The sequence below is a fragment of the Bos indicus x Bos taurus genome, chromosome 21, assembly GCF_003369695.1.
Source record: "Bos indicus x Bos taurus breed Angus x Brahman F1 hybrid chromosome 21, Bos_hybrid_MaternalHap_v2.0, whole genome shotgun sequence".
NCBI classification, from domain to species: Eukaryota; Metazoa; Chordata; class Mammalia; order Artiodactyla; family Bovidae; genus Bos; species Bos indicus x Bos taurus.
In genome coordinates this window covers 34,382,836-34,452,535 of record NC_040096.1, presented here as the reverse complement: position 1 = coordinate 34,452,535, position 69,700 = coordinate 34,382,836, and the positions used below count along the sequence as shown (strand labels likewise).

Here is a 69,700-nt window from a genome sequence, read left to right as displayed (position 1 = left end):
GGATCCCATATCTGGGATTTCCCAGACAAATCCCACATCTCTGCCAGCTCCCTGGTGTCTGAGATTCTGAGAGGTGTGGAAAAACATTGTCTAACTGAACCAGCATTCTACTGTGGCAAAAAAAGTAGATTTGTCCGAAGCAATTTGGGCACACGTGAATGTCCCTAGTCACCAAACATCCCCAATCACTGGTTTTCCCCATGGTGAGCTTTTGCCAACACTTACTCATCTTTATGCATTTTTATGCCCTGATATTAATTTCAATGGATTTTTCTCTCCCCTTTACTTAAAAAATCATTTAAATCCATTTTTAGTTGATTATTCCTTCTCTGAGCTGTTTCTAGAACAGCTGGAAACAACATAATTATTAATGGCAAGAGATATTCCCCCTCACCTGGTGTGGGGTCCCTGTGATTGCAGGCTGGGGCTTACCTTTCTCCTCTCATTGGCCTCATTGCAGCTAACCTGTAGTCTGGTGGCCTAGCGTCTTTCCAACCAACTGACTTCTACCTGGTCCACCCGATCTGACAGAGCAGTGGGAGGATGGGAGAGGAGCAACTGAATGGGGCAGAGGGAGGCCTGCCCACGAGTAACTGATGACAAAGGTGCAATGGGGACTTCCTTGGTGGTCCCGTGGTTAAAACTCTGCATTTCCACTGCAGGGGCCATTGGTTTGCTCCCTAGTTGGGGAACTCAGATCCCACATGCTACACCGAGCGGCCAAAACATAAGTAAAGAAATAAATCTTTTTTTAAAAGGTGCAACTGATCTATGCAGCCAACATGCTCTCTTTTCCACAAATGTGGGCTGCGTCCCTGTAGCTGCATCTGCTCACTCTCCCTGCTCACCTCCCCAGTGCAGAGCATTGAGGATACTATGTTAGTGAAACCCTCCCCTCGCTTACATTGTATTGGTAGAACACTCCCCCATGGCTCTCAGTCAGGTGTAAGGCCCAGAAGCAGTTACACCACTTAGAGCATCACCTCCTACCTTTCCAGCTACACAGTTGACTAGCTGTGCATCAGTCTAGAAAAGTCATCCTGAAACCTCACTCTAGTGTGGGGAGGTGACACATTCTTGCTGTGTTCTAAGAGATGTTCTTCTGAGGTCTCTGTAATGGAGGGGATTACCTCCCTGGCCAAGCACAGCAGCCTGGCTGGGGAAGGAAGGATCTGTTCACAAGTCTGGGATGTGACAGTTACTTCTAAATCAATCAAGAGTTTTCATCTCCCCAAAGATACCAATGCTCAATTGAACATGCTGCTGCTAAGTCGCTTCAGTCATGTCCAACTCCGTGCGACTCCATAGACGGCAGGCCACCAGGCTTCCCCGTCCCTGGGATTCTCCAGGCAAAAACACTGGAGTGGGTTGCCATTTCCTTCTCCAGTGCATGAAAGTGAAAAGTAAAAGTGAAGTCGCTTAGTCGTGTCCGACTCTTAGCGACCCCCATGGACTGCAGCCCACCAGGCCCCTCCATCCATGGGATTTTCCAGGCAAAAGTACTGGAGTGGGGTGCCAGAACATAGCAGCCGCTGAATTAGACTGGATGCATCATTTATTATGGTGCTGTTTTCTCAACTGTCTTGTGAAACTAAGTTACATTTCCTGATTCAGAGGTCGAGACGAAAATGTTCTTTGGGGAAACAAAAGGGGGAAGTTTTGTTTAACAGATGTGTTGTCCCTTTGCAGGGCAGAGTGGATTCTGTGAGCTGTTCCAACATGCACACATTCAGTAACGCATCTAGCAATGTGCTGAACGCGGTAACCCAAACAGGTTCTCCCGAAGTCTGTGGTATTTTGAGTTGAAAGATGGAGTTTTAAATTGTTTTCCTGATTTCTTTGAAGGCTTAGTGAAATCACAGATTATATGAAACAAAAGATTGTTATCTTATCTAAGTGCTAACTTTGCTCGTCTGTTGGCATATTGGCAAACAGTGCAAAAGCAAATGTTGAAAAATTCCATTTCGTCTATGAACTTCTCACCAAAGAGAAATTTTTAAATCTTACCGGGTAAATGTCCTGTACACCTTTTATATAACACTGCTAAAAAGAGGTTTGATTTGCTTACCTAGGATATTGAGATTTTCATGATGAAAGTTTAGGTCACTTTTCCATTTCCTGAAAGCATGAAGAAGCACTCAATGAGATTTTTAATCTATAGAAGCAGAAGAACATAGCCTCCTCCTGCTGCTGCTGCTGCTAAGTCGCTTCAGTCGTGTCCAACTCTGTGCGACCCCATAGACAGCAGCCCACTAGGCTCCCCTGTCCCTGGGATTCTCCAGGCAAGAACACTGGAGTGGGTTGCCATTGCCTTCTCCAATGCATGAAAGTGAAAAGTGAAAGTGAAGTCGCTCAGTCGTGTCCGACTCTTAGCAACCCGATGGACTGGAGCCTACCAGGGTCCTCCGTCCATGGGATTTTCCAGGCAAGAATACTGGAGTGGGGTGCCATTGCCTTCTCCCATAGCCTCCTTAGGCATACGCTTACAAGACGTCTTATGGAATAGACATTAAAATATTGCCTACTATAAAATAACACTTTCCAAGTGTGGGATCAGAAGAATGTCCTTCTCTAACTTAGAAATACACTGACAGGGAATTCCTGGTGGCTTAGTGGTTAGGATTCTAGACTTTCACTGCCATGGCCCAGGCTCAATCCCTGGTTGGGGAACTGAGATCCTGAAAGCTGGGCGGCATGCCCTTGACCACCACCCCTCCTCAAATATACTGAGGATAAGAGTGGAGAAAGGGGTTACTGTGACATGGAAATCTATATCCATTTCTTCACAACTATCTGATGATCTTTGAAGAAGTTGCAGAAAAGGACTAACGGAGTGCACCTGACTAGCTCCATTCAGGTGCAGGTTGGACGGAAGCTCATCTAATGAAAAAATGACTCATTTCTTGGAAGTAAAATGACTTGACTCAATGAAATGACTCATTTCTTGGAGACTGCTTCGGAATTCAAAAAATTATCATCAGTAAAGGACAGCCAAGCTGAACAGGACTTTCTGAATTCTTTTGCCCTCACTCATTTGAAATCCAAATTCAGTTTCACAAGTTCAAATGGCCTCTGTGCTTTACAAACACTTTTCCTGAGAAAAGAGGTTTAACTTGTGATGACATTTGATATGCTTCAAGATGTTTTAAAATGATGGACATTTAAGGCTTCCTTGGTGATCCGGTGGTTAAGAATCCACCTTCCAATGCAGGGGACGTGGGTTCAATCCCTGGTCGGGGAACTAAGATCCTACATGCTGCGTGGTAACTAGAGAAAAGCCCACGTGCCACAACCAAAAATCCCTCATGCTGCATCTAAGACCAGACCCAGATAAACAAATCAGATTAGTAAGTATTTAAATAAAGTGATGGATGTTTTAGACATGGAGAACATATGGGATGAATTTATAGACACAAAGGACTGACAAGCAGCTGGTCTCCCAAAATGAGCTTGGAGATACAAAGAGGAAGGGCATTTTTGGAGAGGTGGAAATTAATTTCTACAAGTTCAAATTTCTGCTGATGCAAATAAGTAAAATCCTAAGTATTCCAGGCTCACACACTTTTCTTGAGAGGCTACCCAACAAGGTGTTGTCGCACTGAGCCAACACTAGGACCCTGTATAATGAGGCTTGAGAAGAGCAGAACTGCAGGTCAAAGTGCCTAACGTTTTAAACTCTATTTGTCTCTATTCCATTTCACCACCACATAAAGGAAAAGAAGGCTGTCATAAAGGCTGCAGGCAATTCAGAGCGGTGTCATTGGTAAAAGAAGCTGAAAGAGTAAAAATATGCTACCATATCATGGGACAGAAGGAAAAGCATCTTTGTTACTTTTTATTAAGTACAGGTAATATCTGTTTTGTTTAACTGATACTATTATATTTATAGAGTATTCCTTTCAGAAGTCTTACATGTATGTATCTTAATATATGATTAACTTATAAAATTTAAATATCCAATAGAGTTTAAAAAGATAAACTGCTATGTCAGAGGATATAAAGAGTACAAAAATATTTTTACAGTTTTTCTCACACTTACTCCATGCCTAGTTTAATGACCACCGTTGCTACTATTGTTTAAATGATAGCTTTTGTGTAACAGAAAGTGAACTATATAGAATAATACATAATTTCAAATAAAAACCTATTTTTATACTTGTATAGTAAAATTTTTAAAGTAATAGCTCGTATGTATATACTTATTTATTACATATGATATTATTATACATTTATTTTTTGGTCTGGTATGGCATAGCTGTCTTAGACTTTCTGAAAAGTTGATCATCCTGTTTGTCATTCAGCATAATGGTTCTGAGATTCATCCATGTCGTGTGTATCAGTTATTCAATGTTTTTTATTGCTAGGGAGTATTCCATAATATGGACATATGCCTGTTGTTTCTTCTAATTCATTCACTACCTGATGTTGTTTCAGTATTGGGTGATTATGAATAGTGCTATTTTAAACATATGCATGCAGGTTTTTGTATGCACATGTATTTTTATTTTTACTGAGTACCTCCCTAAGAGTAGAATTGATAGGTTGTACACTAAACATAAAGGTAAGCTCTTGTATTATTTCCCAAAGTGGCTGTGCCATTTTGCATTCCCCTAACCATGTACGAGCTGCTCCACATCCCAGCAAGCACCTGATTTTTAGAGTTGTTTTTTTTTTTAATATTCCTTTTCAGCCATTCTAATAGGTGAATAGTGCTATTTCACTGCTTTAACATTTCACAGTAGTCATTCTGATGGACGTGCACAACTGCCTTGAATGGAACTGAGACAAAAAGAAAACAGAAAGAAAAGAAGCCCCCCAGTGAAATTGGAGAATGGGACAGGTGTGGGAAGGGCCCTGGGGAATGCATGTGACTTCGGGTAAAAAATCAGCTTGCAGTTGGGGAGGAACAGGAAGCGGGATCAGCCAGACTCTCCGCTCCCCTAGAAGCTCACACCCGAAACCCTAAAAGTTCTCAAGAGGAAAGAAGGAATGGGGGAGAGGGGAAGAACTCTTGCTCAGAGAGTTCACTCTCAGGGACTTTCATAAACTCTATGAAGGCAGCCTGCTGTTCACCTCATCCCCTGCCCTCTGTCCCCAGAAACTGCCTCATCACAGGAGCCCGGGGAATGCTGTGGAGTGAATGAATGAGGGTCTCTAAGCCACTGAAGCTGCTCCCTCTCACCATCCCTTTGTGAACCTTGCTCAGAAGCAGTGACTGCTCTCTCTGCCAGCCCAGGGAAAGCCCCTTTGCTCACTCTGTCAGCAGAAACACACTGACTGAAGCCACCCACCCTGGCCAAGCACCATAGTAACCATTTGTGTGAGTTATTTTAAGACAGGAGGTCCTGGTAAGGAACATGGAACTAACAAGCCACCACCAACCGGAAGAGTTTGGGAAAGGTCAAAGGGAGACACCACGCATCCTACCACCTCCCAGAATCCTCGCTTGAAGCCATCTCGGCTGAGCAATGTGTGTGCCACCAGGAAGAATCCTGAGTCAGGATGACTGGCCAAAGACAACCCAGAAAATAATCCTACCATCATAAAACCCAAGACTGTGAGCCATGAGGCAGAGCAGTTCTCTGGGGTTCCCCTACCCTTCTGTTCTCTGCCCAGGCGCCCCTTCCCAAAAAAGTCTCTTGCTTTGTCAGCACATGTGTCTCCTCAGACAATTCATTTCCGAGTGTTAGACAAGAACCCACTCTCGGGCCTTGGAAGGGGTCCCCCTTTCTGCAACAATCCCAAGCACAGGCCCAGCTTGTTCCCATCTGGTTACTTCCTCACTTCCTCTCACCCCTGCCCACTCCACTGCTCCCCTCTTCCTACTGCTTTTCCTCTGGGTGGTTGACACAACCTCCTGACAATTCTCCCTGCACGCCAGCCCTCTTCTCTCCCACCTTGCTAATCTATCTCCTCTGCACCAGATGCCAAATTCAGAAATCCCAGCTCTTGTCCTGTAGCTCTCACATCCAAGCATCTTCACCGGCTCCTAGGTGCCCACATGAGAAAAGTCAATGGACTGTTGGGGCCTGGCTCCCTTCCTCACTGGCCCTCTGGTGGCTGGGATTTTGGTCAAATTCTTTCATGTCTCTTATCCTCCTCTTTCCTGATGAAGCCACAATTGATCCAGAATGTCAGGCCCCTTGAGAACCGGACAGAGTTTGCATTCTGGTCCCTTTCTTTCCTAAGCAAGCGGACACTGACGAATTTCTTAACCTGAGCCTCAGTGTTCCCTTCTCTGTGTTTAGTCACTCAGTTGTGTCCAACTCTTCATGACCCCATGGACTGTAAGCTACTGTAAGTCTCTTCTATTCATGGGGATTCTCCAGGCAAGAATACTGGAGTGGGTTGCCATGCCCTCCTCCAGGAGACCTTCCTATCCCAGGGATCAAACCCAGGTCTCCTGCATTGCTGGTGGATTCTTTACCATCTGAGCCACCAGGAAAGCCTAAGAATACCAGAGTGGGTAGTCTATCCCTTCTCCAGGGTATCTTCCTGACCCAGGAATCAAACCACGGTCTCCTGAATTGGAGGCGGATTCTTTACCAGCTGAGCTACCAGGGAAGACCTCCCTTCTCTAGAATGGGTAATAAAAATGCCTATGTTTTGTGTGGTTTTAAGGAGATAGTTTGTATGAAAGGTCTGGCACATGGTATTTAAAGAATGGTAATGATAGGATACTGAAAGAGGAACTCCCCAGGTTGGTAGGTACCCAATATGCTGCTGGAGATCAATGGAGGAATAACTCCAGAAAGAATGAAGGGATGGAGCCAAAGCAAGAACAATACCCAGTTGTGGATGTGACTGGTGATAGAAGCAAGGTCCAATGCTGTAAAGAGCTATATTGCATAGGAACCTGGAGTGTCAAGTCCATGAATCAAGGCAAATTGGAAGTGGTCAAACAGGAGATGGCAAGGGTGAATGTCGTCATTCTAGGAATCAGCGAACTAAAATGGACTGGAATGGGTGATTTTAACTCAGATGACCATTATATCTACTACTGCGGGCAGGAATCCCTTAGAAGAAATGGAGTAGCCCTCATGGTCAACAAAAGAGTCTGAAATGCAGTACTTGGATGCAATATAAAAAATGACAGAATGATCTCTGTTCGTTTCCAAGGCAAACCATTCAATATCACAGTAATCCAAGTCTATGCCCCAACCAGTAACACTGAAGAAGCTGAAGTTGAACGGTTCTATGAAGACCTACAAGACCTTTTAGCACTAACACCCAAAAAATATGTCCTTTTCATTATAGGGGACTGGAATGCAAAAGTAGGAAGTCAAGAAACACCTGGAGTAACAGGCAAATTTGGCCTTGGAATATGGAATGAAGCAGGGCAAAGACTAATAGAGTTTTGCCAAGAAAATGCACTGGTCATAGCAAACACCCTCTTCCAACAACACAAGAGAAGACTCTACACATGGACATCACCAGACTGATTATATTCTTTGCAGCCAAAGATCGAGAAGCTCTATACAGTCAGCAAAAACAAGACCAGGAGCTGACTGTGGCTCAGATCATGAACTCCTTATTGCCAAATTCAGACTGAAATTGAAGAAAGTAGGGAAAACCACTAGACCATTCAGGTATGACCTAAATCAAATTCCTTATGATTATACAGTGGAAGTGAGAAATAGATTTAAGGGACTAGATCTGATAGAGTGCCTGATGAACTATGGACGGAGGTTCATGACATTGTACAGGAGACAGGGATCAAGACCATCCCCATGGAAAACAAATGCAAAAAAGCAAAATGGCTGTCTGAGGAGGGCTTACAAATAGCTGTGAAAAGAAGAGAAGCGAAAAGCAAAAGAGAAAAGGAAAGATATAAGCATCTGAATGCAGAGTTCCAAAGAATAGCAAGAAGACATAAGAAAGCCTTCCTCAGTGATCAGTGCAAAGAAGTAGAGGAAAACAATAGAATGGGAAAGACTAGAGATCTCTTTAAGAAAGTTAGAGACACCAAGGGAACATTTCATGCAAAGATGGGCTCGATAAAGGACAGAAAAGGTATGGACCTAACAGAAGCAGAAGATATTAAGAAGAGGTGGCAGGAATACACAGAAGAACTATACAAAAAAGATCTTCATGACCAAGATAATCACAATGGTATAATCACTGACCTAGAGCCAGACATCCTGGAATGTGAAGTCAAGTGGGCCTTAGAAAGCATCACTACGAACAAAGCTAGTGGAGGTGATGGAATTCCAGTTGAGCTATTCCAAATCCTGAAAGATGATGCTGTGAAAGTGCTGCATTCAATATGCCAGCAAATTTGGAAAACTCAGCAGTGGCCACAGGACTCGAAAAGGTCAGTTTTCATTTCAAACCCAAAGAAAGGCAATGCCAAAGAATGCTCAAACTACTGCACAATTGCACTCATCTCACATGCTAGTAAAGTAATGCTCAAAATGCTCAAAAAAAGGCTTCAGCAATACGTGAACTGTGAACTTCCTGATGTTCAAGCTGGTTTTAGAAAAGGCAGAGGAACCAGAGATCAAGTTGCCAACATCCGCTGGATCATGGAAAAAGCAAGAGAGTTCCAGAAAAACATCTATTTCTGCTTTATTGCCTATGCCAAAGTCTTTGACTGTGTGCATCACAATAAACTCTGAAAGAGATGGGAATACCAGACCACCTGACCTGCCTCTTGAGAAACCTGTATGCAGGTCAGGAAGCAACAGTTAGAACTGGACATGGAACAAGAGACTGGTTCCAAATAGGAAAAGGAGTTCGTCAAGGCTGTATATTGTCACCCTGCTTATTTAACTTCTATGCAGAGTACATCATGAGAAACGCTGGGCTGGAAGAAGCACAAGCTGGAATCAAGATTGCCGGGAGAAATATCAACAACCTCAGATATGCAGATGACACCACCCTATGGCAGAAAGTGAAGAGGAACTCAAAAGCCTCTTGATAAAAGTGAAAGAGGAGAGTGAAAAAATTGGCTTAAAACTCAACATTCAGAAAACGAAGATCATGGCATCTGGTCCCATCACTTCATGGGAAATAGATGGGAAAACAGTGGAAACAGTGTTAGACTTTATTTTTCTGGGCTCCAAAATCACTGCAGATAGTGACTGCAGCCATGAAATTAAAAGATGGTTGCTCCTTGGAAGGAAAGTTATGACCAACCTAGACAGCATATTCAAAAGCAGAGACATTACTTTGCCAACAAAGGTCCGTCTAGTCAAGGCTATGGTTTTTCCAGTAGTCACGTATGGATGTGAGAGTTGGACTGCGAAGAAAGCTGAGTGCTGAAGAATTGGTGCTTTTGAACTGTGGTATTGGAGAAGACTCTTGAGAGTCCCTTGGACTGCAAGGAGATCCAACCAGCCCATTCTGAAGGAGATCAGACCTGGGATTTCTTTGGAAGGAATGATGCTAAAGCTGAAACTCCAGTACTTTGGCCACCTTATGCGAAGAGTTGACTCACTGGAAAAGACTCTGATGCTGGGAGGGATTGGGGGCAGGAGGAGAAGGGGACGACAGAGGATGAGGTGGCTGGATGGCATCACTGACTCGATGGACGTGAGTCTGAGTGAACTCTGGGAGTTGGTGATGAACAGGGAGGCCTGGCGTGCTGCAATTCACGGGGTCGCAGAGAGTCGGACATGACTGAGCGACTGAACTGAACTGAACTGAGGTACAATTTTTGGTAATTCCTGCCTCAAGTAAGAAGGAAAAAAAAGCTAAAAATGTAACAGGAGGGAAAAGGACAGGGCACAACTTTTGAAAGAATGACATAGCCCAAGACAACATAAACTGATTAGAATCAAATGGGGCCAAGATGGCAGACAAGACTAGACCTTGATCCTCAGTCAGCAAGCTAGATGACACACCCAGAGGCGCCATGACAGTTCCACGGCACTATCAAAAGAGCAAGGAGTGGGCAGTGGCCCAATTCCTGAAAACCTCCACCCATTCTCCAAAATAGATGGAATAATGCATATGAAATTACCCAGTCTATAAAAACTAACCACACCACATTTGGCCGCCACACTCTCTCTCTGCCATGGCCCACACTTTGTCTGTGCTCCTCTCTAAACCTGAATAAATCCACTTCTTATCTATCACTTTGTCTCTCAGTGAATTCTTTCTGCTATGAGACATCAAGAACCTGAGCTTCATTAAGTCCTGAAACCAGGTACCATGGGTTTTGGCTGGGTTCGAGTCCCAATCTGAGGTAAACAGTTTCAAAAACAGGGGTATAATTAATTTTTTTCAAATCTCCTTTCAGCCCCAAACTGGAAGATTCTTCTCTAAAATTCATCAGAGGAACCGCCTGGAAGAGATAGGGTTTCAAGGGTGGGTGCTGCTTTTGATGCCAAGCAGGGCCCTGTGTGCTCCTGGGCATGGAGGCTTTTTTATTGTTGTTCTCCATTTCTTTTGGGTAAGACTCCAGCTCCCAAGACCTTCTCTCAGTTCCAAAGGTTAGAACATCTGCCAGTCAAAGGAGGAACAGCAAGCAAACCACCTGAGGTAAGATTAAAGGACCAGAGACTCATCAAGATTAGGAGACTGGCTGGACCACCTAAGATCCCAAACACACCCTCCCCTTGTCAACAACCCCATCCTTTTGAAACTTTATGAAAGACTGTTACTGCCTTGATTCTTACTGCCTATTCCTGCCTGAGTACATGCTGCTGCTGCTGCTAAGTTGCTTCAGTCATGTCCGACTCTGTGCGACCCCATAGACGACAGCCCACCAGGCTCCCCGTCCTTGGGATTCTCCAGGCAAGAACACTGGAGTGGGTTGCCATTTCCTTCTCCAATGCATGAAAGTGAAAAGTCAAAGTGAAGTCGCTCAGTCGTGTCTGACTCTTAGGGACCCCCATGGACTGCAGCCCACCAGGCTCCTCTGTCCATGGGATTTTCCAGGCAAGAGTACTGGAGTGGGGTGCCATTGCCTTCTCCGGCCTGACTATATAACTTCTCTCTACTCACTGGGGATAGGGGGTATAGTTCTTATGGCATTGGCCTGCTGTGTTACCCCTTTGCCTGGCAAAGTAAAAAAGCCACTCTTTCCTTCTCCTCCATAAGTCTGTCTCCTTATTTATGTTTGCCATTGGTTCACAAGGAGCCAAGATTTTGGCAACACTGCCTCTGAGTTCAATGGCCCCATCCTGGCCTTTGGGGTATCCCCTAATGGTTCATACAACCTAAAGAGGAGTGAGTCAATCGATGTGCCCTCCCAACCCCTCTCTGCCCTCTTCCCACCAGCAACCAGCCTTCCTTCTTGGGAGAGAGGTCTCAAGTGTCCAATAGGAAGTGGTAAGGAGAAGAGCCTGAGAAGATCTCTCATTCTCTGGGATGGGCAGTTGGGTTTTTCTTCATGTGTGAGCCTCATGTATCGGCAAGATAAACCAACAGACTGGAAGCTTCCTGAAGGCAGTCACTGAACTGGGGCTAGGCACAGGGCTCCAGAAACCATTAATAATGTTTGGAATTCTTCTAAGAAGGATACCCTCAAAATTCTCCAAAGTGATGGGCCTCTTTGGAGTAAAAACTTCCCCAGAATTGATGGTGTTCTAGAGGGAACATTATGATTGAGTATCAGGGAGGAGCTTGAGGCTTCTAAAGGGGTCTTTTGATTAGATGCCCTCTCAATTCAGTTCAGTCGCTCAGTCGTGTCCGACTTTTGCGACCCCATGGACTGCAGTACGCCAGGCTTCCCTGTCCATTACCAACTCCCGGAGCTTGCTCAAACTCATGTCCATCAAGTCAGTGGTGCCCTCTCAAGCCTGGCCTCATTCTGGGCTCTATAACTGAACAAGGCATCAGGGTTTCAAAGGGCTTCCAGCTGCTTGAAAAGCAAAAATAAATAGAAGCTGCTCGTATATCAATAAAGCAAATCATTAAGGAAAGTAGGGGCTTTTAATATGAGGCAATGTCAGCACAAGGAGATGTATACAAAGCGGGGTCATTTTTAGAATATGGTGAAGGCACATTATTCTTTTGACAATAGGAATAAAGAAAGCAATTAGAAACTCCATGAAAATCAAACGCTGTACAAAAAAAGCCATCACCCAAATATAAAGCAAATGAAAATGTGGCAAGCCTTTGAGTACTTGATGGAGCCTAAGAAAACTGAATACATGTGACCTTGAGGCATTCTTAGCCACCCTTTAAATGGCCTGGGCATCATGACCTCAGATCAGAAGGGAAAGAAATCATCCTTGGGTACATATTCCTTCGCTCAGCAGTGAACTATACTCCTAGTAATATTGGCTTATTGATTTTTCTTAACTTTTAAAGTCAATCTAAAGACAAAATGCAACTGTCATAATTATGACTTCAACACAGCATTTGAATATCATCATTCTTTTCAATGTCACACTGTTACAGACAGGTTGAGAGGTAGATGAGTGTGGGGGAGGGGAAGAGGAGAGAAAGGAGTGGTAAATTTCTCATTTTGTTTAGTGGGAAGGCATTAGATGGTGTCTCCTTCCCTGGTGGCTCAGATGGTGAAGAATCTGCCTGCAATGCAGGAGACCTAGTGTCAGTCCCTGGGTTGGGAAGATCCTCTGGAGGAGGGCATGGCAAACCACTCTAGTATTCTTGCCTGGAGACTCCCCGTGGACAGAGGTGCCTAGCGGGCTCCAGTCCATCGGGTAGCAAAGAGTTGGACATGACTGAGTGACAAAGCAAGCACACAGCACCACTCCATGGAGTAGGAAGGAAGGGGTACTATTTAGAGAACAAATGCAACCAGTAGAAGAACCAGGACTATTTTAACTAGCCCTGCACTTTAGAAGGCTCTGCTCTGACTCTAGCCTAGAGTTGCCATGTTTAGTAGAATTTCAGATAACAAATATGGTTGTTGTTGTTGTTGTTGTTTTCAGTATTAGTATGCTCCCATTTACTATTGGGGCCATACTTACACTAAAAAATTATTGCTGTTCAATGGACATCCTGTATTTTATCTAGCAATCCCATCTTGCTCATGCCTCTCAAGGGGACTTTTCTACCTAGAGCCTGCACCCACTTCTAGACCTGGGAATTCTCTGCCCAAATGAACAGCCTGAAACCTTCTTCCAGGGCCTCTGTAAGTCTTCTCACCCTAACCACTCCTCCTGAGGGAGAGCTACACCAGGATGTATGTCCCCTGAGGCCTGAGTCAGTTTGAGGGAAGCAGGGGATGTGGACAGAGCTTGGGTGGAGGGACTGGGGCATTCACTTTTCTTTGCATAGGGCTCCTCGTGGTACAGGATGGAGCCTGGGATGGGAAGAGAAACAGGACAGCTGTCAGCTGGGGGCTGTGGGAGACAGTGGGTGGGCCCTGCCTGCCTGTCTAGTTCTAGGACTCCAAAGAGTACAAGAATTCTAAATTTGAACTTGGCCTTCAAGTGGTTATGAAAGTACATTTTTCAAGGTAGGAAAATATAACACTTTATGTAGCTTGCAGGATTTACAACTTCTAAATATTTAGACACATGCTGTGTGTACCCCCAATGTGCCCTTGTCCCAGGCCCTGCAAACGTTCTGGGCAGGCCTGATGTGTGTAACCACAGCAGAACTAAAAACAGAAACCATCCCAACTTGTCGCCTCTGGGGAGGACGGGGGAGGAAAGGATGGGAGGCAGAGAACTGTAATATTTTACATTAAGCCTCTGTCCATTTGATTTGCTGTTGAACGATTTGCATTCTTTGTTATGAAAAACCATTCAGGTTCCAATCTCCTCCCTCAAATCTTCCTGACCCCCAGCTCACACCCCCTCCTCCCAACCCCTACACCCCTACGTGGTGCAGCATTCTGTCCTGCCTGGTTCTCTCCCAGAGTTCTCTGCAGCTGAGGCCACCTCGCCAGCTTGGCCAGCCGCCTGTCTCCTCTTCTTGTCTTCCCCTGAGAGGCGGCCTTAGGCTGAGGTCAGCACAGCCCTGTGGCCCTGCTTCCCCATGGTCAGCGGCCTCAGCAAGAACTCCTGTCCTCTCTCCATCTCCAGGTGGTGCTCCCACTGGTACCCCCAGGAAGCCTCTCAAGGTTGGGAGAAGCCTGCTGCCCTGCCTGCAACCTCTTTCTGCAGGTTTGTGTGGAGCAGGATTACATGGAAATGGTGCTGCAGCCTGGCCGGTTAATGGGAAGCATTAACCTGGAGGGCTTTCCGCTGCTGGCAGGATGCTCCACGCTCCTCCTGGCTGTCACCACCTTTCCCACCCTGCTCTCTCATGGCTCCGGTGCTGCCTGCTCTCTCCTCTCTTCTTTCTCTCTCTGCCCTTGTCTCCCTGTTTCTCCTTTGGTCTGTTTACATTAGTCTGTAGTCTTCTGCCTACTGCCAAGGATTTCGCCTTCCAGTAAGGCACAGGAACCATTGCTACTTTCCCATTCTGGATCCCAGACCCTGCTTCAGACCTGGTTTTAAAATACTCCTGTCCCACCCTCTAAACCTGCACCTTCATCCAAACCTAGCCTTTCAAGCTGACCCCTAACAAACAGCCTCTGGCCTGTTTCAGTACCCTAGAGCTACTTAGGGACAGGTATCCTGACCTATAACTCTGGTCCCAGTCTGGAACATTAATTCAAAGCCTCATTCATTCACAGCAATCTCCAATCCCACCTCTAGCCTTGGAGAAGGGCTGGAGCTGAAAACCGGACATCTGCTATGTGCTCTGGGTGTGTGGCCAAGGTCTGAATTTCTGGAAATTGTGGGATTGACCTGCAGAAGAACAAAAATAATTCCAATGAAATATGTCCCAGTTGGCTCTGCTGCTGAAAATGGTCCCTGTGAACTAAGGGAAAGGTCAGGAGAGGGCAGTGAGGATGGTGCTAGGAGGTGGGGACCAGAAAGGCCAGCTAGAGAGTGTCCAGTGACAGAGAGGGCAGTGCCACACACAAGGGAGGGGCTGGTGAGACCCTGGGCAGACAGAGGAGGGCTGCGGGCAGAGGCTTCCTGCTAGGAGCCTAGAGGTCTTTCTTCACTAATTCATTCAACACTATTTATTGAGCACCTACTAAGTGGCCCTTGGCAGTGGGGGTACTGCAGTGAACAGAACCAAGTACCCCCTCTTGTGGAGCTCATATTCGGACTGGCGAGATGGAGAAGGATTAGTCTCAGGTACATCAAAGGCGTTAGGAAGAGGGACAGAGAATTCCCTTGTGGTCCAGTGGCCCGGGTTCAATCTGTGGTCAGGGAGCTGAAATCCGGTAAATCCCACAGCCATGCAGGAAAAAAAAAAGAGGGACAAATAAGGCAAGGTGAGGGGACAGATTCAGAAATTGAAGAAAGTAGGGAAAACCACTAGACCATTCAGGTATGACCTAAATCAAATCCCTTACGATTATACAGTGGAAGTGAGAAATAGATTTAAGGGACGAAATCTCTTAGATTTCTTCAAGACAGAGTGCTTGAAGAACTATGGAGGAGATTCGTGACAATATACAGGAGACAGGGATCAAGACCATCCCCAAGAAAAAGAAATGCAAAAAACCAAAATGGCTGTCTGAGGAGGCCTTACAAACAGCTGTGAAAGGAAAAGAAGCAAAAAGCAAAGGAGAAAAGGAAAGATATAAGCATCTGAATGCAGAGTTCCAAAGAATAGCAAGAAGAGATAAGAAAGACTTCCTCAGTGATCAGTGCAAAGAAATAAGGAAAACAATAGAATGAGAAAGACTAGAGATCTCTTCAAGAAAATTAGAGATACCAAGGCAACATTTCATACAAAGATGGGCTCAATAAAGGACAGAAATGGTATGGACCTAACAGAAGCAGAAGATATTAAGAAAAGGTGGCAAGAATACACAGAAGACCTGTACAAAAACGATCTTCACGACCAAGATAATCACAATGGTGTGATCACTGACCTAGAGCCAGAGATCCTGGAATGTGAAGTCAAGCAGGCCTTAGAAAGCATCACTACGAACAAAGCTAGTGGAGGTGATGGAATTCCAGTTGAGCTATTTCAAATCCTGAAAGATGATGCTGTGAAAGGGCTGTACTCAATATGCCAGCAAATTTGGAAAACTCAGCAGTGGCCACAGGACTGGAAAAGGTCAGTTTTCATTCCAATCCCAAAGAAAGACAATGCCAAAGAATGCTCAAACTAACGCACAATTGCACTCATCTCACACGCTAGTAAAGTAATGCTTAAAATTCTCCAAGCCAGGCTTTAGCAATATGTGAACTTCCTGATGTTCAAGCTGGTTTTAGAAAAGGCAGAGGGACCAGAGATCAAATTGCCAAAATCCGCTGGATCATCAAAAAAGCAAGAGAGTTCCAGAAAAACATCTATTTCTCTTTTATTGACTATGCCAAAGCCTTTGACTGTGTGGATCACCATGAACTGTGAAAATTCTTCAAGAGATGGGAATAGCAGACCACCTGACTTGCCTCTTGAGAAATCTGTGTGCAGGTCAGGAAGCAACAGTTAGAACTAGACATGGAGCAATAGACCGGTTCCAAATAAGGAAAGGAGTATATTGTCACCCTGCTTATTTAACTTACATGCAGAGTACATCATGAGAAACACTGGGCTGGAGGAAGCACAAGCTGGAATCAAGATTGCCAGGAGAAATGTCAATAACCTCAGATATGCAGATGACACCACCCTTATGGCAGAAAGTGAAGAAAAACTAAAGAGCCTCTTGGTGAAAGTGAAAGAGGAGAGTGAAAAAGTTGGCTTAAAGCTCAACATTCAGAAAACTAAGATCATGGCATCCGGTCCCATCATTTCATGGCAAATAGGTGGGGAAACAGTGTCAGACTTTATTTTTGGGGGCTCCAAAATCACTGCAGATGGTAACTGCAGCCATAAAATTAAAAGACGGTTGCTCCTTGGAAGGAAAGTTATGACCAACCTAGACAGCATATTCAAAAGCAGAGACATTACTTTGCCAACAAACGTCCATCTAGCCAAGGCTACGGTTTTTCCAGTGGTCATGTATGGATGTGAGAGTTGGACTATAAAGAAAGCTGAGCGCTGAAGAATTGATGCTTTTGAACTGTGGTGTTGGAGAAGACTCTTGAGAGTCCCTTGGACTGCAAGGAGATCCAACCAGTCCATCCTAAAGATCAGTCCTGGGCGTTCATTGAAGGGACTGTTGTTGCAGCTCAAACTACAATACTTTGGCCACCTGATGCAAAGAGCCGACTCATTTGAAAAGACCCTGATGCTGGGAAAGATTGAGGGCAGGAGGAGAAGGGGACGACGTAGGATGAGATAGTTGGATGGCATCATCGACTCAATGGACATGGGTTTGGGTGGACTCTGGGAGCTGGTGATGGACAGGGAGGCCTGGCGTGCTGCAATTCATGGGGTTGCAAAGAGTCAGACACGACTGAGTGACTGAACTGACTGAACTGAACTGAGGGGACAGAGTGACAATATGGTGACTGGGGAAGATCTGGGGAGTTGGTATCTGAAAGTCTCCAGAGATAGAAGAAGTGAGCCCTATAGAGTCCAGTTTGAGAAAAGAGCAATAGCAGGGCCCCAAGGTGGGAGCAGGTGATATGAGAACTGAACACAGGGAACAGGGTGGAGGGTGGGGCAGATAAGGGAGACACTGTCTGGTTTTCAGGGTCTGAGGAAGTGAAACCAAAGAAGAGAAGGAAGAGACCCTCAGGCTAGATGGACGTTTGTTGGCAAAGTAATGTCTCTGCTTTTGAATATGCTGTCTAGGTTGGTCATAACTTTCCTTCCAAGGAGCAACCGTCTTTTAATTTTATGGCTGCAGTTACCATCTGCAGTGATTTTGGAGCCCCCAAAAATAAAGTCTGACACTGTTTCCCCACCTATTTGCCATGAAATGATGGGACCGGATGCCATGATCTTAGTTTTCTGAATGTTGAGTTTTAAGCCAACTTTTTCACTCTCCTCTTTCACTTTCATCAAGAGGCTCTTTAGTTTTTCTTCACTTTCTGCCATAAGGGTGGTGTCATCTGCATATCTGAGGTTATTGACATTTCTCCTGGCAATCTTGATTCCAGCTTGTGCTTCCTCCAGCCCAGTGTTTCTCATGATGTACTCTGCGTGTAAGTTAAATAAGCAGGGTGACAATATACTCCTTTCCTTATTTGGAACCGGTCTATTGCTCCATGTCTAGTTCTAACTGTTGCTTCCTGACCTGCACACAGATTTCTCAAGAGGCAAGTCAGGTGGTCTGCTATTCCCATCTCTTGAAGAATTTTCACAGTTCATGGTGATCCACACAGTCAAAGGCTTTGGCATAGTCAATAAAAGAGAAATAGATGTTTTTCTGGAACTCTCTTGCTTTTTTGATGATCCAGCAGATTTTGGCAATTTGATCTCTGGTCCCTCTGCCTTTTCTAAAACCAGCTTGAATATCAGGAAGTTCACATATTGCTAAAGCCTGGCTTGGAGAATTTTAAGCATTACTTTACTAGCGTGTGAGATGAGTGCAATTGTGCGTTAGTTTGAGCATTCTTTGGCATTGTCTTTCTTTGGGTTTGAAATGAAAACTGACCTTTTCCAGTCCTGTGGCCACTGCTGAGTTTTCCAAATTTGCTGGCATATTGAGTACAGCCCTTTCACAGCATCATCTTTCAGGATTTGAAATAGCTCAACTGGAATTCCATCACCTCCACTAGCTTTGTTCGTAGTGATGCTTTCTAAGGCCCACTTGACTTCACATTCCAGGATCTCTGGCTCTAGGTGCGAGACCCTCACACTTGAGCAATGGAGAGGGGTGTGTGGAGAGGAAGGTGGAGGGTGGGAAAGGAAACAGGAGTAGAGTCAGCCGGGGGCCAGGCATGCTCTGTCTGGGCGGGGGCCTCTGGGTGGAGGCGAGAAGATGGGGCCTGGCCTATGCCCCCAGTTACAGCCTCGGGAGCCCCCACGAGGAGCTGACGCTCAAGCTTTCTACCCCTCATACCCACAGTGTGCACGTACCAACAAGCACACATGGAAAACCAGCACAGTGCGTGTAAATAGAAATGATTGTGCATGAACACACATGTGCACACAAACTGCTCACGTGAAGGTAGACGTTCATTAGAAATTCTAGAACATCAGGGCTGAAGGACATCAGACAGTCTCATCTGACTCCCACACGAAAAAGAGAAACTATTCTCAATGGCCCAGGACAGACTCTCCTTCGGGGGAGACCCACAGGCTTACCCAGGTCCCTCCAGGAGCAGCTGAGCTCCCTCCCAGTTATTCCCACAAGCTGTGTGGAGAGAGAGTGAGGTTGGGATCAAGACCCACCCGCCCTCTTGGCATGATGGCAAAGCCCTACCACCACGGCTGCCCTCGCATCTGAGTGCCTGCTGTCTCCTTCCTCTCAAAGCTGATTTCCAGGCCCACCAGACCTTCTCTCTCCATCTCCTTTGCTGTGTCTTCCTTTCTCTACCTTCATTCTAACTCTGGTTCTTGGTGATTCTGCGTTTTCTTTCACCCCTCCCCATCTCTCTGTCTTTCTTTCCTTGGTCTCTCAGCTTCCCTCCGTTTCCCTCTCTGCTGGGCTCTATCCCTCTCACTCTATTTTCTTTCTCTCTCTCTCCAGGATCTTTCTTTGCCTTCCAGGAAAAGCTGACGTGGCTCTGGTCACTCAGCGGGAGTGAGGCCTCTTTGGGGTGGGGGCTTCAGGAGGGCTAAGCCGCTGCAGCTGGGGAGGGATTGGCCGCCCAGCGGGAAGGAGAAGCTGGAGGGATGGGAGGAGAAAGGGCTGGGCTTCCAAGGAGGGCTGGAGAAGGGGGAGCCGGAAGAAAAACTCTGGGAAGAGACGAGCACCACCTCCCCTGTTAGGGCGATCAGCTGTTCCAGCTGGCCTGGGACTGTCTGGACTTTAACACCGAAAGCCCCATATCCCAGGACTGCTGGGCACTCTACCCTGAGGCCTGCAGGAGCCAGGATGGGGCAGGCAGGAAGGGCTTCCAGACCTGACTCCTTCCCTCCCACTCCTCACCTCCCAATTCTCCCTTCCACTGTTGAAGGGCTGCCAGGTATCCAGAGATGGTGTAGAGGTTTGGGGTCTGAGAGATGCTCTCTAGTCCTGGGCCTTTATGCCCGCATCTGTGATCTAGGGACAGTCAGGGTGTCCACACACTCACCAAGGACCCCCATCTCCAGGCCCCCAGGGAGCTTCTGGCCTGGGAAGAGAAAGGGGAGCTGACTCCCAGCTGTGTCCTTACCTGCTCACATCATCTCCTGTGGGACGGGCTTTGCAGGAATAACTTGATAAGATGATGGCATCCGGAGAGCCAAGGGGCTGCCTAGGAGGTGATAAGCCCCACCCTTGGAGGCGTGCCACCGCTTCTCAGGCTCTGTGGTGGGTGGCCCCACGTGGCCCACTGTGAAGTGCCTTGGAGGACACGAGATGCTTCTTAGTAGAGGCCCACTGCGTCCCGGTGGCCCTTGTCTTATTGTCCTTCCTGGGAGAGGAGGGTCATGCTGCCCGCTTTTTACCCTCAGGAGGTGATGGGATCTGGGCAGATGCGGGAGGGTTGTCAGTGACTAATGGGTGCAGACTCAGTGGGCAGGTTACTCTTGCTTCTCCTGCCATAGCCCCCGTTCCCCCCACACCCCTACCCCCAGCTGTTCTGCACGGGATTCTGAGGGTGGCCTAGCGCTGGGTTACCATCAAGGTCTTTGACAATGTGGAATGAGGTGCAAGGACCCCCAGGAAGGCCGGTAACATGCTCACACACTCAACAGAGTGCGGATCCCCCACGCACGCTCATGCTCACGCTAAGTCGCTCAGTCATGCCCAACTCTGTGCGACCCCATGGACTGTAGCCTGCCAGGCTCCTCCGTCCATGGGATTCTCCAGGCAAGGGTACGGGAGTGGGTGGTCATTCCCTCCCAACCCAGGGATTGAACCCATATATCTTATGTCTCCTGCATTGGCAGGCAGGTTCTTTACCACTAGTGCCGCCTGGGAAGTGGGTCCCCTACATTGTGTGAGATAGCCTTAAAATGTCCTAAGGAACCCGGTCTGGACCCAGAGTCCCTATCTGTACAAGAGGGTGTGGAGAAGGGAACCTCCAAAGTGCTTTCACTTCTGGCATCTGATGCTCACCCAACTCACCCACTCATTGAGTCAAGAGCTATTTATCGAGCATCTTCTCTTGTGCCAGGGATTAACAACAACTGGGAGAACAAGTAGTCTGCCTCCAACAGGCTTCCTCTCTAGTACAGGGATCTCCCTTTAAACACGTGAGAGTACATTTATGTTGAGTGAATGAACTGAGAATACCTCTAAAAGGAAAGACAATTCTAAACAAGTAAAACTAACAGTGGGGGGAAAAAAGCAACTTGAAGAAATAGACAATGCAGATAGAAGGACACTTTTTTTAAAGGCTATTATTAGCTTCAGAGAAATAAAATATATATATACATGAAACAAGAACTGGGTGTAAGTCTCCTCCCCCGCAAGGCAGTTAGAGTTGGGACAGTGGAGTTCAGAGAGCGATGCTGCCTCTCCAGACAAGCAGCGCCAACGGTGGGGTTTCAGGTCCTTTGGGAGGCCCCAGAGAGCATATTACAGGAGGAGCAAGGTCCTCAACCTCACCTGGCTGCCAGGTGGACAGTCCTGGGTGATAGAACCATCTCTGTGCCTGAGTGCCTCAGAGTCCCCATCAGAAAGCTGAAGCCCAGCCGATTCCTGTCCGGAGCTTCCTGTTACCCGACTGGAGTGCAGTCACACCCCTGCCTGCCTCCGCCCTCCTCTCCCAGCTTGGCTCATCCGGAGACCTCCCGGGACTTCAAGTGTTTAGGGCAGCCCAGCCTTGGAGCCAGCAGGCAGGCGTGACTTGGGGTGGCGGGCTGGTGAGGAGGATGTGTTTTCTTACAAAAACAGGTCTGAAGTTTTGGCTTCTCCCTGAGACTCTGCATCACGGTGGGTGTTTTATACGCTTTGGCCTCAGCTTTTCACTGGAACACACCCACCACCCACACAGACACATGATCACAGAGATGCACATTCATTTCTACACATAAACACACACACACATGCCCAAATATACGAATTAGACTCACGCACATCCACACAAACACACGAAGACTTAACCTCACAACCTGCACGAATACACACACTCAAACATTCCCAAACACACAAATTCACACATACATCATCTCACACCCACATCCACACACACACACACATACAAACTCATCCACACACAGAGATGTCACAGCCACACTCAGACATGCACACAGTCCCTCACATGGTCCCAACTTGGAGAATGCCCTCTCCTTTTTCTCCTGTTCAAAGTGAGGTTAAAAGTCCCCCACCTTCCATGGGATTCAATTTCTCACCCCTCCCTCCCATAAAGTCCTTCTGGCCCCATCTTTTCTTGGGTCCTGTCCAGCTAGTGCTGTGTCTTTAAGGAAGTTGAAGCTGCTAAAAGTGAGTGAGAGAGAGAGAGAAGAAAAAAACAAAAAATTTGGCATCTTTTCCCCCTCAAGTTTCTGGTGTCACTTATGAAACACGGGTCCTTGTTGCTGCAGAGAGGCAGTTTTGCTGGAAGGAGGGAGTAAACGGACTGCCTGGGTTCTCTTCCTGCAGCCTTGTCTCAACAGATGGTCTCAGGCACCCTGTCTGGATAAGGGCAGGCCCAGGTGTGCAGACTGAAGGTGGGACAGGGACCAGGCTGTCCCTTCCTCCAGCATCGTCATCTTCCCTTGGCCCTGCAGACTGTCCAGGACTAACTCTTTCTTTGTTGCTCATTGGTTCCATCTTAGAAGAAGTTCTGCTTGACTAAGAAAGAGTAGTTTGAAGGTAAGTCAGCGGCAAAAGGGCTCTAAGGTCCAGTGGGAGGAGAAAGCAGTCTACTGGGCACGGGGGCTGGGCACTTTCCTGTTGGTTTGGTGTGCTCAGACAATCCCTTGCTTGGATCTGTTCAGGGGCCATGGATCCCTCTAACAACCACAGCTCTGGAAACCCCAGCAGTATTTGGGTTGAGCCACTGGCCTCCTCCAAGCCAGCTGAGAGGTCCTGGCAGGGGTTTACTTAGGCAGCTGCCTGGTGTAGTTTGGACCGAAAAGGCCAAGGGTGTGAGTCTGTAGAAAGGGTCTGGTGTGTGCTGTGGTCACGGCTGGTAGGAGCGGGAGAGCAGTGGGTGGGGCTCATGGGGGTGGTGTGCGCTGCACAAGGGGCCTTGTCTAGGCCAGGGGGCAGAGCATACCTTTGGGGGGCTCCAGGGGGAGGGGCTGTGGCCAGGATGTGGGAGGGCAGGAGGGAGGCTCTGCCAAATGCTGGGGGAGGAGGTGGCTGGAAAACAGATTTCAAGTCACAAAGTCAGCTAGGAGCCAGCCGAGGCAGGGAGAGCTCTCGGCTCAGAGAAGGAGCTGGGGTCCTCTTCCGTCCTATCTTCGCCCCCCTCCTGACTGCGTGACCTCGGGCAAGTCCTGGACCTTCTGTGGGCCTCAGTTTCCCCTTCTGTAGAATGGGGGTGGTGGGCTAGGTGGTGTGGGGGTGTCTTATCTGGATTATGTGGGCAGGGCCTTCTGATGGGGAAGAGCTCTGTGTCAGGGTGCTGAGAGGGACAAGTGCCTTCTGTGGGTCTTTGGGGGTCACCTTGTAGGCATGTCCTTCTCTGCAGGATGCAGGAGCTGCGTCTGCTGTGCCTGGTGGTCCTCGTGGGCCTGGCACAGGCCTGTCCAGAGCCCTGTGAATGCGGGGAGAAGTACGGCTTCCACATTGCTGACTGTGCCTACCGTGACCTGCAGGCAGTACCATCCGGCTTCCCGGCCAACGTGACCACGCTGAGCCTATCGGCCAACCAGCTGCCAAGCCTGCCGGGGGGCGCCTTTAGGGAGGTGCCCCGGCTGCAGTCGCTGTGGCTGGCCCACAACGAGATCCGCAGTGTGGCCGCGGGTGCCCTGGCCTCTCTGAGCCAACTCAAGAGCCTGGATCTCAGCCACAATCTCATCTCCGACTTTGCCTGGAGCGACCTGCACAGCCTCAGCGCCCTTCAGTTGCTCAAGATGGACAGCAACGAACTGACCTTCATCCCCCGCGATGCCTTCCGCAGCCTTCGTGCCCTGCGCTCGCTGCAGCTCAACCATAACCGCCTGCACACGCTGGCCGAGGGCACCTTTGCCCCGCTCACTGCACTGTCTCACCTGCAGATCAACGACAACCCCTTCGACTGTACCTGCGGCATCGTGTGGTTCAAGACGTGGGCCCTGACCACGGCCGTGTCCATCCCAGAGCAGGACAACATCACCTGCACTTCGCCCCACGTGCTCAAGGGCACGCGGCTGAACCGCCTGCTGCCGCTGCCCTGCTCCGCACCCTCGGTGCAGCTTACCTACCAGCCCAGCCAGGATGGGGCCGAGCTGCGTCCGGGCTTCGTGTTGGCACTGCACTGTGACGTGGATGGGCAGCCGGCCCCTCAGCTCCACTGGCACATCCAGACGCCCGGTGGCACCGTGGAGATCACTAGCCCCAACGTGGGTGCCGATGGGCGTGCCCTGCCTGGTGTCCTGGCAGCCAGCAGCCGCCCGCGCTTCCAAGCCTTTGCCAATGGCAGCCTGCTCATCCCTGACTTTGGCAAGCTGGAGGAGGGTACCTACAGCTGCCTGGCCACCAACGAGCTGGGCAGCGCGGAGAGCTCGGTAAATGTGGCCCTGGCCACACCAGGTGAGGGTGGTGAGGACGCGCTGGGGCGCAGGTTCCAGGGCAAAGCGGCCGAGGGGAAGGTCTGCTACACGGTCGACAACGAGGTGCAGCCGTCGGGTCCAGAGGACAACGTGGTCATCATCTACCTCAGCCGCGCCAGGGGCCCCGAGGCTGCAGCAACAGCAGAAGGGGTCCCTGGGAAGCAGCCCCCTGGGCTGCTTCTGCTGGGCCAGAGCCTCCTCTTCCTCTTCCTCGCTTCCTTCTAGCCCCACCCCTACCTGGGGGCTTGTTGACTCCTGCCCTGACCGATGGCTGTCCCTCACAAGTGGTGCGGGGGCCTGGGGGTAGCAATTCTTGGAGCCTGCATCAGGGACTTCCCACCTTCCTACCTCCCCTTCTCATCCCTTCTGGGACACTCAGCAACCCCACTTCTAGACTTGCTCAAAGCTAGTGACTAGGATGGAATTGAATCCCCTAACTCACCGTCTACGGTGCTAATTGCTGCTAACCACACTGCACATGCTCCTCTGTCTCGGGGGTAGCATGCCGACCAGGCAATGCCCTAACCACCCAGGGGGAGCCCCACTGATGGACTTCCAGGCACTGGGACTGACAAGCTCTCAAAGGCTATGGTCAGGGCCTGGGGCTTGGGGCTGGGCAGGGAAGTAGCCTGAAGCAGATTGGCACTGGAGATGTAGAATTAGGCGCAGAACAAGTGGCTGGCGTGGCTTGGAGGCTCTCTGAACTGCTTGAGCTCCTGCTGACCTTCCGTGTTCTCTAACAACTTGAGGGCTGGGGAGTCTCTGCCCTCAGACAGGACTAGAAGGCCCAGGATGGTGCTCATCTCCAACTCTTCCTCCCTTGGTGTGCCCCTCCATCCTGGATTCCTGCCCTGCCTTCCTCTCCAGGTACACATCTATCGCCTGCCTTCCCCCACAACCTTGGGAGAGACTAGCCAGCCTGGGGGCGGCAGAGAAATAAATAGCATTTCTGATGCTCCCCTGCGTCTGCCTCGAGTTTTGTCTGGATCTAGGTGCCCTGCTGCCTCCAACCCTGCCCCTTTCCAGATTAAAGGGTGCTATGCTTAGGGACAAGAGCCTGTGAGAGCTCTGAAGCCCCTGACCAGAGCCCCCAGAACTGCTGAGACCAGCAAAGTGGAGACAGGGAGGCCCAGGAATGTAGGGTAGCAGCTGTGAGACTTGGAGTCTGGCCAGCCCCCCTTCCCCTCCTTCTACACACAGTATCTCCCCATCCCCCATCAGCTTGCAGCTCCCGCTGAGCTGCTGTCACCAGAGCACAGGTCGAGGATGACTGCACCTCTGATGGAAAACAGGTCGAGGATGACTGCACCTCTGATGGAAAACAGCAGGATGGAGCCAAGTCCCTCGTGCTGTGTTACCTTGGGCGAGTCACTGCCCATCTCTGGACTTTGGTTTCCTCAGAAAACAAAGGATGGGGTAGGACATGGTAATGTCAAGAGTTTCGTTGACTCTGAGTATCTAAGGCCTTATAATCCTAACCCAACGTGGACCCCTTGACATCTCTGGCTCTGTTCACCGCTGAGCAGGCTTGGCTTCTTGTAGGATGTGGGCCTAAGATCTGAGTCGGGGGCAGCTGGGGAACATTTGTACCCTGACTGAACTAGCTACTCGCTTGTTTTAAAGTCACCTGGGGCCCCCGTACCCTCAGGGTGAAGCCGGAGTCTCTGGTCAGACATTCCTGGCCCCTCTGACTGGCTCTCTGAAGTTACCCATCCCCACCCCTATGGGAACAGCTAATTGTTCCTTGAACGCTCTGAGATGTGTAATCCTCTGTATATTTACTTACGCTGCTCCATCTCTCTGGACATCCTCCTGCTTGTCACTTGACTAAGTCAGCTTTTGAAACTCAGCTTAGGTACCACCTCCTCCAGAAAGCTTACCTGGATGCTTTTCCCTCACCCCACAAACTGGACTAGACCCCCTCCTCTGGCTCACATAGCCCTGAGTGTCCAGTGTCCCAGCCTGATCACACTCTCATGACTCTGCTTCCATATTAAGGACAGACACTGTCCACCACAGACACAGGGCTAGGAATACATTTTTCAGTGGGCTTCGGTGGGACCATCTCTGCCTCCCTTGCCCTCTTCCTGGGCACCCTTGAATGTGGGTTGGAGCTCCCTGGCCCCGCCTGGCTTCCTGCCAGTTTGAGGCTGTAGTTTGGGTTTGGGAATGTGGTGGGGGGTGGTCTTCAATAGCTGTACAGACATTTCTTGAGGCCCCACAGATCCAGGTGTGTGGGTGGCCACATTTGCCCCACTCTTGGTAGCCCCAGCCCCACAGTAGTCCCCACCTCAGCCAACCCCCAGCAAGAGAGGGGGACCCCCTCAGCAGCGGGGGACCCCCTCAGTGGCCCTTCCCTTTCCAGGCCAGTCTCCTCCCACCTCCGTGTGTGTGTGTGTGTGTGTGTGTGTGAGTCACTCATTCTTGTCCGACTCTTTGCCACCCCATGGACTGTAGCCCACCAGCCTCCTCTGTCCACGGAATTAGAGTGGGTTGCCATTTTCTTCTCCAGGGGATCTTCCTGACCCAGGGGTTGCACCCCAGTCTTCTGCATTGTAGGCAGATTCTTTACCCTCTGAGCCACTAGGGAAGCCCCCCACCCCAACCTCCATACTCTTATTCACATTACTTTCTCCTGAAATCTCTCCTCCTCCCCAAATCCTGCCCATTCTAGAAGACCCAGAATCAGTCCTACTTCCAAAGCCCACACTCGCACAGCTCAGGGGTGGCACCCTGGGTCCCCAGTGTCTCCTCCACCCAAAGGGATGTGGCCACGGTTTCCCCTCTGCCCTCTCCACCCAGCCCAGCATGTGACCAGAATACCCCAACCCCACCCAAGCCCCACAAACACAGTTAATTCACTGAGAGTCCGGGTGGTTTTCCCCACATATCCCCCGCCCCCACCCCCCACCTCAGGAGGACTGCTTCTCAAGCACAAGTTTATTACAGAGAGCACACTAACCTCTTTCATAATCTCTAAGGGCATACCAACTACAAAAATATCAGGTTCTCAAGTGTGGCCAGCTCGGTGTGGGGTCTGGTTGAGCCATGACTTTGTTGTGGGGTAGGAGCCCATGGCTTCCTCCTGGGCTGCCTTGCAAGCCATGAGGGCCCCCAGATGGAGACAGGCAAAGCTGCAAGAGACAGGAGGCACTGCATCTCGTCATGGTGGCGAGGTCCATCTGAAGCTGAGGGGGCCAAGCTGGAAAGCTAGGCTGTCCTGGCCTGAATCGCCAACCCCGGTCAGGAGAAGACTTCAGGGAAGCCTGGAGGCTGGTGGCAGGGCTGGGCATCAGGAGGGGCCTGGACCTGCTTCCTGGGCCAAGAGGCAAAACCACCACTCGCCTTCTCCAGAGCCCTCACTGGCTTCCCAAGGTCAAGAGGGGCAGACCAGAGCCTTCCCGAGGCTCGAGGCTCATAGTGCTGATAGACTTCGATCCAACCAGAGCAACCCCCGGCTGGTCCTGCTAAATCCCCGGGACCTGCAGGCAGAGCTGGGGCCAAGCAGAGGGCTGCCATGGCCATGGTGATGATGCTGGGAGAGCCGGGAGGGACAGGCTGGGAGGCAAGGACACAGCAGTGTGGCCTTCCCCCAGCCTCAGGGCTGGGCACCGTTGGGCCGGGCACCTGGCAGGGCTGTCTTCCGGAAGGCCTGCAGAGCTGGGTTGTGCAGCAGCGTGTACGCCAGACCCCAGCGAGCCCTGCCTTGGCGGGCCCTGGGCCCCGCTCCCTTGGCCACCAGGTCCTTGGTCTGTAGCAGCTGAATCCCTGAGAAGAGGCCTTCTGTGGGTCACTCAACAAACACCCAGCCAAACCCCGCCCTCCCTCCGCCACCCCAGCACCAAGATGGGGGCAGAATCTGAAAATCGCACATGTAGAGTGGGGGAGGTTGACGAGACAGGGGCTCCGGGTGCTATTCACAGGGTGGGAAGCCGGGAGAAGTGTGGGGCTGCAGAAGGGGTTTGTTCAAGGTCAGATGCTCATCCTCTGGATGGCCGATAGGAGAGGGAGAGGAGGAGCTCTGTGGAGGCAGGGCTGGGACAAGGGACTGGAGCCAGCTCAGTGCTCCCCTCCCTACTACACCCAGGCTGCAGGGCAGGGGAAGACAGACTGCTTAGGAGAGCAGGGGTGGCCTGGGTGGTAGGGGTGACAGAGCCCCTTGGCAAGACAGCGGTCTCATTCCCCAAGTGAGAACTAAGTGTGTGCACACACGTGACAGACGGTGTGTATATGTTAGTATCAAGGAAAAAGGTACCCTGAGACGGACCAGGAAAATTCTCACTTCTCTCCCACAGGCAGCCCAGAGAGGAAGTGAGCATTTTCCTGGCTCTCTCTCCCTTGCCTGCGTTGGAGAGGGGGGCGTGCCTTTCTCCCGGGAGAAGCCAGGTGGGTTCCACTTCCCCCCATCCCCAGTGGAAGGGCGCACCTTCCTCTTCCTCCCCCAGTCTGAGGCCATCCTGGGGGGTCGCGCGGGGCTTGGGCCTCTGAGTCCGCAGAAGCAGGGCACAGAAGGCCGTCGCAGCTGGGTGTGACTGGCTGGCCTCCATCCTCAAGAAGTTGCAGTATGTGTGGTAGCCTGTGTGGGGGTGCAGCGCTAGTCGGGGAGGGCCCAGACGGCCCGTAATACAGACCTGGGGAGTGTCCTGCACACCCTGCATGCGAGCGCGTGGCCCCCTGCACATACCCACGGCTCAGGGTTACGGACATCCTCCGAGGAGACTAGGTCAGGGCAGAGCCTCCCTCCCTGCTTGGCCAGCCTGAGCATCCCCCACCTTCAGCTCCTGCCCAGTGACCTTACCGGGGTCAAGAGTGGCAGCTCTAAGCGGCAGCAGGCTGAGGTCCATCCGGCCAAGGTGGACGGCATTGTAGAGGGCGGAGAGGAGCACTCTCCAGGCGGCCACCATGGTGCCCACCAGCACGTTGACGGGGAAGAGAAGGAAGGTGGCTGCATAGAGTGCTCTTCTGTGGGCCAGGAGAGGAGGGCTGAGGCAGGTCCCCACACAGAGGCCCTTCCTCGGGTCAGTGTCAGACTGAGATGACCACAGCTGCCGTGTATTTACTGAGCACACCTCTGTGCACCCGCCCTGTGCCTTACGTCTGCTCTCTTAACCCAGCTCACCCATTCCCCCAATCTGGGAGGCCCAGACAGATGGGGTGACTTAGCTAAGGCTGTCTAGCTGGTCAGTGGAAGATTTGGGGCTTCACTCCAGGTCCACTTGGATCTTTCTATGATCCTGGTGTCTCCCACCTCCCTCCTCTGGGTCCCTTGTCCACAACTCTAAGCCTCTCCTGGGGCCAGGTTCTCCCACAGCCTAGCAGAGAAATGACATGGCTATTAACCTCCTTCCTGCAAAGGGCAGAGCAGGGCTGATCCCCAAGACAGGGAAACTCGAGGGGGTATTTCTGGCCCTGTGACAGGTAAACAGAGGCATTTTTGAACTAAGCTGGGCCACAGCCGCCTCTCTCTGTGGATAAGGCGAGCTCTTTCTACCATCCACCGGGGTTCCCTGTTAGAGAAAGGGGAAAGACGGCAGTGGAGGGAGAAGGGGACAGAAAGGAAGACAGGGAAGAGGCGGCCGAGGGCCTGAGGGAGCCACAAGCCCAGGAGCCAGCTCACCGGTTGGTCAGCCCCGGGCGTCCATGGTGAGTGTCCAGGAAGGCCCAGTGGGCCGCTGCGTTCTGCAGGGTCACAGCCAGGGCCAAGGTCAGCCAGAAGGGCCTGTGGGAGGTGAGGGGATGGGGAGGGTGTCACTGTTAGTGGCCCTTGGGGAAGGGGTCTCAGAACCCTCAGCCCCTTCCTCACTCACCACGAGGACTTCAGGTAATGGAGGAGCAGGAGGTTCCTGCCGTGAAGCATGGGCATGAACACCAAGAAGGCCAGGGTCAAGGTCCCCAGGAAGAAGAGGATCTGCTGTACCAGGAGTCCTGCCAGCAGCGGGAGGAGGGGCGCAGGCATCAGGCCACCCCCTCCATTCCCAGGCACTCAAAGCTTCGGCATCGAGTAGACCCGGTTTCAGATCCCTGCTCTGCTGCTGTTTAGCTGTGCCACCTTGAGCAAGTTACTTAACCTCTCTGAGCCCTGGTTTCTTCCTCTGTAAAAAGGGGAGAGCGGCCCCTACCCAGGAGGGCTGTGCTGAGGCAGCAGTGAGACAAAATCTGTGGCCACTCTTGGAAAACCAGAAAGTGCTTTGCAAGTGTTATTTCCCCCCAATTGCTCCTGCATCCTTGAGGACAAGACAGTATTTGAAATTAATGTTTACATTCCTACTGGCCAGAGCCTGGCCCATGGTAGGCACCTGAAAGCTGTCTATTGAAATGATGGGCTAATTGTTGACCTAGGATGTGTACAAAAGGGCTTCAGAGGCTTAAAGTTTACCAATTCAAGGAATTATGACTTTTAGTGCTAATAGTCCCTCTACCCCTTTATCATCTTTTCCCACCTTACCCAGAGAGGTGAGAACTGAAAGAAGCAGCAGGAAGGGAAATCAGGTCCTTGCTGGCTTCAGCCCGCTCACATTTGAGAGGACTTTGCTCACTGCAGTGCCCAAGGGAAGAATCAGAAACTTGGAGCATGGAAGGGTCCTTGAAGTCCATCTAGTCCAGTTCTCTCAGAGTAGGACCCCCTTTGCAGCCCCCAATAATGGCCACATAACCATGCTAGTGGAGGATGGGGAAGCCTGGCATGATACAGTCCACGGGGTTGCAGAGAGTCAGATGTGACTTAGCGACTGGACAATATCAGTCATGCTTGAATACTCCCAGTGACAGGGATCTCATTACCTACTGAGAGCCCATCATGACATAGCCCTCCCTTACAAAAGCAGGAATGTGCCTCCTTCAACTTTCCAGCCCTGGGTCACCCTGTGTGCTAACACCTGGAAGCACCCAGGAGCCAACCTAGTGATGGATATTCTTTTACCAAGGGCTCCCGCACCTATCCCCTCCCTCTCATCCCACCTGCGTGGACTCCCTGAGGGCAGGGGAAGCAAGATGGCTCCTTCCTTTTGCTTTTACCCCAGAGCCAGCCCCAGCACAGGCAGACCCGCAGGGGCAGCCAAGACCTGCCGCGCACTCCCTCCCCTACCCGGCCAGCGTCTGGGGTTGGATGGAGGTCAGTGCTGAGGTCAGGTGGATTGGGCAAGGGGGGCTCACCAAGGCAGGTAAAAGCAGTCTGGTAGGCGGTGAAGCTCATCCAGCAGAATATGGCCTGGCGGGAGGGGCGGGGGCTCTGGGTCAGGGGGCCTATGTCCAGGGCGCCCCCTCGGTGCAGAGCTCGCAGGTTGGTCCTAGGGTGGGAAAGAGGAAGGCAGGGACCTCAGGGAGTGCACATGCTTCCTTATTCCCAGCTCTGGGCCGGCCTCTGGAAGCCCAGGGCTGTGGGAGCCCAGTGGAGCCTACTAATCCATCCTGGGAGGTCAGGGAGGGCTTCCCAGAGGAGGTGATGCCTGAGTTGAGTCTTAAAGGATGAATAAGAGTAAGCTGGTAGGGGGTGGGGCAGGGAACAAGGGAGACAAATTAAAACAGAAGACTCAACCTGAGCCAAGTCAGGAAAATGAGACACAACAGTAGGGATGGAAAATGACTTGCAGCTCAGCCACCAGGGCAGGAGACCAGGTTCCAGGTAGGCAGAGGCTTGAGAGCCTTAGCCACCTGACAGGAAGAACCAGCTCATTAGAAAAGACTCTGATGCTGGGAAAGATTGAAGGCAGGAGGAGAAGGAGGTGACAGAGGACGAGATGGTTGGAAGGCATCATTGACTCAACGGGTATGAGTTTGAGGAAACTCTGGGAGTTGATGAAGGACAGGAAAGCCTTGCGTGCTGCAGTCCCCCGGGTTGCAAAGAGTTAGACACGACTTATTAACTGAACAACAACAACAAGTAGCACCAACCCAGTAAGAAAAGATCCTGGAGCAGGAACCCTGAGGCCTGTTCAATGCAAAGCACGGGGACCAGCTCCCTGCTAAGTCCCTGGCCCTCCCCTTCCCACCCACCCTACTCCCAACCAGAACCTTCTCTCCTTCTCTGCTCACACTTCTTCAGTGCTCCTTACCATTCACCATGAAAGGGCGAGGTAGGCGGCGTGGCATTCAATATCCACAAGAATCTCTCCAGTGCCCCAGGCGCCAGCCGGCCCACCCCCTCACCCACACTCACACTTGCTCTTGCTCACGCAGCTCCTCCCGCCCATGGCACCCTGCCTCCCTCGTCTCCCCATAGGATGCCAGCTCTCCCAGGTAACCCCTCCTCAGAGGACAAACTCCACACTTCAGCCCTTCATCAGCCGTGCCCTGCGTTACTCAGGGACATTTCTCCACCCAGACAGGGACACCCCACCTTCTCCGCCCCCCGAAGGGCAGCTGGCCTCAGGGACAGCTCGGTCCTGCAGGCATTCTCCTCCTTCTAGTCCCAAGATTTTCCCCTCCTGGGTCAGGGGTCCTGCAGGCCCGACCTCGCCCCCACATCTGTATCAGGGGGCGTCAGAGCCTGCCACTGACCTGTGTGTCACCAGCGAGTGGACCAGCATGAGGAAGGTCAGCAAGCAAGACAGCACCAAGGCCGAGATGTAGCAAACTGGAAGGCCGGAAAGAGCAAAGTGGGAGGTCAGGGCCTGGGCTGGGTCTCCTGGGAATCTCCGAAGGGCTGTCGAGGGACGGCTGGGTGGGAGTTACCCCCACCCCACAGCCACACTGAGCGGAGGCTTCTTGTCTCTTTTCCTGTTCTCAGATCCAGTGTAAGTCGACAATTTCTGTTGGCCCATACAGCCAGGTGACATCTGATGGCCAGGATGGGAGAGGCCAGCTCTGAGGTTGCAGACCTGGCCCTCACCCTGGTCTTGCTGCTTCCACTGCTGCGTGGTGCCCAGTGAGGGACTCCATGGGGGTCTGCCTGGTGTCTGCCTCCAGCTCCATGACCTCCTAGCTGTGAGGCATCAGGAGACCATTCCATCACCCAGCCTCAGCTTGTCCATACCAGGCACATCGCTGGGCTGCCCATCTCCCAGCATATTGTGAACCCTAAAATCCCATCAAGGCCTGCCTCGGTGGCCTTGGTTCAGAGCACAGAAGATACGAGCACCCATCAGTGTGACCTGAGTCCATCAGAATGAGGGACATAACCACTGCTACCCATCTCCTCAACTCCCCATCCACCCTGGCCAGGAGTTCCTTGTATCAGCAGCAACTGGGAGAAAATGCATGGTGTGTTGTGAACAAGCCTGGTCTTTAAGCACAGCAGGGCTGCAACCCTTCCACCCTATATCCACAGCCAGTCTCACTCAGTACCCTCAGAACCACCCCACAGGAGAGGCCCAGGGAGACGTGGGACGCACAAAGAAGCTGAGACTCAGAGCTGGTGGGCTTGACCCACCAGCCACACTGCTTGGAAGTTATGGAGCAGGTTGTACAATCTTTTGATCTAGGATAAGCCTGGGAGGTCTGCACCCTGATCTCAGTAGTCATCTGAGGGAAGTGTTCCTGGTTCCCATCAGAGACTCAGGAGGGGAGTAAACACACGCGGGAGAGGCAAGCACTGGGTCCTTGCAGCCACAGGCACTGTGGGTCTTATCACTGACAGCATATTAGGATCACCTAGAGCTTTTCAGTTCCCATGGCCCAGGGACTTCCAGTGGCCCAGTGGTTGAGAATCTGCCTTGCAATGCAGGAGACACGGGTTTGATTCCTGGTTGGGGAACTAGGATCCCACATGCTGCAGGGCAACTAAGCCCATGTGCCACAAGGAAAGATCCTGAATACTGCAACTAAGACCCCACGCAGCTAAAAAAATAAAAAATTTTTAAAATTCCCATAGCCCAAGCTGCACCCCAGAGCAATTAAGTCAGAATTTCTGGGCATAGGACCCAGACCTTAGCCTTTGGGAAAGCAACCCCAGTAATTCCAACGTGTACTCAGGGTTGAGAACCACTGAACTGGGTTTGTTTTTTTCCCCAAAGTCAGAGCCTTAATGATTTCTTTGAATCAACAGTTGATTGAAATCCATCAGGCCAACCAGCATGCGTACAGCGACTGCTACAAGTGGTTCTCAAACTCAGTCTTGTATTTGAATCATGGAGAAGGCTTGTCCAATCACAGAGGCTGGACCCTGCCCTCTAGGTTTCTGAAGTCTGACTAGAGCCTTGGGATTTCTTAAAAGTTACCAGGTGATTCTCAGGTACAGACAAGAGTGAGGATGACCACTACAGAAACCTGGGGCCACTGTGCCTGCCCCTGGTTCAGTCGTGCAAGGAGGCAGAGGGGGGCCCTTTACTGAACATAAGGCTAGAAGAAAGCCCTGGGCATGCACAGCTCTGCTCCGCTCCATCTAGAGCCCTGCCCTCCTAGAGCCAACACGGTGCCAGCAAAGATACACTCTGGACTGTCTCTGCCAGGAGGCAAGGAGTTTGCCTGCGGAGCCTGCCAAGGTGAGCGAATAGCTTAACTAAGGGGAAGAGTTATCTGACCCTGACCCCCAGCCTGGCCTTTGGTCTCCAGGTGTCTATCTCTTGCTCCTCTCTCCCTCACTTCGTTCCCTCCTAATCTTGGTACTCATAAAATCTTCCTGCTCTTCGCTTCCTCTGGAACTCTGCACCTTCCCCCTTCCGGGCCCAGGTTTTGTGGGTCAGTCTGTCTCCCACACCCGATCAGGAGTCTCGAGGACAAAGATGCCCTTAGAGCTTCAACACCCATCTTACAGGTAGGGAGATTGAGATCCAAAGGCATAAACGGCTTGCCCAGGGCACACAGCTGGTAAGTGATGGAGCACAAATTCTAATCTAGCTGGCCTGACTCAGAGTGCGAGCTTTCTGTGAAAGATGCCAGGCTTATGATCCAGGTGTTGGGTGGGTAGCCCTAAAACAGGCTCTCAAAGCTCAGAAGACATTAGCTTCTTAGGCTGAGAACAGACCGAAGGGCCTCAGATCTTATCTCAGTACCACCCCTGGCTTGCCTTGTGCTTAGGGCATATCCCTAAACCTCTTGGGCCTCAGTTTGCCTTGTCTGTGAGCTGGGAAGGTAAACACTGATCTACTTAACCCCCGCTTCCAGGGAGATTCAGAGTGGGAGCATTTGGGCTTGGAAACTGCAGCACGTGATTATAAGTGTCAAGTGTGTTGAGTAGAAACCAAATCCCCCGTCCTAGACATGTCTGCCTCTTGATTTCCTGCTCTGTGAGAGGAGATCAATGATGCTGACCCAACAGGGCTGCTGTGAGCAAGGTCTGAGCTTGGATATGGACTGATAAGGGTCATGTCTGCTCCTGCCTGTGGCTCAGATTGCAACCAACTTGGAAAATCTTGGAGATGTCATTTTCAGCCCCTCCAGAGCTTGTCACCTGTGGGTTTCAGCCACAGTTCCAGGACAGATTCTGGTAGGGGAGCAGATTCACTCAGGAAAGTGGTGGTCAGGAAGGAAGCAGTCACTGCACACACCTCTGCCCACCCCTACTCCCTCCCTGATGGTCTTGGTAAGGAAGAGCAGCAGAGAAGTCATACCTCCACCTGCAATAATGGCAGCCTAAGCTCCAACCATCACATGTTACTCCTCAAGAGCCAGGGTGCCTGTGCCAGCCAGGGACTCCCTAGCCAGAAGAGAGTGTGGGCCACATGACCTCTGACCACCAGGCCCTGTCTTAAGGTGGTGGATAGTCCCAGCCTGGGTGTTAGGAGACTTTGCTCTTCTCTTGGCTCTATTTTGGCCTGGCTGTACAACCTCAGACCAGTTCTTCCCCTTGTGTTAAGTGAGGATGTGTCTCCGTCTCCAGCATAGGGCTGTGGAAATGAGGCAGGTGGGTAACAGGTGGGTAAGGGCTAGAGGAGGCATCAGACCACAGAATTGGGTGGGGGGCAGCTGGTATAGTTTTGGAGCCCAGGAGCTCATTGTCAAGGGAATGAAGGAGAAAGGAGGTACCTTGAGGACAGGGATTGGGAAGAGAGAGCATTCGCCCTTCCTGACCCCACCCACCTGCCATAGGATTAGCTCAGAATCCTGGCCCACCATCCCGCCACACTGCCCCTTTTCCTGCTTCCCTCAGAGCCCACGGCTGTCCCCTCAGCTCACACACACCATGCCCTCCTCCACCTCCACCCCTGCGGAGCAGGGCAGAGTTGCTGGGGGGAGGGGTGCTGGTGGGGGTGAGAGATCCCACACAAGCTGACAGGGGGTCAGTGAGATGACCCCTTCAGGTCTCAGAGACTCGGAACTGGAAGCTCCAGCCTCCCAATTTGTGGATGAGGCAGCTGAGACTCACAGAGGGGACGCCCAAGGCACCCCACGTGTCTGTGGCTCTTGGGACAGAGCTCAGGCATCCCAGCTTGGGTCCCCACTGCAGCGCCTTGTGGGGTCCTGGGAGGCCTCACCTTCTAGAGCCCACAGGTGGTGCTTCACCAGCTCCACCACCTCCTGCCTGTCCTCTGAGAGCACGATCCCAAAGCCGGCCAGCAGGTAGGAGACGTCCGTGGTGATCCCTGCCCTCACCTTCTGGATGGTGGGTACCACGCCCACTAGCAGCAGCAGGGCCACCTGGAAGAACCCCGAAATCAGGGCGGCAGGGCCTGGCTGTGCTCACACCAGGCACTCCCATCCCAGGAGAAGTGTTTTCTGAGACTTCAGGAGATAAACTCCAGCAGCCCATGGGCTGCAGCCAGTGCCCATCACTCATCACAGTGTTCTTATCCATCTCTTAGAGCAGCATCCTCAAGCCTCTAATCAGCATGTTACAGATACTTTAGCCTCATCGACCCCAGACACGCTTTCAAGCAACACAAGCGCACGTGTGCATCTCTGAATCGTTAATCTAAATTTAGTATGAAATTTCCAATTTTTCCATGTTGGAGAAAGCAGTGTCCCATAAATGAGCACAGGCGTTGAAGCTAGCCAGACCCGGATTCGATTTGGCTACCCTGAGATATTGGCTGTAGGAACATGGCCAAGTCAAATTCATCTCTCAGCCCCAATTTCCTCCATCTGTGAAAGGGAGAAGACTCATACCTACCTCCTAGGATTTTCCATTTTTTTGTCTCTTTTAGGGGGAGGGGTGGTGGTGGTGGTGGGGATTTATCCAACATACATTATTTCACTAAATCTTCCCAACTGAAAGGAAGTATTTCTATTTCTTCCATTTCACAGCCGAACTAGTGGGTTCAGGGATGTTGAGTAACTTGTCCAACATAACTTGAGGTAAATAAAGGAGCGAGGATTTAAATCTTTGTTTACATGACTCCAAAACTCATGCTCTGACCCTGTGTAAGCCCAACAAGGGTCAGCATCCCCTCCCTTCTGGGTAGGCCAGCATTCCCAAGATGGCCAGAAGCAAGAGGATAGGATTGTGGGTGGGGCTCTTGGAGACTTGAGCGGGGGAGCCTAAGTCATCTCAGGGCTGGAGGTTGGGAGCAGGGGTCCAGAGGCAAATTGCATGACAGAGGCAGGACATACCTGGTAGATGGCCGTCCCTGTCAGGGTGACTGAGAGCACCAGCTTCAGGGGGAGTCGGAATCCTGCAGTCCCCAAAAGGATGGGCATGGTGAACCCCAGCACCACCCAAGCCCCGGAGCCCCCTCCCACCCAAAGGACCCAGGAACAGGACCAGGGCTCACAGGATCCTGTACCACCAAGGCCAGTCAGGGGCTTCCCCTTGTCCCAAGGTGGGGTTGTTGCTCCTGATGACAATGATACTAAAGGTAGGAGCTGGCTTTCTACAGCAGCTGCTCTGTGCGAAGGAAGGGTGAGGTCACCTGTCACTCCTGACCTCAGCTCCCCACCCCATACCTTGTTGTGGAATGTAGACGGAGTGTCTGAAGTACATCCAGGCCTGGGATGCGAAGCCACGCTTGCAGGTGTGGGAGCTGAGGAAAGACCCAGGCGGGGGGCAGCTCTCAGGAGAGGCTCCTGCCCTGAGCTTGGGCCCTAGGGTCCGGTTGATTCTTCAACTCTGCCCCACCATGGGGCCCAGTGCCAACCTCCCAAACAAACCTGCCTGCCCAGGCCTGTCCCCCAGCCCAAAGGATGTGCCTGGCACCTCACCTGCTTTTCAGCTTCTTCTGGCAAAGGAGGGTCCTCAGATATTCTTCAGAGTAGCTGCTCTGCAGCCCCTGTGGGGACAGAAGGACAAGAAGATGGGACCTGTCTTGAGCCATCCCTGGGGCCCTCGCTCAGGGTACCACGGTGGGCACCCAGTAGGTGCTCCATACAAACCTCTTGGCTGTGGTAGAGTACAAAGAAAGGGCACCTTGTGGGGATAAGGGCCCCCCAAAGCTGCCCTCCCCTCCTCCTTAAATGAAAGACTAATCCGTCTCCTAGCTAAGAACTCTCAGTGCTGGCAAGTTTTTCCTAAGGGCTATTTCCAACCCTCCCCGGCTTTACTCAGCCTCTCCACATCACTGCTTTCCTCCTGGCTCTCTGGCCTTTGCTAGCTGAGACGGGGGTAAAGGGAGACTATGTCCCGGGAGTTTATCCCTGACCAGGAGACAGGCTGGGCCGTTTTGGGTCAGATGCCCCAGGCCTCTGCTACTCCGGGGAGATCACAAGGGTGACCTGATTTGTCTAAGCCACATTCCAGGCCTTAAGCTGCCTGCCAAGTGGCAGAGGCCCACAGTAAGATGCGGTGAGCCCCTGGCCCCTGACCATTTGGAAAATATAGGCCAAGTCACCCATTGCCATGGGAACCCTGGGATCCAGGGCAGGTGTGGATCAGCTCAAAGAATGACTGTGTCCTTTGAGGATTAAAACTCTTTGACTAAGGGCCAAAGAGGATTTTATTTCTCCTAAGACTTCCCAAGAGGAAAGGCGTGCAATGGAAGGAGAGGCTGAGAAGATCCCCAGGCGAGGAGGGAAGGGCCTGAGCAAGGCAGAGACGTGCCTGGCGTATCCTGGGGAGCCGCTCCCCTCCTCTGAGCGTCTGGAGGACAGTAGTGACAAGTACTGAGGACCCTACTGCTAGCCTGTGAGCATGAAACCTGCAGTCAAGTGGGCCAGTGGGGATCTAGGGCCGCCCTGGAGACGCTGAGCCCACCTGCCTCTTCTCCCCTCCGTGGGGACCTCACTCCTTCTCTGGTTTCAGTCCCAGCCCCTTTTGAGCTCCAGGCCCAGGGTCCAGCTGCCCACCAGACCCCTCGGCACCACACACGCACAGCTGTACATCGTCCCCCGCACACCTGCTCTCATCTAGGGCTCTGTATGTCGCCAGGAACTGGCACCACCACCCACCCGCTGTCTGTCCTGGATGCCACCCTTCAAGCCTTTCCTTCAACCTCCCCATCTGCAGAGCAACCAGCCTTTTGCATCTCTGTGGGGTACTTTCCCTCCTCCCCTTCTCTCACCAGGAAAAAACTTGACCCTTCCTCCACCCATGCTCTGGGATTGCAATTCTCACACTGCACTGTAAGTATATCTCTATATCCATTGCCCCCAGCACGCTGGGAGCCCTGGAAGTCCAACACAGGTCACCCAGCTGAGTCTATAGTCCCAGCCCAGGGCCTGGCATAGTAGAGGTGCTTGGAGAATGAATATGATTGCCGTATCTTGTAAGAATTCTCCCTTGCCATGACATATTCGTCCACACACCCACCTACCCAAAACTTCAGAAGTATTTGCTGAGTGTCTACCATCTCTACCATGATGCTGGGAAAGTTTGAAGGCAGGAGGAGAAGGAGGTGACAGAGGATGGGACGGTTGGATGGCATCACTGTGTCAATGGACACGAGTTTGAGCAAACTCTGGGAAATGGTGAAGGACAGGGAAGCCTGGCGAGCTGCAGCCCATGGGGTCATAAAGAGTCAGACACGACTGAATGACTGAACAGTAACTCATGTGCTAAGACCTGCCCGATGCTGCAAATCATGCAAGAATGAAACAGATGCACCCCATCTCTGCAACTCATACTCTTTGGTATGCCTGCAATGCCTTTCTTTTTCTCTCCCTACTCCAAATCTTCCCTGTCCTTCAGCCCCTGCAATATCTACTTCCTCCAGGAAGCCCTCCAAGCATGACTTAGTTCTTCCAGCCCCGCCTTTATCCAAAGTTATCCAACCTAGGGTTGATTCATAATGCAATTGTGCCCTGCGTGCTCCCTGAATCATGTCAGCATCTGCAGAACTTCTATTAGGCCCAAGGCCCTGGCCTGTCTCATTTCTCCAGCTGGATCCTCCATGTTCCAAAAATAGAGCTACAAGTTCCCTGTCTTCCAGCCCACTTCTCCTTTGATGAGTCCCCACTCCGCAAACAGCTCAGTGTCCCAGGCATCCTGGGTGCCAGCCGAGGGCCTGGCTTGGCCTTTGCTTGGGGAAGGAGGACTCACAAGTTCCTCAGCGACTCAGCAAATGTTTTCTGAGCACCTGTTATGTTCTAGGCCCTACACCAAGCGTGACCACATGTAGGAGACCAAAAGACCTGGGTGAGTCCAAGGTGTCTTGAGTGCTGCGTACAAGCCCACCCCAGCCCTGCGCCTTTACCTTGGAACCCGTGGCTGCCCCGTGACCGAAGCTTCTCACCAGCTGCACTGGGTACCAAAGGCTCAGGAATCCGAGGCCCAGAAGGAGAGGCAGCGAGGCCAACAGGGAGTAGTACTTGTAAATCTGGAGGGACGGGCAAACACCAAGACACATCTACCTTCTGCCTCATTTCCCCAATCAAATCATTTCCCCTCCCAGCTCACAGGGGCCCCTGACGGTGATCAAGGGTGCGTGGGAAGGCTTCTGCTTCTATCACTATCCTACAGCCTAGGCCACTTGGCACCGACTGCTACTTCTCCTTCTCTGGCCCCACAGAGGTGCTTGCCCCTCCCCAGGCCCCTAGACGCCCCGGGCCCTTTCAGGAGCCAAAGGGAGGATGTTTTGTGAGCCCCTCCTACCCATCCCAGGGGACTGCCACGGGACCTGAAACAGGAGACAGCCACCTTCTACGTCCCTATGTTCCTGGGGCTTTGACACTGGCCTGTTTTTGTTTCTTTCTATTACAGTTTGCAAGCTGAGCGACTGCGAAGAACATACCCTGCCTCCCGGGGCTGAGGCCCTCCTGGGGTTGAACATGGATTCATTTATTTGTTAATGCCATATGTTTTTACTGAGAGCTTAGTATGTGCCAGGTCCTGGCTGGTGAAAAAAGACCAACCAAGTCCTTACTCTCACGGGAACCACCTAAGCTTCAACTCTACCCTGAGGGATTCGTGTTATTAGCTCCATTGTGGGAGCGGGGTGGGGTGGGTGGGGGAACCTGAACGTCAGAAAGGTGATAAGGTGTTCTCAAAGAACCTGGCACCACTTGGCATCATCGCATATATTTGCTTGTCTGACTGTGTGTCCCCTTCCGGAAAAGGCAGCTCTTGGGATGCCAGGGACTTCATCGGTCTTATTCACAGCTCTACTCGGGGCCTAGAAATGCCCCTGGGACAGAGAATATACTCAAATGTGTTTGCAGAATGAACAAAGGAAGGAAGGGATAAAGCTGGATTCAAACCCGGGTTGTCTGTCTGTGTAGGCTACACCCGCACCCTTTGGGCTCTGGACCAGGCAGCTTCACACCCTAACCAAGCCCAGTGAACCAGGGTCTGAGGTTCTGGAATTCTCTTTTTAGCCCTCTGAGACCATCCCCCAACTCAGTGCTTGCATTCTGCAGCTCTCTTCACTCCCTCTCCAGCCTGGCCAAGGGAAGTCTTGGCAATTAATAATGGGGAGATTTCAGGGTTCCTCTCCCTCCTTCTCTGCCCCTTCCCTCCCTTCCCACTCCCAGACAGGAAGCTCCTGAGGGCAGGCCCGGCTGTCTCTCCCACAGAAGGGCCAAGCTTGGAATGAGCACGTGGCTAAAGGCATGAATCCCGTGCCCAGTAGAAGGCAGCAGGGAAGCATGTAGACAGAGACGAAAGGAGCCTCGCCGGCTGACGCGGCTCCCCCATGCCTCACTGTCCCAGGCTGTCCTGAGTCCGTGGTTACCTTGGGTGACTCAGGACACTCTGCCCTTTGCCAGACCTGGACCCCCAGATGAGCCCAGGACAGCAGGCTGCCGAGCAGGTGGGCGGCTCCATGCCTGACGGTGGCACAGGCAGCCAGCGGATAGTAGAGGGCAGGGTAATACAGCAGAGCCAGTATCTTCCAAGGCCCTGGAAGGCAAGACAGGCAGAGAGATACATGATGGAGGAGCGGAGGTGGGGCCTGGGTCCCGCCCATCCCCACTTCTCTCCTGTCTCTATCTTCCCAGCCCCTCGGCTGATTCAACAGGCAAGAGCCCTGCATTCGTGCCAGGCTCTTGACTAGTATCACCTCCGTGATCTTGGGCAAGTTACCTCTTGAAGTCTCAGCTTCCCCATCTGTAAAATGGAAATAAGAGAGCACATTAGCAAAGATCAAAGGAGAAGGTATATGTAGGGTGCATAGCACCATGCCTGAGCTAGTACTAAATAAATTCAGCTACGATTTTATTAGTGTTCCCATCTCTGACCCTTGGCCTCCACCACTGTAGAATGGAGCTAATATCTGCACTTTGGGGAGTCGTTGTGAGGATCAGATGACCTAAAGAGGCCACATTGGAGGGCGGTGGCTCCTCTGGATGGTGGCTGTGCTTTCTACCACCACGTCCTTAAGCCCAGATCAACTCTCCAGGACCCCTCCCTGTTCCCCTCCGGATGCTCCTTCATGTTCACGCGGGACTAGGCTGTCTGGGGTCTGGGGGACTCAGCCTTTGACCCCTCACCCAGGGGAGCAGAGTTTGTACAGGAGCCGAGACGGCAGCATTGACCCAAGGACAGAGCGACAAGATTCCAGGCACTGTGGTGGGACGGTTGGCGAGGGTGATGGGACAGTGTCTTCTGGCCAATGGCTCATGACTGGATCAGGAGCCCCAGTGCTCTGGATTCCTACCCGCCCCCTGCCGTCCATCCATCCCGGGGCATGAGCCATCTGGGTACCTCGGCCGGGTGGTGAGGCGAGGCTCAGGAAAGGCAGCGGGTCCTCGGTGGGGAGCAGCAGGCACAGGGAGCTGAAGAGGACCATGAAGACAGCGGCAGGCACGGTCCGGGGCCTGTCCCCAGTCAAGAAATCCACAGGGCTGGTATAGAGCAGGGACAGGACAAGAGGGAGTCACTCAGGCCCTGTACCTCCGTTACCACCCTGTGTTCCAAACACGGGGGAGGTGGAATCCTTCCCCTTTCCAGATGGGGTAACTGAGGCCCCTTCATGTATTCATTCCACAAATATCTGTGGAGTGCCTCCTACGGATTCAGACCCAGGCCCTATGGCAAGTGACTCAGGAACACGCCCCCCTCCCCCCTACACACAGACGCAGAAGGAACAAGTCTAAGCGCTGCTCCCCATCCCCCGCCCCGCCCACTCTGGAAGCTTCAGGAAACGGCCGCCTCCACACTAATCGGTCTGTCTGGGCTGGCAGACCTTCAGAGAGCTGGAGAGTCACAACATCCTTATGCAACGGCCGCCGCCCTGGCCTGGGAGTGGCCCCAGGGCAGAGGGCAGACAGCGGGCACGGTTATCCCAGGCATTGCCCCTCTGAGCTCAGAGCAAGCCTCTGAGACCCTCTGCTTTGGTGCTCCAGCTTGCCTCCATGCTCAGAGGGCTCTATCCTGCTTCATTCTCCCCCGGGCCCTCCCCTAGGCAGGGCACGCTCTTTTTCCTGGCCAGCCAGTACAGCAGAAACCCCTGGCTCATTCCCATCAAAACCAGCATGGCAGGCCCCACCTCAGCGTGCGGTTCTGAGTGCAAGGCTGTCTACACTGGGGCTCCTCCTACCACCTCCCCGGATTCTTCAGTCTCTCCCACACATGCCTGCCCAGTCCCAACTCCTCAGGGTCATCCCCACCCCAGGCTCTGGGGTTGCAAGGCTGAAGGAGGCAGGGGGAGAAATTTCAGCCAGAGGGGCTGGAGGTCAGTCCCTCATAAACCTGTGTCAGTAGGAAACACCCTCAGGGAAGAGGGTGAAGATGGCGTGGAGTGATCATGGCCTGTCCAGACCATGGGTTGCCTGAGGGGGTGTGTCCTGGAGCTGGGCCCTCTTGGGCTTGGTCTCCCTGGGGTCTGGAACAGGAGTAGGTGCCCCTGAGCCGGTCCCTCCCCTTCTCTCTGGGGGTCCCAAGCAAACCTGGAGATCTTGGTGGGAGGCAGATGGGAGAGCCTCCAGACTGAGAGGGTTCTGGGTGTCACTGAGGCCCAGCTACCTAACAACTCACCACCCTTCCAGAGTGGCCCTGTCAGCTGGGCCCCCCAGAGAGGGGAGCCTGGGCCAAGGCACCAACCTGGGCAGCCCGGGCCTGCCATGCCCACAGCGGGGCCAGAGCTGGCGGCGCCTCACCAGCATGGCCAGCAGAAACAACACGAGGATCTGAAAGAAGAGCACAGAGGCGGGGCTAGGGTGCCTAGGCCTTCCCCAGGGGCTGAGTCAGAGCCCTTGGCCCTGGGAGCCCCCTAACCCCCATGCACACTTGGGCGGCATGCTGGGGACTGGCAACTAGGTGACAGAAGTTTGAGAGGTTAGACTCTGTCTGCGTCCTGGTTTGGGTCCCTGCCCTGGGAGAACTCCCAGTACCACCCTGCCCCCCACCCACGTTGAGGCTCCAACGTCTCTCTTCACCACCTCAGCCTACATACTTCTATTCAGGCTGGCAGAAGGTCAGTTGGGACTCACCGACAGCACGGCCAGGCAGGTGTGGTAGAGGCTGGGTGGCACATTGGGCTGGCAGGAGGGGACCAGCCTGCAGAGCAAGTGAAGGCTGGTCAGGCCGAGGTAGGGAAACCCCAGGTGTACGGCCAGGTCTGGGGTTCCAGGCTCCCTATGCTGGGGCTCTACTCATCACCTCCCTTGACCCCTCTGATCGCGCAAACACAGTTCCATCTTCTCAGAGCTGTTCTGGGCCCCATCACCCTACGGGATGCGGGTCCCATACCAAGGCTTCAGGTTACAGGGCTGAAGGAGACAGAGGACTCCCGGGGGAAGACATGGGAGAAACAGAATGGGTCAACTCAGCCTTTCTCTCCATCCAGGCTCACTTCATTCCTCCCTCCTCCAGGAAGCCCCCTGGACTGCTCCAGGTGTCAAAGGCCTCTTCTCCAAACTGCGGCTGAGCATACCACCTGGATCCAGCAATCAAGCACTTGGTTCTGTGATCTGCCTTTCACTCACTGGTATCTGAGTTTGGTCTGTCTGTGACTGGAATGATCGACCTTGGTCTTCCAGGATTTATGTCTCTACTTGTTTTACTTTTGCTAAGGGCTGAGTCATGTGTCAGAGAAAGGGATCAGGTGGAAGCCCTGAGCTCAGGATTGGACCTGAACCTAGAAGAGCAGATAGGATTGGGTTCCTGGGGGAGGGCTAGACCTCTGGGTTTGCCCAGCCAGAGCCTGGGGGCGACAGTAGGAGGTCACCAGTGTGGACGGGGCCACCAAGTTCTGGCGGACGAGGCATCAGAGGAAGCTCCTGCTGCAGCTGGGCCTGCCCAGGGATAGGGGTAGAGGGCTCACCCACCCTGCTGGGCTTCTTCCCCTGTGTGGACAAGATGAATCTCAGGGGTGAACCTGAGGACTCTGCTTCCTGACCCAGGCTTCCTGAGCTTGGAAATCCCGGAGAGTGAGCAGCAGGAAAGACCCCAGTTGCGTGGGCTTGTCTTTCGGGTGGCAGGGTACAGAACAAGCCTTTTTTGTGCAACTTCTTGGCCCAGGCAGCTCCAGCCTCTTTCCAAAGCAGAATAGTGCTCGTGGTAGAGTAGGTGCCACAGGGGATCAGGTTCCTTCTATCTGCACTCAGGCCTCACACACCCCACTTACAACTCTGAGGCACCTTACTGGAGTATGTGGGGTGGGGTTTGGGTGAGGCAGGGCCCCTGACCAGCCCCAAGAGTCCAGAGCTACCACTCCTGGCCATCTCTGCTGGCATCTCATCACTTGACAAAGTGACTCAATCATGCCCCCACACCCCGGCCCAGCCAGAGCAGGGGCTCAGCAAACTGCGCCTGGGCAGCCTGATCCTTTCCCATTCATCCTAGACCAGAAGGCACCCGGGACCCCTCCAGGGCCCTGTCTGGGGGAATCACCGGCCTTTCTGTACTACCTGGCACCTGCCTCCATCTACCCTTTATTTAGCTCCATTTGGCTGAGACTCATGGACCCTCAAATGTTTGAGGTCTGGGCAACAGAAATTTGGCTGAGCAAGCGTTTGGCTGATGGCTTGTGGACCCATGTTTCGTGCCGCGGGGCAGACAAGATGGCACAGGCACAAAGAACACCACGGAGGCGCGGGTGGGAGCCTGGTCCTTGAGGGAGCACAAGCAGATGAGGATGAAGAGGGGGAGACATTTGGGGCAAGGCTCAGGGCGGGCGGTATTTGAGTTTGGGAGATGGTTAGCATCTCTTCAGGCAAACCAGGGCCAAGGGAGCTCCATGTGGAGGACAGAACGGGAGAAAGTGCAGTGGCGGGCAGCAGCGAGTGGAGCTGGGGCCGCACAAGGCTTTCAGCTTGATTGGAGCCCAGAAGGCAGGCTGAGGGCCGGTTACAGCAGGCCTGGGAGGCACTGAGAGTGTTTAAGCAGGACAGTGTTCCAGATTCTAGGAGATTTCTGTGGCTAGATTTGAAGGACTTCCCCGGTGGTTCAGTGGTTAGGAATCCACCTCCCAACACAGGGGACGTGGGTTCAACCCCTGGTCAGAGAACTAAGATTCCACACGCTGTGTGGGGCAACCAAGCCCACACACTGCAACAGCTGAGCCCGAGTGCTCTGGGGCCTGTGTGCAGCGGCTAAGACCCAAATAAATGCAGCCAAATAAATAAACATTAAAAACAAAATATCAGCCTAGTACTTACTAAGCATTGAGTACTGCTTGTTCCACGTGCTAACTCAGTTATTACCTAGGAGGTGGATGCTATTAGGATCCTCCTCGTGTAAATGAGGAAAACAAGGCTCAGAGAGGCTAGGGGTCTTGCCCAAATCACACAGCTAGTAAAGCACCAGAGCCAGGATTCAAGCTGAGGTAGTGTGACTCCAGTAGCCGCAAGTGAACAGGATGTGAAAGATAAGGAGTATGTGGAAGCTACTAAGTTGAACCATATGAAACTGCCATTTCTTTACATCAAAGACAGCTGAGTATCAGCATTTTCAAATGGTTCAGCGTAAACAGTCTCAGAGGTATTTAGGAGGAAGAATTGGCATGACTTAATGTGGAGGAGCGGAGGGAAGGGGCGTTTCTGGGATGGCTGAAGGGTCCTGGGCCTTATTCCAAGATAAAGAGTGAGGACCAGAGTCAAATGGAGTCCAAGGAAGCAGAGGCCTGGTACTGGGCAATTCAGAGGTGGTGATAGGCACTTGGGGACAGAGGCCAGGCTGCCATGTGGTGAGGACAGTGGGACAAAGGAGAAGCCAGAAAACTGTTTCTAGAGTTTGGGTCTGAGTGAGAAGCTGCAGAGGGCCCCACCAAGAGCAGAGGGTAGAGCACAGCTCTGGGGGTGAGAGAGGCTGACTGTCTGGGGCGGGGGTCTGCAGGCCTGGGGTCCAGGTGGAGTCCTGCTCCCTGACCCTGTCCCCCTCCCACAGCAGAGTGACCTGCACATCACCCTGGCGTTGGCCTCGCTTGGTAGGAGGGCAGGCCATGGAGGAAGCCTCCCAGTTCCGCCTTCCAGGCAGCCCTTTGAAGTGGTGGGGAGGTGACTGACATCCTGGACAGCTGCCACAGATGTATTTGTGTCCCCAGGCTCTGGCTGGGGAGCTCAATATTGATGATGGGTGGATGACACATGAGCACAGGCAAGTAGCGCCCATAACCTGGCCGGAGGAGCCTTTGGGGGGAGGAAGGAGCCAGCCTGGCTTCTATAGATCAGTCCTATGTCCAGAGAAGAACCCAGCCAGGGCATCCGATCCCCATCAGACGCACCCGCACCCCCTTACCTCTCCAGCCAGGCCCTGGTGCCAAGGGGGCACGTGGGTCAGTGTGACCAGGAGGTTGAGTCCGTCCCGAACACTGTCACCAGTGCCCACGGCCCTGACTCCAGCCCAGTGAGGCACAGGGGGAAACCCTGTCCAGAGCACAAGGGGAAACCCTGTCCAGAGCGCCTCCAAGTTTTGGGGCACCACCTCACCGGGGTGTCTGACTCACACGGGAAGAAGTGAGTCCAAATTCGCCTCCTTGGGATTCCCCTGGGCTCCCAGCTTCCTACTCCCCACCTCCAGCAATAAGCTCAACTTGGTTGGGCCAAGTACATAGAGTCAAACAAAGTTCTTCATTCTCACCTGCAGTGGGAGAAGGGAGCTACAAATACGAGATGTCACCTACCTCAGAGGTAGTGCTGCTCGTTATCCAGTCCCTGCCACGCTTCCAATTTTATTCTAAGGCCACGTCTAAATACCAGAGCCATGGAGCTGGCTGCAGGCACCTGGCCCCAGCCAATGCCTGGGCCCTGAGGTGGCTAAGGACACAGCTTCCAACTAACGCCTTAACGGGTGAAAGTCTGTGTCCTCCTGGGGCTCCTGGGCCTCTCTCCATTCTTCTGCTTCTCTCAGCTCACACACACAAACACACATACACACACACACACACACACACACACAGAGCAGGAACCTGGGGAGCCCTAGGCTTTCAGGCAAGGGAGACAGGTACCTTGTGCTGACCGCAGGACTGCTTCCCAGGTGGTCAGAACCCCAAGTCCTCCAAACAACACTCCTTCCCCCAGGCTGGGGTGGAGCCTCCCTCCCTGCCGGGTGACCCAGGCCTAGTCAGGCCGCAGCCCGGCCCCTGGGAAGGCACTAGAGCATTTTCCCTTCTCCAGTTTTGGTTGCTGATGGAGAACAGATGTGCACACATCTGGCTGACACCGCCCACCCCCTACCCCCGGCCTACCTCACCTTTTCAGTTCCCCAAACCCTCAGACAGAGCAGGGAGGTGGGGGATGGGGCCGAGGCCAGGAACAACAATGGGAGAACTGGGCTCCGGGGCCCACGCAGGCCGGACGTCCTTGGCAGCATGGGGGCACAGGGAGGCCCAGCTCCTCTGCCAGAGTGCCCAGACTAAACAAAGATAGAGGGATCTGGGCAGAGGCCGCTCCCTCCCCTGACCTGGCCCGAGCACTCCTGCTGAAGAGAACTGGATCTCCTATCTTCACGGAGCCTCAGACCAGCCTGCTCCAACAGGGCAGCCTGTTCCCCCAGGCCTCCCCCTGACCCGGGCCTGCTCGGAGAAACTGATGCTCATTAACAGCGCCCCAGGATGGTCACCTCAGAGACCAGTAACCCCTTGAAGGCAGGCCCGACTTCCCCCAGCCACTCACCCAGCACTCTCCGTCTTGGCTATAAGCCAGAGTCACCCTGCCCGGTTGGATCTGAGTTTGCAAGAGGGGCCCCAGGAGTCTGTTTTTGAAACACACCGCAGGGAGTTCCCTGGTGGTCCAGTGGTTAGGACTCAGTGCTTTCATTGCCAGAGCCCGGATTCAGTCCCTAGCCAGGGAACTAATATCCCGCCAGCCATGTAGCATGGCACCACCATCCCCTCCCAAATAACAGTCAAAAAATAAACACACCACACAGGTGATAGTTAGGCGCCTAGCCTGGCCAAGGTCCCCCACCTCAAGTATCTTAACACCAGCGTGAGGGCTGTTCTCGCAGAACAGAGGAGGAGCTGAAACCCAGAGAGGCTGTGACTTGCCGAGGGTCCACACAGCGAATGAGCAACAGAGTCCCTCTTAGCAATCCTTGCTCAGGGTCTCCTCACCCGCCCCCCAATATCAGTAACCTCTGCCACACCCCACATGCTGGCCAAGAAGAGCCAGATAGAGTCCAACTCACCCCTCGGGCTGGAGCTCCTGGCCACCCTGGGGCTCGTCGATGTACCAGCTGTCATAGGAATCCTCGCTGTCAGTGGCCCCGGAGGAGGTCTGGTTCCCTGCCGCCTGGGTGGACATCCTCAAGCCCTTCTCCTCTGACCCCAAAGAAGAGGGAAAAAGCCACTACAGATGTGAAAAGAGGCTTAGGGGGGAAAAAAAAGAAGAAAGAAAAGAAAACCCAAACAAAGAAACGTTTCTCTTTAATCCTAAAGGTTACTTTCTTGCTTTTAGCTCTCTGGGAAAAGCCCGTTTGGGAGTGAGGGCTGCAAGAGGAGGGAAGGGCTTCTCCTGTCCCCTCCTGTCCCTTCCCGCCCAGTCTCGTGTGGTCCTGCGGGGTCGGTGCCCCCCGGGGGTCCCTGGGCTCTTGCTAGAGCACCTGTCTGTCTCTTTGTGACTGGCCACGGGTAGGCTTTGCCTCAAAGCACCATTTTCAAGGAAGTTTTATCCAATCCAAGCTGCCCAGAGAGACCTCCCCCCTTCCTTCCCCTCCTCCCACCCACCCAGATGGACCCACAGACACACACTCAAGGAAGGACCAGGGAGGAAGAAGCTGCAGAGATGAAAGGGTGGGCGGGCAGCGGGCGGGCTCAGCACACCCGGCTGGACTCTCCCAGCTGGGCTCCTGTCCCCTCCCGCTCTCGGGGGTCCTGCCCAATCCCCTCCCCTTTGTTCAGGTTCCCTGGAGACCATCCCCCAGCCTCAGCCTGCCCCTCGCTGGACCCTGTGGGCGCCAGTGATGGGAACATACCCAGGGTCCTCGCAAGCCCCCCTCCCAGAGGTGGAGGCCCGGCTCCACTGGCGGTCCGAGCCGGGGAAGAGCGTGGCCTGGAGGGCCGGCACCTGACTGCACCCACATACCTGCCTTCCATGCCTGCCCCAAATCGCTCACACCTTTGCCCAGCACATCTACTGGGCCCCTACTTACAAGTCAGGCATTCCGGCAACCCAGGGAGACTGCTGGGGCTGGGCCAGGGGTGGAGGCAGGGGAGGGAGCCCGTCCGTTCCTTCTCCTGGAGGAACATGTGTCCCTCGCGGGTAAAACCTTTTTGTTTCTCCAACTTGATTTCACAAGGAGATAACTCACCCCCACAAGGCATTTAAATTAGTCCTTTAAACTCGAACCAGACCCGTGGGTAGGCAAGAGCCCTGCCTGCCTCCTGTTCCTCCCAGAGTGTGGGGTGTGGGTGAGGAAGGCAGGAATGGGGGCTCCTCTCCCCTTCCTGGTCCCCAACTGTGGGTGGGAGTACAGCAAGATACAGAAGAGGCAGAGAGCGGTTCTCAGGACCCTACTCCTGGGTGGGAGTCAGACCCCCTCCCTGAACTTTTGAGGGTCCCTGTCCTTTCAATACCCCACAGGTGCCTGAGCCACTGCCTTACCCAGCTAAGGCATTCATTCAACAAGCTTCGGAAAAGGACATTTATCTATTTATTGTTTTAACACAAATTCACTGAACATCTACTAAGTGCCAGCACTGTTTGGGGCCCTGTGACAGGAAAGTCTACAGTTTAGGAGGATGAAGCAGTTTAGGAGGAGGCGGTAAATAAGCTAGAATCTGAAGGTTACAAAGGGAACACAGATTGCCCTGATGTACACCACAAGAAACTGAATTTGGTCTGAAAGGACGAGTTGGGTGGGCTAGAGGGAAGCATGTTCCTGATAGACAGAACAGCCTGAGTGATGCTCAGAAGGGTCAGAGCTTGAGATCCTAAAAGCTGTCCTTCCAAATTCTGTAGCCAGGCCCACCAAGCCTTCCAGAATTAGGACATGATTTTGCTCTGTTGGCCTTGGCTCCTCCCTCTCCTTCCCAATGGCCCCTCTTCCAGGAAGAGGGCTCCGGCCACCCCTCCCCTCCCCAAAAGAGACGTCAGTATCTTGCTGACTCAGAGCTGAACCTGAACTTTGATGCAACACAGGAGCCCACACTGCCCATCTGATTCCAGGCATTTGGGGGTGAATCCTGCCTCCCAGGCCCCGCTACAATCTCCTAAGGACAGAGCTGGGTCTCTGCTCCTCTGCCCTCCTTCCCCCGATGCACAGTAGCCTGGGGCCACACAGGCTATCTAAACTGGGTTTGGCTCGCTGCCTGCTCTGGTGACCATGACTCCTCCATGGGCCTGTCTCGTGCAGGCTGCTGTTTCTCCAGGCAGGTTTCCACAGCCCTCTGCTCCAGCACCCACGCCCACCTTCCCTTCACTGCTCAGGAGTCTTAGACCCGTAGCTTGTATGCATGCTCGCTAGGTTGCTTCAGTAGTGTCCGACTCTTTGTGACCCTATGGACTGTAGCCCACTGTCTATGGGATTCTCCAGGTAAGAATACTGGACTGGGTTGCCATGCCCTCCTCCAGGGGATCTTTTAGGGAACAGCTAACTCTCTGATGTTAAATCCCCCTCCTGATTCCTCCAACAACTGGAATTCAGTCTGTGCTGGGGAGCTCACTTGCTCTACCAGGTAGAGAAGTTCGGAGCTGGATAAATGCCCATTAGAAACTGCTTCCTACCCTGCGGGGAGCCTGAATCTGCCTTCCCAGTCTGGTTTGTTCATCCCCTCCTTCATTCAACAGCTCTAACTGCAGGCCGATTATGTGCCAGGCAAGGTTCTCCACACTGAGAATAGAGCAGCGAGCAAGACAGAGAAAGTTCTGCACCCCAGGGACCTTCATGTGTAGTAGGGGCGGGGAGAAAGAACATGTGTCACGTGTGCTGAAAGGGAAAATAAAATGAGAGGAGGGAGGAGAGACAGATAGACAGAAGCAGGTTATTTTCGGCAGGATGCTGAGGACAGGCCAGGTGAGAAGGTGATGTTTGAGCAGACACCTGAATGAAGGTGGGCACCCAGATAGGCGCTGAGGAAAGGCATTCACGCTGCCTGGAGGGGCCTCCATCAGCCTCAGGGGCTGCAGCCAGACCAGCAGGGAGGGGCCCAAGCTACAAGGTCCAGGCTTAGCCCCTTCCCCATAGCACCCTTTCCTGACCCAAAGCCTGCTCTGCTTCCAAAGAGACCTCAAGTGGAGACTGTGCCTCCTCCCAGGACTAGCCCGGTGCCCATGCAGAAAATGCAGAGACCACTTTCAGGAAGGCCCTAAGCAGAGGTGAGGAAATGATGAGCTTCGCCTCTCTCCCCAGGTCCAGGCACAGTGGAGAGAGGGCAGCAGTTCCCCTAGTCAGGGCCAGGCTGAAAGTGGTAGGAAGCAGGTCCAGAAGAAAAGAGCTGGGTTTCCATATGGCAGGGAGAAGTGCCCTGGTTGGGCAGGCAACCTACCTGGATTTGAGCCCTAGGACGGGCTGTGTGACCGTGAGTGATTCCCTTGGCTTCTCTGAGTCTCAGCCCTGCCTCTCTTGCAGGATGGGGTAGGTTATCCAGCCAGGAGATTCTTTGATTGTGGGCTCTCTCCTCTCTCCAAGGCCCCCACTCCCTCCCCTCAATGACTTCATGGCCCAGGAATGTGGAGCCAGCACACCAGGCGCTGGTTGTAGTAAGAAGGTCAAAGCCACAGAGAGAAGCGATTGCCCAGGGTCCCCCATTGTCTTTCACCCACCCACCCTCTTGGCCCCCCAGTAGAGTGGCCTCCACTCTGGTGGGGGCAGGGAAACAGGCTGGGTTGAAGATCCATGGCTACTGGGTGGTTGTGGAGCTCAGGCTAGGAAGGGGACCCCACTTCTTGAGCCCAAAGCACCACCCCAGCTTGAAAGTAGGAGAGCTCACATCTGTGAAATGGAAGGTTACCACTGAGGTGTTAGGAAGGACGCAGCCCAGTCAGATTGGGAGCTGGTGAGGAAAAGTCATGAGAAAAGAAAGATGGTGATGACATGCTCCTGAATTCCTCCAAAGGCCTGGAGGCAGAGGACAGGGCAGGCCCTCTGGGGTTGGCTGTATGGGGGACTCTATCCAGAAGAGTCAGAGACCGGCACCTGCCCTCAGGAGAGGAGGGGATGTCGAGTGGAGGTACTTGAAAGACAGTGAAATCTTGGAGAAGGGAGAAGAGGGGAGGAGGAATAAAGAGATGATTTGAGCAGTCTTGGAGGCTTCCTGGAGGAGGGGGCCTGGAGCGAGGCCCAGAGGCACAGAGGCTCCGACTATAAAGAATCAGCCTGCAATGCAGGAGACCTGGGTTTGACCCCTGGGTTGGGAAGATCCCCTGGAGGGGGAAATGGCAACCCACTCCAGTATTCTTGCCTGGAGAATCCCATGGACAAAGAAGCCTAGCAGGCTGCAGTCCACAGGGTCGCAAAGAGTTGGACACGACTGAGCGACTAACACTTGAGCAGTCTTGGAGACTTCCTGGAGGAGGGGGCCTGGAGGGAGGCCTTGAGGTCAGACAGAGTCAGCAATGGCAGCAAAGATGAGGTGTGTCATAGGAGAGTTGAGAAGGGGAATTTGAGAGGCAAGGAGAGTGCAGAGCAGGGGTCAGAGATGCCTGGCACACTCAGATGAGGCCAATGCCAATACCCAAGGAATAGCCCAGGCCAACAGGGCTCCCAGCTGAATACAGATCTGAGGGTGTTCATGCTGACAGGGGGTCACTAAAAGCTTCTGGACTTGAGCAGACAAAAGTCATCTGCCATCTGGGTTTGGCACTGAGCTGCCCGGCCCTGCCCCTTGGGCTGGAGTTGGCCCATGCAGGCCTCAGGACAGGGCTTCCTTCCTCTCCGTGTTTTTGTTCAAGTTGATTAAATCTGAGGAATTTCTGCGTCCAGGAACAGAGGCCCACGTGTGTGCCTTCAGCAGCCCATGGTTATCAAAATCCTTAAAGGGCAAAGTGCTAAGCTTAAAAGGAGCTGACAGCGGGCGGGAAGCCATGAGGAAGAACCTCAGACACACCCCCAAGGACCCCCAGTTCCTCCAGAGCCCCCCACTTAGCATCTTAGCAATATCTCCAGAACTTTAATAACACCACAAGAACTCCCAGAACCCAGTGTCAACCCTTAATGAGCCCCCAGAACTTCAGTAACAGACCAGAACATCTACAACACCCGAGAACCCCAGCCACCTTCCGAGGACCCTCAAACTCTGGCAGATCAGGCATGGGTGGGGCAAGATGGTCAAAATCATAGTGGGTAGGTTCAAAAGGCCCAGAGACCCCTCACTGCTCACCACACTCCCACCCCAGCTTTTGCCTTAGAAGTCCAACTGCACCCCCTAAATTACTACAGCACCCAAACCTCAGTAACATCCCAGAGCCTCAGCAACACTCCAGTCTCCGGCAGGGAGACTGAAATCTCCCACAGCAGACAATGGCCAAGGAGTGCTTCAGTCCAGGAGTAGGGGGACAGCCCATGCCCCTGCCTGTGCAGCCCAGCCCCCCACGAGCCTGTAGATAAGCAGCGAAGGCGGGTTCAACCCCATGTGGACCTATGAGCTCTGGGTCTGTCCCCATCTACACAGTGCACTCACACACACACACACATATTGAACTGCCCCCTGCACACACAGGTACCTAATCCTAGCTCCAGACCCAGCCTGACCCCATTCAGTGGTTGGAAGGCAGCGTTACTGGCTGCTCAGCTTATGAGGGAAAAGTGTGGGATAGCTCTCTACTCCTACCTCCCTTGCCACATGGGAGCATCAGTAGCATCATCTGATATGCCCTTCTTGGAATTCTCCTGCCCCCTCACCAATAGCATCACCACAGCAAGAGAGATTGAAGCCAGAGTGCTCTGGCATGAGTGTGGGCACTGGTGGGAAGGAGGGCAGCCAGCTCTTTCAGGGGAGCAGTTGTTCTTCCCTTCCCAGAGTGCTAGGCTAGAACTGGTTCAGAGGAGGGAAGGCAGGGAGGCAGATTTCAGCTCAAGACAAAGGTAGGTTTCTTAATCTCACAGAGTAGTGAGCCCACCACAAGAGGCAGCAATCAAGAATCAGCTAGTAACATCAAGATGCTACAGAGGGTTTCCTGCCTTCAAAGGAGGACTGGTCAAAAGGCCATGAGGACTCCCCCAGCTTTAGAGGCCTGGATTCTCACTTCCTAACACCTCCTCCCTAGGATGGTACCACCGTGGTCTGGTCTTGAGATGTGGGCTTTGTGCTACCCTCCTTCCTCACTGAGGACACCGACTACTGGGCAGATCCCGAGTTCTCCTTCCTCGTTGCCTGCTGACTACAGGACAGGGCTCTCCATCAATCTCTTGCCCACTTTCAAATCCTATGTGCTCAGTCGCTTTAGTTGTGTCCAACTCTTTGTGATCCTACGGACTATAGCTCACCAGGCTTCTCTGTCCACGAGATTCTCCAGGCATGAATACTAGAGTAGGTTGCCATGCCCTCTTCCAGGGATCCCAACCCAAGGATGGAACCTGCGTCTCTGGTGTCTCCTGCATTACAGGCAGATTCCACTGAGCTACCTGGGAAGCCAACAAAGACCTTATGCAGACACAACTGTTCTGATGTCCCCCTGTCTTTTGGAGCTTGCACTAGCTCCCAGGGTACCCCAAGTCCAGCCATCTCCAGGCCTCCAACCTCATCCCCCAGAATTGCTCAACCCTACCATTCCTGCCTCCTTCCTGCCCCACGTCTTCATTTGTGCTCTGCCCCCCACCATACCTTTTCCTTGCTCCCCAACCTGTCGCAATCCTACCTGGCCCGCAGACTTGGCTCCAGCCCCACTGCCACAGCGTCCTCTTGACCTCTCCCTTCTGTATCTCTTCCTTCTCTTTAGTGATCACCCTCAGGAGTCCTGTGCCTCCGGGCAGACAGAGTACTCCCCACTACCTGGAACCTCCTCCTCTGAGCACCAGCCCCAGCTCTGGCTCGGATCCCGGAGGGATGACTGGCTGTACCGCCGTCTCAGCACTTGGCCCTGAGCAGAGTCCCCAGCACCTGCTTTAAAAGGTGTTTGATCTCCTCCCTCCCTCCAAGAAAGGCAGCTTCCTCCTTCCCACCAGTCCTGGCCCTGCCCCTCCTCCCGCCCCCCAGGCCTCCCCCGCCCCCCAGGCCTCCCCCACCCCCCAGGCCTCCTGCCTGTGATTCCGGGGATCAGAGAAGCCCAACCCACCCCCATCTCTCCAGCTCAGCCCCACAGCCCTGCTGGGGCCCCACACAACACACAGGGCGGCTTGTTTTTGGCAGAGACTCTCCAACCCCCAAACCATTTGCCCGAAACTTGATCTCCTTGGCCCTCAGTCACCTCAGTGGAGAAGCCTGCACGGGGCTTTCTTTGATGGCTGAGTTTCTCCAGCTGTGGCCCTGGGTGGGTTCAGGAACCCCCCACCTACCTCCGTTTGTCACCATCCATCACTCCCGGGGGCCATTGCCTGATGAATTGCACCAGGCCGGAGGGGAACCAACCAGCTAATCTTTTAATAACCCGATCAGCATCCTGCTGCTGCCCAGCTGGGCTGAGGGCCCTGACCCTGGGAAGAGGGGAATCTGTCACACTTTCATGGGGCCTTGGGGCTCAAAATTCAGGTAGGATCCATTCCGGGGGAGAGCCTAAAGCATCTCTTGAAGAGCTTTCTTTCTATTCTAGAAGGCTGGGGTTTTGGGGGCTGCTATTCACCCCAAGCACAACCCCCAAGGCTGCAGGAACAGTCGCCCCATCCCTGTCCCTGAGTTGGGAAGGAGGGATGTTTGGATCAGATTTTCCCATCCTCTCCCCTCCCCACTCCCCCTAGGAGGGGTGACCTGGAAGGGTGTGAACCAGATAGGGAAGGAAAACAGGGCTCAGAAGATGCAAACATATGGTGCTATGGTAGTCAGGGAGGGAAGGAATGAAGGTGGGGACCAGAAGCAGGGCCCTCAATTCCCAAGAGAAGGATACCAGGGAGGTGTCTTCTGCCTCCTCAACCTGGGAAGGGGATCCAGTCAATGAAAGGGTGGGGCAGCCTAGGCACCAATTAGAATGTGAAATTGGCTTCTGGTGATGGCACAGACCCCAGAACAGGACTTCCGTGGCGGTCCAGTGGTTAAGAATCCACCTGCCAATGCAGGGAATGTGAGTTTGAACCCTGGGTGAGGGAAGATCCCACTTGCCATGAAGCAACTAAGCCTGTCCCCACAACTACTGAAGCCCACGTGCTGAGCCCATGCTCTGCGACAAGAGAGTAGCCCCCACTCACCCAATTAGAGAAAGGCCGCACACAGCAACGAAGACCCAGCACGGCCAAATAAATACATTAAAAAAAAAAGACCCCAGAACAGCGGGCACAGAAACGAGGATGTTGCCAGAGCTGTGCCTGCCAAACGGGAGGGAGGGCAGGAGGACAGGAGGGAGATGGAGCCGTCCAAGCCAGGATGGAAGGGGTCTCTGACCTGACTGTTATCTTCCCCATGGAGGATTTTCACAGAAAGGGTTAAACCCCCAACACGAGGAGAAAATTCAACTTTGGCCCATTTTTAGAAATCTGTCCTCAAGGACCACTTGTATATATATGCAGAGAAGATGCCCAAGACTGTCAGTAATGTACTAATTTGTCAACAAGCCCAATATCCATCAATAAACTTTGATAAGTCTGTATGGTAAGGTACTGTTCAACCATCACAGAGTGAGGTACCTCCTCGTGAACCAACAAGGTAGAGCTCCAAGGCAGAACGCCATGCAATAACCAAAAAGGCAAGTTGCAGAACGCTATATGCATATGTTCCTTTAAACTAGGTACATATTGTATGTGTGTGTGTTGTATGTATCTCTGTAAACACACAAAATGAAATGGACAGACACACATCAAACTGTCCACAGTGATCACACTCAGGGGAAGGATGAGTTTGGGGAAATGAAGGGCGATTTTCACTAATAAAAACTATTATCTGTCTTTAGTAAACAAAGGAAAACATTGTAAGGCTGCGTGGACGCTGCTGTGAGGAGCTGTGACACCATCACTGAACTGTGTGAAATGGATTCTGTCCCCAGTCTAGTATGGCACATTTCACAGTATTCCTTGAAGTTAGATGCAACCCTGTGTTCTACGTATTAGCCAATAAGATGGAAAAAGAAATGCTGAGCATGACTTCCAAAGAGCTGTTCTTTTAAAGAGGGGTGGTTTCTTTAGCCCTTCCTTCTTCCAATCGGTTGAAATGTGCTTGTGATGGCTGGCCCACAGGCAGCCATCTTGGACTATAAGGTAAAGGTAATGAGTTAAGTAGGAAAGAGCAGTAAGTTAGCGGCAAAAACAGAGTCTGAGTTAAGACCACATCCTAGGGCTGGAGGAGACCTCAGAGACCCCTGCCTGAACCCACATCCAGAGGAAACAGAACCAGAGGGGGCACGGGATGTGTCAGGGGCAGCGACTGAGCTAGCAGAAGCGTTGCCAGAGGTCCCCCACCCCATCCCACCCACACATACACACAGAGCTCACGGTTCTTTCCCCAGAAACCTCCCTCCCCAGAGCTTTAATGCTGCTCCGTTGTGTGACTAGGAGACTCCCTCTGGGGCCCAGTCTCAGGGTTGAGTGAAGGCCCCCACAGTTGCTTAAGTGACGGGCCTGGGACATACCTCTCAGGACTCTGACTCTGGTGAGGACATAGCAGAACCTCTGCCCACCGGTGGGCCTGTCTGTCAGTTTCTCCTACTTGCTTTCTCTCTCTCTCTCTGTCCTGCCTTCTTGTCTGTCCCCATCCATTAGCGCCTCTTTTCGTCCTGGTTATTGTCTCTCTAGCCCACCCGCTCTCTGTCCACCTCAGTCTGCTCGTCTGCTGTCTGCCCTGTGTGTCTCTGCCTCGATCTCTCTTGTCGATCTCTGTCTCTCTCTGGTCTTCCTGGTTTTCCCTTTCTGTTTCGCTCCTGCTCCCATATTGTCTCTCTTTCCATCTCCCTCTCTGAGCCTGACTGTGAAGCACACCTCTCTCCTCAACACTTCGGGCAGTACGTTTCGTTCGGTCACGCTGTGTGCTGACTCGATGCCGCCCCTGCCAGCTCCTGCCTCCTCTCTCCCCCTCTACCTGCTCTGTCTGCCTTTGGCCCCCAGGCAGGCTGGACGCCTTCTCGGGGGGTTGAGTCCTTGAAGCCAGTGGGGCAGCTGGGCAATTGGGCACACAGAAGGCAAAGCTCAGTGCTGAGGATGCTGGTGGAGAGGCTAGCAACTGCTGCCTCCTGCGACCCCAGAACTTTATCCCTTCTGACCAAGGCTGTCAGAGTGGGCTGTTGGGGTGAGCCCAGGGACCATGGGTATGACTCTAGCTCAGGCCTGGCTGAAGGCCAGAGCCAGAGGGCTTCAGGAATGACCCAAGACCTCCTGTGTTCCATGCTGGCACCTGGAGCAAAAAGCTACCAGGGGAAGGGTATGTACACTGATGGGTTCGGAGGCTTAGGGACTGGATCAGTCACCACTCGGACAGGAGAGTTTCAAGGTAGCCATGTTCCAATCCTGACCACCACAATCAAAGGAGGGAAGAAACCAGGCTTCTAATTTTGCCTTTATCACTCACTAGCTGAGTGACGACAAATAAGGTCCTTTCCAGCCCTGGGCCTCAGTTTTCCCATCTGTGCAATGGATAGAAGCAGGCTGCTGTTTCACTTTGTTGGTCTGGATGATTCTATCACCCCATGAATCTCTGGCACTGTGGATTTGAAGGGAGTAGGGTATGGGGCTCAGATGGTTTCACTGTTGGGGAGGGGAGGCTAACTGGAGAGGGGCTGGGGGCTGAAATCCCAGTGTGAAGCAGTGATGATCATATGATCCCACTGGCCTGGGAATCAGGAAGTCTGAGGTACGGATCTGTCCCTTCACTCATCCACCTGGTCTCTCTTTGTGTCCATTTTCCCTTCTGTAGAAGGGGATAGTAGTCCAAGCCCCCAGGCCTCAGGAGGACCCAGTGAACTCCTCCTGGTCCCTGCCAGGAGGACTCAGCTCAGAGTGCAGAGGTGAGGGGTGAGGAAGTGGGGAGTTGGAGGTGGGCCTTGGGAGGTGGGGGTCTTCGGGCTCACAGGAGCCAGGGGGGCTGTCAGCAGGGGAGCTATTGTGGGAAGCAGGAAGGGGGCTGTCTGGAGTGGGCTAATCACAGACTGTGGCTCTTCCAGACAAAGCCAGCAGCCTCTGAATGGCCACTCTTCTGGAGAAGAAAGAACACTTGGCCCCATTAAGGCCTTGCATGCTGGAATTGTGGAAAGCAGCCTGGAAGTCAGCCCCGTTGCCTCCTCTCCTCACCCCACACCCCCTGCCCCTTCTTGGCTCCTTCTGTGGGAGTCAGGCTTCTTCCTAGAGTTAAAACCTTTTGAAAAACCACAGGAGGCTGAATCAGGGAGGCAGCTGGGAACAGAGAAAATACTAAGAAGGGAGTCAAGACCTGGTCCTGCTCTACTATCCTGGGCTCAGTTTTTTCATCAGTAAAATGGGGGTACTATCCTGTCCTGACCTGATAAAATTCATGAGATGCCCAGACTTTCTTGGTGGAACAGAGGCTGGGCTCAGAGAAGCCTGAGAATTAGGAACAGGCCTGCTGCCCTGCCACTTGCTCCCCTCGCTCCTGGCACCAGCCTGTCCCCTGAGATACCAGGATGCATCTCTGAGTCCAAGTGGGGGTCAAAAGCCCAAAATGGTCTTCATTATCACAGATGGGTTCCAGATGAAATGGCCAAAAGAACTATTTCCTGTTCTTTCATGCGCCCACGGGCTTCCCAGGTGGCTCAGTGGTAAAGAATCCCCTTGCCAATGTAGGAGACAATGTAGGATTCGATCCCTGTGTTGGGAAGATTCCCTGGAATAGGAAATGACAACCCAATCCAGTCTTCTTGCCTGGCAAATTCCATGGACAGAGAAGCCTGGCAGGCTACAGTCCATGGCATCGTAAAGAGCTGCACACGACTGAGCATGCTCACATGCTTAAACGCACAAGCCAAAGCTGGGTTGGGTCTGTCCTTCAATTCTTCCTTCTTTCCCTCCCTCCCTCCCTTTCCTCCTCCCACTCTCCCTTCCTACCTTTCTTTCTACAAGGCTTTAAGTTCTCCCAGTCACCTATCCTTTGCCCAGCCCTGTCCTGGGCACACAGACATGATTCCTGAAAAACCTTCAGTGGAGCATGGGCAAGACATCATTTGAATATGCAGTGTGTGGCAACCGGGTGGAGTCAACAACCTGATTCCAGAGGAGGAGGCTATTAGCCAGACTGGAGGGTGAGTAGGGTGACATCAGGGGACCCTGGGCAATCTGGCAGAGAAAACAGCCCCAGCAAAGACGGGAAGGGGAGACAGGGCAGGCCTGGCCTGGGGCAAGAGTGAGCCCTCCCCAGGACACTAAGTGGAATGAAATAAGTCGGCCACCAAAGGACAAGTACCATGTGATTCCACTTACCTGAGGTGCCTAGAGTAATCTCATTCATAGAGACAGAAAGTAGCCTGGTGCTTGCCAGAGGCTAGGGGAAGGGAAGTGGAAAGATGTTGTGTAATGGTGTAGAGTTTCAATTTTACAAGATGAAGAAAGCTCTGGAGCTTGGTTGCACAACAAAGTAAATATCCTTAACACTACTGAACTTGCACACTTAAAAATGGTCAAGATGGTCAGTTTTATCTTATGTATGTGTGCATGTGTGCGTGCTAAGTCACTTCAGTCATGTCCGACTCTTTGCGACCCTATGGACTGTAGCCAACCAGGCTCCTCTGTCCATGGGATTCCCCAGGCAAGAATACTGTAGTGGGTTGCCCTGCCCTCCTGCAGGGAATATTTCCAACCCAGGGATTATCCCAGGTCTCCTGCATTACAGGCAGATTCTTTACTGTCTGAGCCACCAGGAAAGCCCTGATATTACATATTATTTTATCACAAGTTAAAACCAAAAACAAAAAACAGTCACATATACACACCAAAACATGAGTTTTACCCAGAGACTAAGGAGGGGAGGGGAGGCTAGAAACGGGAGGGGTGGGGTGTCAGATGCAGAGGGTCCTCAAACTACACTATCGCTGACATAGTCATCTCAGATCCTCTGTGGAAAGCTGGAGGGAGGGAAAGAAGAGAGGAAGGGGAAAGAGGGAAGCATTGAGGAAGGGACTCAGGACAGTCCAAAGGACAGTGGTGTGCACGGGGCCGGCCTGCAGGAACAAGGGTCTGGGTGCAGTGCAGAGGTTTGTCTGAGGGCAGAAGAGACTGGTTCCCATCTTGTAACATCTCTAACGGTCACTTCAAACATGCAAGAGAAGAGGATCACTGAACCTCCAAAACTTCAGACCTAGAAGAAGCATACCATGGCTTATGGACTCAGGCTGGTTGGTCAGGCCCAGTTGTGGAGACAAAGGTTTCTCAGTAACCTCTGCCAGCCAAAACGGCCAGACTGTGGCCTTTCCCAATATGACTTACAGAGTTTGAGACCACCAGAATTCATCTGGGAAGACTTATCCATCTGACTCCTACCCATAATACAGATTGGTCCACTGATATCCAGAGAGGGAAAGGAATCTGCCCATGATGACCTGCAAGTTAGGTGACTACATCTCTGGTCTTAGGAACCCTCTCTGTCTCAGTTTCTCCTTGGAGGAGCTGAAGAAACTGAATTTTAATCATTGCAGAGGAAGCCTACCACATACACCAGGGCCCTTAGCTGGACTGGCCAAACCATCTTTAGACTGTATGTGTCAGTCATGTTTGACTCTTTGTGACCCTCCATGGACTGTGGTCCACCAGGCTTCTCTGTCCATGGAATTCTTCAGGCAAGAATACTGGAGTGGGTTGCCAGTCCCTTCTCCAGGGGATCTTCCTAACCAGGGATCAAACCCAGGTCTCCTGCATTGCAGGCAGATTCCTTACCATCTGAGCCACCAGGGAAGCCCACCTGTAGACTGGTTCCCTTATTTTTTGAGAATGATGCCTTCCAGTCAAGATGACTTCAAATGAATGCTTTTGGGTGAAATCTATGCTGTCCATAAATCCACTCTTTAGTCTCAGAACTTTACTTCTAGAGTCTTAAGGTACAGAAGTCCTGAACAGTATGATTGAAATCCATGAGCCAGTCCCAGGACATGTTTAGTAGGGGGAAATGTAGATAGATTTAGAATCTCTAGGTTCAGATCTCAACTCTGCTTCTTACTAGCCACATTATCTAAGATTCTCTCAGCCTCAGATTCTTTATATGTAAGATGAGGACAATTATATCTATCTCACAGAGCCATACAATGTCTGTACCTGTAGCTGCTCAATGAAGAACCACATAGTGTCTGGTACCCAGTAGCTGCTCAATGAAGAGCATGAGAAATGATGGTGAGGATACTGGCTAAGGAGGAGAATGATGATAGTGGTGCTGATGACGGTTGTACTGGTGGGGATGGTAGAGATGGCTCTTACTGAGGAGTGTTCAGAATCCCCCCTCTCCCACTGGTTTCAGCAAGACCCAGGGTGAGGAAGGATGGGTTCCAGCTTGACAATTCTTTGGTCAAGAATTGTGGCAAGCTCTGGGCTCTCTGTAAAGAGAAACTGTGCCCCATATTCTGTTTTGATTCAGAAGGTTAACAAACTGGTTCTAGAAACAGGTATTAAGGGTATGTTCCCAGGGAACAGACATTTCCCTAACTCAAGATCTCCAAGGAATGAATAGGCATGTGGAAACAGGCTTTCATGGAAATGGGAAGTCCTGATTACCCCATAGCCACATGCTCCCCACACAGGGATAAGTACTCCTTAACCCTGACCCTGCTCGAATTTTTCCATAGAACTTATCATCATCTAGCAGACATCACTGTTCACTTATTTTCTATATTTAGTGTTTACTTGGATCTGCCCCACCTCCCTCACTCACTAGAAGATAAGCTTCAGGAGGGCAAGAATCTTTGGCTCACTGCTATGCTCTTGATGCTGAAAATAGTGCCTGGCACATAAGACATGCTCAATAAATATTTGTTGAATGAACAAACAGGAGGGATAATGAATGAATAAACGGGAGAAATCTACTGTTGCCTTTGTTCCCTGGGATAGGCCCAGCTTCCTAACTTGTTACCGGGTTCTCCACAAACAAACAGAAAGGTGGGGTGTGGCCCTGAGTGCCCAGCATGTAGGTTTTTAGACTGGGCCCAGGTAGGAACTGTGGGTGGAAGGGGGCTGTGTTGAGCCCAGGGGTCAGTCCCCAACACAGGCAAGGCCTTCAGGGAGCCTGAACCCCAGGTCCCTACATCCCTGCTGATGAGTGAGGAAAAGACACTGGACCTGGAGTTCAAAGTCTTAAATGTGGGGTTTAATGAGGAGGGCAGGTATGACCTCTGGCTGTCAACTGAGAACCCCCTGCAGGCCTGCTCTGGGGCTGGGGTGCAGCTGCAGGTGATTGATGGGGACCCCCTCCCCACCTACTCTGCTGTCACTGATGTTGTTGAGCCGAAAGACCCTGGGCAGAGCCTCACCCTCACCAGGAACAAATTAGTCTTTACTTTTCCTAAAGGTATGAAGTAAAGGTGGTGGCTGGGGAGGGACAGAGACCCTGCAAATCCTGCCCAGCCCCAGTCAGGGACTCCAGGGACCTCAAGGGAAACAGGAGGGGCAGGGGCAGAGCTCTAGACTGAACCCACAGCTCTGCAGGTGAGACTGATGCCAAAGCTGACCCTCTGTGAGCCCCTGCCTCCTTCAGGGTAGCCTGGGGATGCTGATGCTGGTCAGGGTCAGATCAGGAAGGAATGCAAGGAAAGGTGAGGAATGGCTTTGTGAAACTGTAAGAGCTGAGCACACAGCAGGGGTGGGGCCAGTCCTGCTGAGTAGCCAGTGGATGGGGCATGTGGGGTAGACAAAGAGATGGAGACCTGGGCCCTACCTTCTGGAAGATTCCAGCAAGCAGGTAGAAAGGCAGAAATTCCAAATAAAGAATATTTAAGTGATCTGGAAAGAGGAGAAAATCCATGCCTAGCTTGTGAGGCCAGCAGAGGCTTCCTGGAGGAGGAGGCAGTGAGGGAATGGGGAAACTAAGTCCCAGGCTTTCACGTGGTTGGAAATCAGGGTCAGGTTGATCTCCTCCCGGGGTGGCAGGACCCAGGATCATGTCACAGGCTAGGAGCCCTCGGCTCCCCACATGAGTAAAGGGAGGAGGCCATGGGTAGGGCCTGACAAAGGGTCATCCTCAAGAAACTCTTAGCCACGCCTGGCTTCAATTCGAAGGCCAAGCCGCCCAGGTTTCTCAGGGGCCCTGCCTGTCATCCTCATCCCCTGGGGGAGGCAGAGAGAGAGATTCCAGAGTCCATCTCTGGGATCCACATTCCCTACCCAGGTTTCTGCAAGAATGATGGACAGCACGACGCATAATTGCATGTAGAGGCGCTGAGCCTAGGCAGGGCCTCGGGAAGGCGGCCCAGTGGGTGGTCATGGCCGTCTTCCCCATCTACCCACTCCCAGACCAGCCCCGTATGAACCGCTCCGCGCGGGACAGGAACACGAGGACGTGTACTGCTACTGCGGCAACCCGGCTCTGCTCCAAGCCAGTGCAGACCCCACGGCCCACCACTGAGGGCACCTGGCTTACAGGGTGGCCTTCTACATGCACCCCGCCCCTCAGCCTCCTGCCACAAACTGCCATCCTGTGCCAGCCAGCTGGAACCAATGTCACCGCACACAGAGCCCCAGCTGCCCCGGCTGCAGGTAGGTGCCCATCAGGTTCTAGCACCACTGCTCCTAGTTAGAAAACCCTGTGTCTCTGATGAGCCTGGCTGCCCCACAGTCCTTCACTGAGCACAGCAGAACTTCCCCAGGTTGCCTCATTGGCTTCTGAAGAACAAGCAGTCTGAGGGTGGAAAGGGGAGTTCCAGTCTGAAGTGGGAGACAGAATGGAGCAAACAAAGGCTGCACAGATCAAGGACGTCACTGGGTGGGGTTTTTTGCCCAGTGGGTGAGTGTCCCCAGAGACACTTCAGTTCTCAAACTCACTCTCCCATGTTCTCACTGGGTTTCAAGGGAGGCCTGGAGTGACCAGGAGACAGAAGTCTCTCTTTTCCCTCCCTCAACCCCATCTAGCTTCCACCACAACCAGGCAGGACTCAGCCCTGAACTGGGACCCTGGCAGCCTCAGGCCCAGGTGAGGGGATCTGGCTTTTGTCCAAGCTAAGGAGGATTCATTCCCCAATGTGGTAGTGTTCTGCAACCAGACAGTGTATCTGGTGGGCCTCGCAGCCAGTGTAGATAGAGGCTAGTAGAGCAAGCAGCCCATTTCACAGGTGGAGAAACTAAGGCTCATCCCCCAAGGATGCTTGATTCCATCTAATGCCAGCCACATTTCCTAGGGACCTTACTGCACACTAGCGCATGGGATCCAAAGCTGGGTCAAACCCTGGGTTCAAGGTGCCACCTGGCTTGAAGACAGCCTGGCACAATGTGGGGATCCTATGGGCCCAGAAGTTATATGCTGGGAGGAGAGCTCTGATGAGGGAGTGTGCAGGTCTGCATTTGAAGCCTAGGAAAGGCTTTTCAAAAGAGATGTCATTCGAGGTGAATCCTTCGTTCATTCAGGCTTCCCTGATAGCTCAGTTGGTAAAGAATCCGCCTGCAAAGCAGGAGACCCCCGTTTGATTCCTGGGTTGGAAATATCCGCTGGAGAAGGAGGCTACCCACTCCAGTATTCTTGGGCTTCCCTTGTGGCTCAGTTGGTAAAGTATCCGCCTGCAATACCAGAGACCTGGGTTCGATCCCTGGGTTGGGAAGATCCCCTGGAGAAGGGAAAGGCTACCCACTCCAGTATTCTGGCCTGGAGAATTCCATGGACTGTATAGTCCATGGGGTCACAAAGAGTTGGACACAACTGAGCCACTTTGACTTTCACTTTCATTCATTCATTCATTCCCTCATTGATCCATTCATTCATCCATCAAACATTTGTTAAGTACTGACTCTCTCAGATTCCATGCTAGGTGAATAAGATTTAGGAATGGTAACTGTGGGCTTTGAGGAGTATATTCCAAGGAGGAGTGACCAGAATAAGCTGACTGAGAAGGAAAGGGTTTGTCCGGCAGAAGAAATGAGCTGAGGTTGAAACCAAAAGTTTACAACCAAAGGTGCCTGGCTCTCTTGCAGTGCCTCCATCCCATGATGCATTGGTCTGAAGTGGAGCCCAGGGTGGTGGGCGCAGTTGGGCTGGGAGAAGGCCGATGGATGGCAGAAAGTGGAAGGAACAGTGACAAAAGAGCTAGACAGATATCCAGGTCAGGAGGCAATGGGGAGCCACCAGAGGGGTTTGTGCAGAAGAAAGACAATCTGATCCGTGGTTTAGCCAGAGTAATCTGGCAGAATGTGCCCGGACAACTGGAAGAATGGACCAGGGACCAGGGACCAATTTCTCTTGTCCAGGTCTCAGTTTGTTCCCTGGACTACTTTGGCCTCTGTTTATTTATTCGTTAGTCAGTCAATCAGCAAATACTGCTGATCACCTACTGTACGCCCAGCTCTGAGCTGGGTGCTGAGGGTACTGTGGTGAGCTTGGGAATAAAATAGATAAGGCCTGGATTCCTACATGTTCTAGAGTTTGTCACAGGACAAGATAACGCAAAAGCTCAGAGCTCAGGGAGAAGCAGTCCCGTGCTGTCTGGGTCCCTGCGTGCCCTGACCACCCGATCCAGGGGCCACGTGGACAGTTTTTGTGCAGGCTGCTCCTCTGAATGCCTCTGAGGGAGGGTGGGACTCCTGCAGGGAAGGGGGGCTGGGAGATGGCTGAGCCAGCCACCGCAGCTCTAATTTCTGTTATTTAATGCCATCATCTCCCTGCCGTTCTCCCTCTTAAAGTGTCAGATGTCTGCTTCTACCAAGACAAGAAAATGGCTTTCAAGGGAGAGGAAAATCACTTCCCTCCTAGGGGAGGGGTCAGCCATCACAACCCTGACAACAGGGCCAGGAAGCCAGTGGGGGGAACAGACAACGGAGAGGCGTCCTCCAGAGGAGAGAAGGGCTGTCTCATCTCAGGCAAACTCACCCAGCCATTCAGCATGAGAAAGGGCATCTGGCATCTTTGGAGGCTCAGAGACACAACTGGTAGGACACAGCATGACCAGGCACTCAGGGAGGGGTAGGCTTGCAGGCGGTCATCTGGACCTGTGGGCAGCTCCTTGGGGAAGTGGATCAGGCCTAGAACCACAGGGAGGGAAACCATCCTCTCTCCCCTCCTTGCAAATAGGGAAAACGAAGCCCAGGAGGGAAAGACTTAACCCAGCTCTCTTTGATTCTCAGATGAAGAGGAAGAGAAAGCAATCTAGAGGGATTGAGGGTGGCAAGAAGAAAAGACAGTGAGCAGGGGGAAGAAGAGGAGAGGAGGGAATTGCATTCTCGAATTCAGCCCAGCGTCAGCAATATCCAGTTCAAGGCCAGGAATGGATTTCTAGGCTCCAGATGCTCATGGATAGACCCAAGGCCATTTCCTTCAGGAAGACTTTCGTGCATTAATTTTGTTCCTTCCAAACTAGCCTCTGTCCTATCTGCCTCAGTTATTTCAGTCATTCAGTCTATTCAATTGAGAACTTTATTATAAACTCACAAGTT

At 52.6% G+C, this 69,700-nt stretch overlaps 2 protein-coding genes across 16 annotated transcripts; one reads left to right on the top strand and one right to left on the bottom strand.

Moving 5' to 3' along the window:
- The first annotated feature begins 22,358 nt into the window (after window positions 1–22,358).
- Window positions 22,359–25,523, top strand: ISLR (immunoglobulin superfamily containing leucine rich repeat). 2 transcript variants are annotated; one of them, XM_027521482.1, is made up of 2 exons: window positions 22,359–22,678; window positions 23,502–25,523. In XM_027521482.1, the coding sequence occupies exon 2, from the start codon at window positions 23,503–23,505 to the stop codon at window positions 24,787–24,789; it is 1,287 nt and encodes a 428-aa protein (XP_027377283.1). In that variant the 5' UTR covers window positions 22,359–22,678; window position 23,502; the 3' UTR covers window positions 24,790–25,523. The 2 variants fall into 2 exon arrangements, with proteins under 2 accessions (XP_027377283.1, XP_027377284.1); XM_027521483.1 differs by lacking the exon at window positions 22,359–22,678 and adding an exon at window positions 23,179–23,300.
- A 1,966-nt stretch (window positions 25,524–27,489) lies between these two features.
- Window positions 27,490–57,191, bottom strand: STRA6 (stimulated by retinoic acid 6). Of its 14 annotated transcripts, none has more exons than XM_027521241.1 (19): window positions 56,923–57,191; window positions 50,315–50,447; window positions 45,178–45,244; window positions 44,789–44,874; window positions 43,451–43,590; window positions 42,830–42,853; window positions 42,480–42,646; window positions 41,004–41,126; window positions 38,578–38,645; window positions 38,323–38,399; window positions 37,990–38,051; window positions 36,915–37,077; window positions 33,061–33,136; window positions 31,717–31,850; window positions 30,372–30,489; window positions 30,182–30,283; window positions 29,363–29,526; window positions 28,991–29,140; window positions 27,490–28,332 (listed from the first exon to the last, which is right to left on the bottom strand). In XM_027521241.1, the coding sequence occupies exons 2-19, from the start codon at window positions 50,428–50,430 to the stop codon at window positions 28,163–28,165; spliced, it is 2,007 nt and encodes a 668-aa protein (XP_027377042.1). In that variant the 5' UTR covers window positions 50,431–50,447; window positions 56,923–57,191; the 3' UTR covers window positions 27,490–28,162. The 14 variants fall into 14 exon arrangements, with proteins under 14 accessions (XP_027377042.1, XP_027377040.1, XP_027377046.1 ...); XM_027521239.1 differs by having other exon boundaries at window positions 50,315–50,494; window positions 56,923–57,123; XM_027521245.1 differs by lacking the exon at window positions 56,923–57,191 and adding an exon at window positions 53,613–53,706.
- Between the last annotated feature and the right edge of the window lie 12,509 nt (window positions 57,192–69,700).

Coding starts and splice junctions, on each gene's coding strand:
- ISLR (XM_027521482.1), top strand. CDS start 23,503: ATGCAGGAGCTGCGTCTGCTGTGCCTGGTGGTCCTCGTGGGCCTGGCA.
- STRA6 (XM_027521236.1), bottom strand. CDS start 49,498: ATGCTGCCAAGGACGTCCGGCCTGCGTGGGCCCCGGAGCCCAGTTCTC. Junction 33,137..36,914: donor CCACCTGTGGGCTCTAGAAG/GTGAGGCCTCCC, acceptor CCGGCCTTCCAG/TTTGCTACATCTCGGCCTTG. Junction 28,333..28,990: donor ACTGGGGGAGGAAGAGGAAG/GTGCGCCCTTCC, acceptor GCCTCTTCTCAG/GGATTCAGCTGCTACAGACC.